The sequence below is a fragment of the Dermacentor silvarum genome, chromosome 5 (genome assembly GCF_013339745.2).
Source record: "Dermacentor silvarum isolate Dsil-2018 chromosome 5, BIME_Dsil_1.4, whole genome shotgun sequence".
NCBI lineage: Eukaryota > Metazoa > Arthropoda > Arachnida > Ixodida > Ixodidae > Dermacentor > Dermacentor silvarum.
In genome coordinates, this window is record NC_051158.1 from 49,179,435 (window position 1) to 49,251,523 (window position 72,089).

Below are 72,089 nucleotides of genomic sequence, written 5' to 3' on the forward strand. Positions count from 1 at the left end.
CTCGCTGTCAAAACATTGGCGTGAGGAAGCGCGGCGACAGCAGCGAGCGAAGCGACCTTCGTGCTGTTTATCGCTTCAACGCAAACTGAGTGACGAAAACACCGCACGCACCAAGGGGCATGGGGCGCCTGGAGACAGCTTTCAAGATAAGGCGCGTGCGACCGCGCAAAGTACGCAGTTGATGCCGCAGTAGAACGCCGCCACGCGCTGCCTCCCTCCCTGCGCGCCCGAGATTGAGCCGCGTTCGTCGGTCCCCCATAAGCGCGGTCGTGAAATGTGCAGTTGCTGTCGAAGAACAATGCCGCCTTCCTCCCTCCTTTGCTCCCTCCCGATCCCCCCACGGCCTTTGGCATTACAGAAGACGGCGCGTTTTCTCAGCGCTTGTCTCTCTTGCATTCCCCAGATAGAACCGCGATCGTCAGCTTTCCCTCGCACATGCAGCATACGGTGCGTGGCGACGGTGTTATCATGCTTGTACTTTACACGGAACACCGCAGCGACGGCGACGACGACGGCAGAAATGCGGTGAGAGTGTCGATATAATTGCTATCGCAATAAATTAGATATATGTACTATGCTGGAAGCGCTTGAATCAATAAGAAAAGCCAGGTGCAGGCCCCTTCTAAACATGAGAACGCTAGGTCGATCCTCGCCACAAGAAGCCGAAGGCTGCCGGCGCTCTGTACTGTGCACATGCAAGCAAAAAAAAAAAAAAAAAAAAAACATTGTGATCAGAAAAAATAATCAGCATTTCACTGACAAAGCGACTTCGTTTGTTTGCTATCTTGGACAATTTTTGTGCAGCGCTTTTGATAATGTCGTGCAGGTGGTCCTTTTATAATGAGGCTGAGCGTTTTCTTTCCTAGGACTTGCCTCATTATATGCTGTTTCTATAATGCAATTTATATCGCGGAACACCCAATTAGGCCCATGTGCTTTATCCGAACGCATCTGTGTCATGACTCGTTTTCAAAGTTTAACGGCATGTCGAAATGCACTACAGAGGAACTACCGCATATACTGTAGAAACTTCCAATTGATACCTTATTTGGAGCTCGGTAATTGGGACTAATAAAAATTAGTTATACGGCATACAAAATACAATTATAATGGCAGTAACTTCGATCAGCTTCTGACGTATATTTCGAAAAACCCAATGAATAAAATTGGCTTTCTTCCAAGCGCGCAGTATCTCCTCGTGCGTTACGTTTCGCTACATGAAAAATTACAGATGGGCAGTTTTGATTGGGCTGAAAGAAATTGCAGTTTTGTTCGTGTTGCTAAGCACTCACTCGGCAGCTGGCACAGCATTGTGCGGAGTAAGTCATGGACTGTTTCTTACAGATTTGTAAAAGTAAATATCCTCAGATGAGCACCGAAGATCTCCTTTCGAGAAAATGACGAAAGCGTTACCGACCCCTTTAGTCCAAGGCATCTTTACATGTGGAGTTGGTACTGCCCAGTGAGAAGGGATACGCAAAAATGCACCTTTCTCATTTCACCCACTTCCTAATTATGCCTTTCGCTGGTTACTTTTGGTTTCGTAGATTTTCGCGGACCTCAGTGATGAATAACGACGAAGTTGCGAAACGTTGTATTTGTCAATGATAATGAGTCAGCCAATCCCACAAGTTTCCAGCGCAGCTGCGATCTCAGTGCGCAGTATTTAGTGTGTAATGTTTTCTATATATTTAAATGTGAAACTGTGTTTCCTAGTCAAAGCCAAGATATAAGCTAGGTCAAGCTCAAGAAGGCGACAGTTTTTGGTTCCTGAAAGAATGACGGCAGATCCGGTGTCACAATGGCTGTTGACGGTGATATAATTAGCATTCAAACAACGTACTGACATGCCGTTTGCTGTATTCTCGTTTATTTAAAATCTGTCCTGTTCATCGAAACACTTCTGTTACTTGTGCTATATGCGACATATAATGTCTCCGGCGCACTGCTCAGCCTACCTTCATATGTCAGTCGCTTGCCAAGGAGCAAGGTTGCCTGTGAGCTTGACGACATGACGATGGCTTTGTGACAAGTACCGAGTGACGACGTCGAAATGGCGACCAAGCAATGACGTTGATGAAACGACAAAGGCGTTGCGACGACGGTGGTATGTCGGCATTCAGATTACGATGGTAGAATGTCAACAGCGTGACAACGATGGTATGAGAACAATGAGATGATACGAGTGTATGAAGACTACGGCGTGCCGATGACATTACGAACTCAACTGGATGACGAAGCTGGAGTCACGATGATCAGCGTGACGACAACGGCATGAGAAGAAATGCATGATGGTGACTCCCTGACAACGAAGCAATGGACACGATGCCATGATAATGACGGCATAAACATGATTGAATGACCAAAGTATGATAACGATCGAAAGGGATGACTTTGATGGAGCGACAGAGGTGTTATGAAGGCAACGGAATCACGATGGGATGACGTTTCTGAAGTGATGACGAGGGTAAAATGACAGCGTCACGATGATGTCATGAGGACAATGGTATGACCACGACTGTATGGTGACGAAAACATCACAACGATGGGTTGACGAAGTCAGACTAACGACAACGAATGCATGACGACCAGTGGATGATGACGACTGTACACCGACGACGGAATGACTGCAATGGCGAGATAACACTATGAGTCTAATGGGGATGATCGGGAGTTTAGGACGACTACGCTACTAAAGTCTGTATGATAGCAATGGCGTGACGGTGACGGCATGGCGACAGTCAGATAACGAAGCTATAGAGCGATGACAATCGAAGGAACATGACGGCATCATAGCGACGGTACGACAAGTGCATGACGACTGTATAACTACGATTGGCTTGACGACGACGCCTCGACAAATGTCTGACGAAAAAGAGCTGGAACGATGACGATGAAATGACCAAGACAGCATCAGGACCTCGAGCACATACTTCGTAGCCGAAGCTGTTAGATAACTGCGTCATTAGGTTGAAAGAGAAGGCGTAACGACGACATCATGACGAGAGTTAGATGAAATAGCTGGAACGAGGACGATCGAATGACCACGACGACATCACGACCACAAGCACTAGGGGCGTAACTGGTAGGCAAGTTTCATTTCATTTCATTTAACTTATTTACCCTCAGGGACGTTCGGCGTTATAGAGAGGAGTGGGTATTAGACAAGAATACAAGTGTAGTAGGCAGATTATTGAAGATGATCATATACAGCAGACTTGATGGTTTCGGGTAATGCGATGGACGCGACAGAGGCGGGAAGGTGGGTCCAGTCCGCGCAAGTCTTCGGAACAAACGAATAAAAATAAAGATCAGTCCTGCAGCTTGCCTAGCCATCATTGAAACGCTTGTTCATGCGGATGAAAAGTAAGTGGGAGTAATAAAAAAAATTACACCATCTTCCCGTAGGGGAACCCTGAGTAGTATGCGAAGCAGCCATGGGGTCGACACAAGTTCCCATTAGTTTTCAGTTCGTTGTTTCCGTTAGGTTGAGGTTTGATTTCGGCTTCGCGAGCCCCCAGTTCGGGATTGGCCTTTCACCGCTGCCGTTTCGTGGCAGCGGCTCGAGCCCTCTTCTCCGCGGCGCTGTCCACGGCGCTGACACTGGCGTTGACGCTGGCGCTGTCTGTGGCACTCATCGCGGCGTGGCGGGAGGAAATGAGAGGAGCGGAGCGCACGCGCGCGTCATTATACCGTCAGCTACAGTGGCGCCCCCCAGCGGAGTATGCAGCGCCCACCGTCGCGCCTCTAACCTAAGCGGCTTCGCATTATCGCGCGCGGAGCCGCAGGTGTTGCCATTCGTAGCGCAATCCGGAGAGGAGAGGACCGTAGGAGAGGAGAGGAGGAATACCGAGAGGAGAGGAGATGAGACAAGGAGAGGAGGGGGAGGAGGATGCGCAGTGCGGGTGTGGACGCCGCACGGCGGATGGATGGAGGGGGGGAGGGAGAGAGTGACATAGCCCCGACCATAAGCTGTTTCGCATGTAAAAATCACCGACCCTTCCACTCCGGAAAGATAGTGGAACAGCGACGCTTTGTTACTTACACCAAGTGTTACAAGTGTTACATGCGCATGTGTTGCACATGATGCAATTGCGTAAACATAAGAAAAAACAGATCTACAACAGCAAGTTATATTGAAACGTTGCGAGGCGAGGAGAGCAGCGACTTCTGACGCTACTCGACGAGTGTCCAGTTGTCTGATCGAAACCTGCCGAGCCGCCTTCAGAGGCATCGGCTGCAGTGAACGGACACCACGCGCGTTCGGCGCGAGCGCGGGGAAACGCGGACGGCGTCCGCAGCAGCTATACGCGTTGCATTTATACGAAAGGGCGCGCCGCACAGAAACGCTTTCTCTTATCGCCTCTCCTCTTTGCGGCCCGCAGGGGCGTCTGCGTCAGCAGGCGTTTGGTGTGTTGCGACACCACGGACCCGAGCACACGAGGGTTGGCCCCTCCCGCGTCTAACCGTGCGCGGCTTAGCCGTGTCCGGAGAAAAGGGGATCCTGGGGGTTGAGCCAATTCCGGGTGTTTGGACCTTTACGGCCCCCCGGCGGAGCAACACACCCCTTTGGCCTCGGCTTCACGTAGACGGCACCCCCGGACTGGCCCACCCGGAGGAAATCGGTAGTTGCCTTTTCCTATCCTTCTCTTCAATCTTCGTCTTTCTCTCTCACTTTCAATCTTTCCTGTCTTCTCCTCTCTTCTATTTACTTCCGACTTTCCAGGCAGCGAGGGTTAACCTTGTGTGGTGCAACCAACCTTGGCTGTACATATTTGGTTATAGTAGTGGCGTACAGCTGGCTGTTTTGCAGGACCTGTCTTTTCCAGGTCCTGCAGCGTCCCCTCGTTGGGCTCCATGGTGGGTGGCTGGCGTCGCTGCCGAAAAATTCTATACCTATGGCTGAACAATTCCCGCCACTCCCTGATCGCCGTCTGAAAAGAGGGCGCACCGAAGATGTGTTCCAGTTTTTTGGACGCCAAACACAGAATTTCCCCCGATTTCATGTAATTCACTCTGAAAAGTCAGACACATCAGTACGTACAATTTCACCTTTCCTTGTCTCAAAGTCTTTGACTGATATTTTTGGAACAGGCTACAAAGCATCCAGGATGGCAAGCGGGGATCTCCTCTTGGAACTCCGTGATCTCAAACAATACGAGAAACTGCCCAATCTAGTGTCATTTGGAGATGCCCAATTAACAGTAACCCCACACCGCACTATGAATACCACCCGTGGCGTTGTCTCAGATGATGACCTGTTGCAGCTGAGTGAGGCTGAACTCCTTGAGGGTTTCAGTGATCAGAATGTCATCAATGTTAAACGGATTAAAATGAGGCGAGATGGCATAGAACTCCTGACCAAACACCTAATACTTACTTTCAACACAAGTGTCCTGCCCGAGTCCATCGAGGCCGGGTACATCAAGCTTCGTGTTAGGCCATACGTGCCAAATCCCCTTCGATGTTTCAAATGCCAGCGGTTCGGCCATAGTTCGCAGAACTGCCGAGGCCGCCAAACCTGTGCGAAATGCAGTGCTCACGAACACTCCTCCGAGTCTTGTGAAGGTTCTCTACATTGTGTTAACTGTGATGGGGAGCACGCCGCATACTCGCGGTCGTGCCCATCTTGGAAAAGAGAAAAGGAAATAGTGACAATTAAGGTAAAAGAAAACATAACTTTCAAAGAGGCACGAAGGCGGGTTACCTACCTGTCTAAAACCAGCTTTGCCGATGTGACGCGTCAGGGGGCAGCGTCGCAGCGGCTTCCGGCTGCTGTCCGGCCCATGCGTAGTGAGCCGGCGGTGAAGCCATCTGCCCCCTCGGCGACTGCAGCTAGCGCTGCTCCGCCACCCCAGCAGAAGGGGCCATCCACCTCTGGGCTGGTGGCCTCCAAGGTCTTGTCTCTCGAGACGAGGCCTTCACTGCGAACAAACCGCTCTCAAGAGCGGGTGTCCAGCGCTCCGCAAGAGCCGATGGACACATCTTCCAGCCAGACGGCGCAGCCAGCGCCAAAGGAGCGGCGAGAATCTCTCGACCGCTCCAAAAAAGAAAAAGCCCGCATCACAGGGCCCGACAAGGGCTCTGTAAGTTAAGTTAGTGTTTTTACACGAGACACACAGCACAAACATCGTTTGCAACATGGCCACACAGATACTACAGTGGAACGTCAGAGGACTACTTCGTAACCTCGACGACATCACAGAACTCATACATAAATTTAATCCGAAGGTGCTGTGTGTCCAAGAAACACACTTAAAACCTACACAGTCCAACTTTCTCAAGCAATATGCCATTTTCCGTAAAGATCGTGACAACGCTTCTGCCTTGTCCGGAGGTGTAGCCATAGTTGTAAATAAGTCTGTTGCTTGCCAACAGTTTGCCCTGCACACGCCTCTCGAGGCTGTATCTGTGCGAGCAATTTTATTCAACAAGCTTATAACGATCTGCTCCATTTACATACCACCCAACCATCACCTCATTAAAACGGAATTTTACAGCCTCATCGACCAGCTCCCAGAACCATACATTATCACTGGTGATTTTAATGCTCATCATACCCTTTGGGGAGATTCGCGATGCGACGCGAGAGGTCGACTCATTGAAAACTTCCTTGTTAACTCCGGTGCGTGCCTCTTCAATAAGAAGGAACCAACATATTACAATATCCATCATAGTTCATATTCACCAATAGACCTGTCAATTGGCTCTGCCTCACTTTTCCCTGACTTAGAATGGCATGTAATTAAAAACCCATTTGGAAGTGATCATTTCCCAGTAACCCTAAACTTAGTAACCGAACATGACTCTCCTCCCCATGTCCCTCGCTGGAAACTGGCCTCAGCTGACTGGGAATGCTTTAGGGAATCCACGTACTTATCACGAGATTTTATAAATAATTTTACTATAGATCATGCCGTATCATATTTTACTGCTTTTATCATTGACGCCGCTGAGAAGTTCATCCCTCAAACATGTGGCACTTCATTTAAAATACGGGTCCCCTGGTGGAATAACGATTGTAAACAGGCACGAAGGAGACAAAATAAAACTTGCGGCAAACTACGTGAATGTCCTACAGCTGAAAACCTCATAGAATTTAAACATGTTAAATCCCAGGGAAGAAGGACGCGAAGACAGGCTAAGAGGGCAAGTTGGGAAAGGTTTCTCTCAGGTATCAACTCGTATACTCAAGAGGCAAAAGTATGGGACAGGCTAATGAGGCTAAAGGGAAAAGAAATCCATCCGTTGCCGCTAGTTAACGACGAAGCGAACAGCTTGGAAGACCAAGCTGACGCTCTTGGCGAACACTTCGAGCGCGTGTCTAGTTCAAATAATTATTCCGAGGCATTCCTTAAGCACAAACAAATCGCAGAACGCAAGGCTATTGACCGCAAATGCAGACAGAACGAACCCTATAACATGCCTTTTAACATCGCCGAATTGAGAGCCTCCTTGGCTGCATGTCGGAGCTCTGCACCTGGACCCGACAGGATCATGTACGACATGATCAAACACATTCACAGTGATACCGTAATAACGCTACTCGCACTTTTCAATGCTATATGGGCTGCCGGGTACCTACTGCATGGAAAGAATCCGTTGTCGTTCCGATTCTGAAACAAGGTAAAGACCCCAAATTAGTAACAAGTTACCGCCCAATAGCCCTCACAAGTTGTATCTGCAAACTCTTTGAAAAAATGATCAATCGTCGCCTTTTACACTTCCTTGAGTCAAAAAAAATCCTTGATCCATATCAGTGCGGCTTCAGAGAAGGACGGTCTACAACGGACCATCTCGTGCGCATCGAAGCAAACATTCGTGATGCCTTCATACATAAACAATACTTCCTATCCGTGTTTGTCGATATGGAAAAGGCGTACGATACGACCTGGCGCTACGGAATCCTACGCGATCTGTCGGCAATCGGCATCCGCGGTAATATGTTAATTATTATTGAAAGCTACCTACACAACCGCACATTCCGGGTTAAAATAGGTAATGCACTGTCGCGTCCATTTATACAGGAAACTGGTGTACCCCAAGGAGGTGTGCTCAGCTGCACACTGTTTATCGTGAAGATGAACACGCTTCGTGCCTCACTACCGCCAGCTATTTTTTATTCTGTCTACGTAGACGACATACAAATAGGTTTCAAATCCTGCAACCTCACAGTCTGTGAGAGACAAGTACAACAGGGCTTGAACAAAGTGTCCAAGTGGGCAGACGAAAACGGATTCAAGGTGAACCCCCACAAAAGCTCTTGTGTTCTTTTCACCAGGAAGAAAGGGCTTGTTGCAGATCCCACTATCGAAATGTATGGACAACGAATACCTGTCAACAAGAGCACAAGTTCCTAGGCATCATACTTGATTCTAAACTTACTTTCATTCCACATATAAAATATCTCAAGGTGAAATGTCTAAAAACAATGAACTTACTAAAAATTTTATCTCACACATCCTGGGGTAGTGACAGGAAGTGTTTAATGAATCTTTACAAGAGTCTCATTTCATCACGACTGGACTACGGTAGCGCGGTATATCACTCTTGCCGCCCCTAGTGCGCTGAAGATGCTGGATCCCGTCCACCATCAAGGTATCCGCCTGGCCACTGGCGCTTTCAGAACAAGTCCCATTGAAAATTTATACGTCGAATCAAATGAGTGGTCACTCCATCTGCAGAAAACATACACCAGCCTCACATATTTCCCTAAAGTCCGCTCTAATCATCAGAATCCATGTTTTAATACCGTTAACGATATGACGTGTGCTACACTTTTTGGTAATCGTCCCTCTATAAGACAGCCTTTCTCACTGCGTGTCAGAGAGCTTAGCGAAGAAATGGATATCCCACTCCACGAACATCGCTTAATGCCTTCAGCCAAGCTGTTACCACCTTGGGAGTGGCAGGTGGTAGCATGTGATATGTCCTTTGTAGAGGTTACAAAGCACGCTTCAGAGGTTGAAATCCGAATGCATTTCCTAGAATTACAGTCCAAGTACCCGTGCACAGAATTTTACACAGACGCTTCTAAATCACATGCCGGAGTATCCTATGCAGCCGTCGGCCCGTCCTTCTCGGAATCCGGCGTGCTTCACCAAGAAACAAGTATCTTTACGGCTGAGGCCTACGCAATATTGTCAGCTGTAAAGCATATAAAGAAATCAAAACTTCAAAAAACTATTATATTTACAGACTCTCAAAGCGTCGTAAAAGCCTTGAAGTCACCCTGTAAACAGAAAAACCCTATTCTCATTGAGCTCTATTCTGTTCTTTGTAGAGCATACGCAACTAACCAACATGTCATTATATGCTGGGTGCCTGGGCATCGAGGCATCGTGGGCAATGTTCTTGCCGACCAAATGGCCACATCAGTCACAACACCCGCTATTAACCCTACAGCTGCTGTTCCTGCAAAAGATTTGAAACCTTTCTTGCGAAAGAAACTCGAAGCCACTGGCAACGCTTGTGGGACGCAGAAACAAGTAATAAGCTTCATCTGATTAAGCCACAGTTAGGTTACTGGCCCTCCGTAACAAAAACACGACGAACTGATGTCTTATTCTGTCGTCTCAGAATAGGACACACCTACGGCACCCACAATTTTCTATTGAATGGTCATGATCCTCCAACCTGTGGTAGATGTGGCGACAGGCTCACCGTCCTCCACGTCCTCCTGGAGTGTCGGGAAGCCGAAAGAGAAAGAAAGAAACACTTTCCTCTAGCATATCGCTCTTGTGTTCCTCTGCATCCCGCCATGTTTCTTGGTAAAGAACCGCTCTTTAACACCAAAGCAGTCCTCGCATACTTGAAAGATGTTGTGCTACATGTTATTAGCCCAGTAAGTTCGTAGCGCATCCTCTCTCAAGAGGATGTTGCTTTGATAGTGTTTTTATAGCACATGCCTACAAGCTCTTGTGTCTCAAGGGCTCTGTTTAGGCACTTGTGCTTCTGGCCAATTCCTGCATCTGTAATATTTCTGTAAGTCATATCATTCTTTTGCAATGTACATTCATGTCTATAGTACACATCATTAGTCATTGCCATAATCTTATTACGTATAGATTTTACGCTCTTTACAGCGACTGTTTTTAGGCCCCTTTACAGCCATGCCACATCGCATGTTCATGTAATTGACTATTCATATACCAGAAACAAGTCATCACCATTGTCTTGGAGCTCTTTGGCCACATCTGGCCCTTTCGCCAATAAACCACAATAATCATCATCATCTCCTCCTTGCGCCCAGCGCGGCGTCACATTGGTCGCCTCCTCCCCCAGCGCTCACCTCTCCTCCTGTGCAGGTCACGTGACCTGCCCTCCCCGGCACGGATCTCATCGTCTCCTGGTCAGGTGAACTGTGTGATGCCGGATATAGATGGGCAAAACGGCTCACTTCAGTGAGGGGCTCGGAACGGCTCAGCTCACTGAAATGGACTGGTTCACTTGAACGGCTCACCGGTTCACTTAAATCTGTAACCTATGTTATGCATATTCTATAGTTATTTGGCTTTGAAAAAAATGATATATGCATAATTGAATAAACTTGTTATTGGTATTTTCACTATGTTTGGAGAATATTTTTACGTATTTTAAAAGTTTGAATTTTTAGTTGTAATGAAACTTTCTTTTCTCATATTGGGGATGAAATGTTGTGATACTGGAACAGGCAGAATGCGACGTACTTTTTTCAGAAGAGAAAATATATAACTTCATCGTCATTGCAGGAGATTTTGTTTTTGTGGTACTGTAAAATTTGGCCAAACTTTGGACAAAATAAGAACAAAAATTATTGTAAATTATCTTGCAAATTTATTCATTCATTCACTTATGCACGCTCACTATATATAATATGAGTGAGCTGTAACAGCATACAAAATGAATGTCGAAATCATTTTTTGAATTACAATGCAAAAATCACACGAAAGATCCACAGAACTACCACACGTACGTTTCGTTTTTTTTCCGTTTTTTTTTTTCTCTTCAGCGAACGTTATATTGGCGCAAGTTCTATTACAACACAACAGATAATTTGCCTCGGTTTTTTGACGTGCTAATGATACACGTTCAGAAAGTGCACAGAAGTGGATGCCATGGGCGACATTTTCATGACTACATTAAAAATCAAAGACCAAGACGTAAACTGTACGTTCGCCTGCTGTATTTAAAGAAACGGAGGACCGTCTTCGAGGTGTTTTGCAGCAGCGCACGATGCGCGATTGGTGAGATTCGTGACACATCGTTCGAACAGCAGCAGGCAACGAACCGCGCCATCCTTTGCCAATCAAGGCTTCTCTAATGCTCCCTTCAGTGGCATCGGGTGCCACACCATAGGACGCACAAAAAACCAAAGGGACTGCCGCGCACGTCACACACAGCGAGCGAGTACGAGTAGCGCGAGTGTGCCCACGCCGTCCACCACTCGTCGGTCAGAAAACGAAGCCTCGAAACCCAGCAGAATACCCGGCTATGACGGAACGGTTCGGCATGGCTCACTGAACGAGAGAGAACCGGCTCCCTTTCTCCGAAAGAACCGCCGCTCACTTTTACTGAACCACGGCTCCCTCGCTCTTCAAAAAGAGCGGCTCACAAGATCCGGCTCGCTCCTGAGCGACCAATCTCTACATTCTAACGTAATCATGCTGACGTCATTCAATCGTAAATATGCCGATGTTGTCATGCCGTCGTCGTCATTGCGTCGTCGTCGCGCAATGTTCATGAATTTGTTGTACTACTGTGGTCGTTCTATCGTCTTAATTCCAGCTTCTTCACCAGGATGTCGTCACGTCAAGGCATTGTCGTTATGCAGTCTTTGTGATAGACTCGTCATCATCCCATTGTCATTATGCCGTTGTCGCCACGCTGTCGTCATTACACCAGCGTCATTAATCTAGAATCGTCATCTGATTGTCGTCATGCCATCGTCGTCATATTGCTTTTGTCGTTCCATCAAAGTCATCGCTTCTTCGTCATTACATTATCCTCACTGCGTTTTCGGCAAGCAGCCGTCTTTATGCCGACATGCTCACAGCTGACCTTGGCAAGCTTGTGCCAGAAAAATGGGCCGATACCGGAGACAGTGTTTGTCGGATATAGCCGAAGCAATGGAAATCACGGAATGACCACTAGAGATGTGATGTAAAATGAAAAAAAAAAAACTCACAGCATATCCACGAAGTGAATGATGATGAGTGGGCGAAGCACCGGGGGATCATTCGGGTAAACCACAGCTACGGACGAGAGATAAAGAGAACGCGCGTCGGGAACGAGAGAGAAAATCCCACCATCTCCCCGTAGGGGAACCCTGAGTAGTATGCGAAGCAGCCATGGGGTCGACTCAAGGTAGTTTTATCAGCTGTATAAACTTGGACATGCAGCAGCACCAGCAACGCGCAGAACTGTTGTCGACGCCGTCGGCGTTTTGCCCGCGTTCGGTGCGAACGCGCGCAAAGTGGAACCGGAACCGGAAGTTGAAGCGGAACGCCATCTAGTGAACACTTCATAAAACTACAGGTAGCTACATACTACTACTACTACTTCTACTACTACTACTACTACTACTACTACTACTACTACTACTACTACTACTAGTACTACTACTACTAATACTACTACAGAGGAGGGAACGACCCAGACCCTAAGGAGCTTCGCCCCTAAAAAAAAGCGAAAAGAGAAGACATGGAGAAGACAACATCACAAGCGCTTACTTACAACAGACCCCTCTCAGGAAAACATTCTGCGAATAATGTAGATCCAATCCGTCCGAAATTATGCGCTTGGGTAGTTCATATACTGCGCTAATGCAGCTCCTCTAACGTGAAACCTGGGAAAATGCGAAGAATTGATGCGCCGGTGTTTGCCTTATGTTAACTCACCGTTGTTTTGAACTACACAAGCGTAGGATTTGAGCAGAATTGGAGCTACACTAAGCGCTGAAATCAAATTATGCGCTTGTGCAGTTCAAATCCAGCGCTAATGCAGCTCCACTAACGTGGAGCCTGGGGAAGTGCGAAGCAGTGATGCGCCGGTGTTTCCCTTATGTTATTCTTGTGCTATTCTTGCACAAGTGAGGAGGAATTGAGTGGAGGTGGTGGCGTCCCTCTCTTGCGCAGCGCTGGTACCAGACTGGCGTTTCTGAAGCAATTTTCACGAGTTTCTGCTAATTCCCTCCCGCATATATCCCTGCTTCATACCTGCATACCCAATGTGGGTATGCGCCACACGTGATTTTATTATCGTTAATCGTGACGTAACTGACGAGCATGTGATGTTATTGATGTCATGGCCTATCATTCATGTTAGGAATACATTATTACCATTTCATTCCAATTTTGGCATATACCAAGGGACCGAGACGCGAGTTTTCGGCAGATATTGTTTTTGCGCTTCACCACGACGACATACATCACATTAGACGCCGACAGCCCGGGCTCCTAAAGTGCTTCGCACTTAGAAGGAGATATGTAGAAATGACAATTGATAGTCTGCACATACGCGACAATAAGGTCATGCTGACAACAAAATGCTGACAACAAAATAAAAAATAAAAATACCACCTTTAAGTTACAACCTCGCTTTTCCCTTAGAAAGGTTTACAGATGAATCATCAAGGCAATAACCACCTCTATGCATGATAAAGAAAACCTGCAAGAGCTCACGTGCCACATTGCCTCTTTATCTCGCCAAACAATGGCACTGCGATTGCTGCTTTTGCAGTGCGCGGGCAGACGAACATTTGATTGGTTATTTAGCAATGCGGCATGCTCTTGCACCCGGTCGTTCATGCAACTACTGGTCTGCCCCACACCACACATCCCACATGACAGGGGCCAACGCGAAATAGCTCTTTGCGATAATCGGCATATGTCACGGCTGTCACCCGTTCGCCGTCGGCGCGTAATCGATTGACGGGGTATACAAGCCGGTTGACCGTTACGTACTCAAGCGAACACAGTGAAAGAGTCACGCATAAGACAGAGTCAGAGTCGGGAGTAAACACCAAAACAAGATATTTAGAGACTGACAATGATACACAAATTAATAAAATAAAATAATAAAGAATGACACAACTTAATATAGCTCAATGATGACGACAAAGAAATACTGACGAGCAATTAACAGTGGACACAAAAATCAAACAAGGCGCGGATCAAATATACAAGAATACACTTAACAGTAGCTCACTAAAACAAATTTCAACCGAAAACGAAGTTCAAGAGAAACAAACGATGTCATACGCATGGCCGGGCAGCAGCAGCAAGTCCATAAACTGGGAAGTCGGCGCGCGGAGCTTTCTCGGAAAATGCCGGCAAGCCGATCTTGTTGAGGTGGATGCGATTGCAGGGCTGGGTGTCCCGGGAGTCTAGATCTGACGACTTCACTCAAGCAGGTTGAGCTAACTTGAGGCGAACTATACCGTGAGCTTCGTTGCAGACGTTGGTTTGTCGCCTCGTACGTCAACTAGTTCCGCGGAGTGCGACGTGGCTAGGCGGCCCAGGCGATACTGGACGGCATTAGCCCCCCGACTGCTTCTCAGCAGATTACGGGTTCAGCTTCTAGACTGATTAGCAGGGCCTAAAACCTGCACTTAAAGAGCCTCTCCTTTACCTAGTTCCCTATGTCGGGGAACTATAGGTATGCAGAGTTCATCTAATTATTTCATGACTCCTTCCAGAAGTCGTGGCCGCGCCCCTTTTATTCAGGGACGAGGGAACGGTTGGGGGCGCCACGGTAGTTCCGCGGTATGAAAATGACGGAGCGCGCGCGCCTCATTCTCTCTCCTGTGCAGCGCCGCGATGAGCGCTCGGGCCACTGCCGCGAAACCATCTCCCGCTCAAGCTAACCATCTCCCCGCTGCTTCGCATCCACACATGGTTCCCTTTATCTGGAGATGGAGTAATTTTTTAACACGAAAGTGTTTTATGCCGGGGTCCACCAAGACTTCACTGACGTATTTCCGTCACGGAAATACGTCATAGAACATAATACAAAGAAAGAAACCAGAAGAAAAAGTTCCACAAACATGCAAAATTTGGAAATCGAACCCACGACCTCTCGGTCCGCGACGATAGATCGCCGAGCGTTTAACCCATTGCGCCACAAACGCATTTGCAGAGAGCTACACAGACGCGCCTTATATATCTAAAGCCCAAACCACACGTACGCTTGCAAACGCGCGCAAGCTCGCGTCCGCACGCCCACGCATGCGCAGACGGTGCGTCACGGCTCGTACGCGTCGAAACGCGGCGCGATCTCGGTGATCAGCTCCTCTCAGTTATCGCGCGCCTGGGCTGCCTCGCTGCCTCGCGTCGGCGCGCCTGGCTACGCAGCGACGGCGCGGTACATTCAACTCTCAGTTAAGCAGAATTATATCATGCAAGAAAGTGCTTCTTCTTCACTTTTCGTGCTGATCTAACAGCTCCAAAAAGATAACAATTACGTTTATAGATATCGAAGCATTTTGAAGCACTTTGAAGCATTTTGAAGCATTTTGATACGAAGTGGCGTCTGCCAAGGTGTAAACAAGTGAAGCCAGTGGCGCGCGCTGTCGCGCGTATTTGTGGATGCAAACCGCCATTCGTCGCTAGGCGCGGCAACCGCAAGGCGCGTAGACGCGAGCTTACGCGCGTCCGCAAGCGTACGTGTGGTCTGGGCTGAACACTCCTCCGTGTACCCGCGCTCTTGCTCGGGGCGGTGCCGCCGCCTACGAGCAGAAAAGAGAAGTACTGCATTATGACACTAACGCGCACCGACAGTGAACGCTTCGGTGGTCTCAGCACTTCGACGCCTCGATGCCAGCATTCGAAGGGACGCTGGCATCAAGAAGCACTACCAACGCCACCTAGGTGGCGTTCACCGTACTCAGCACAGCGGAGCGTGGCCTCCGCAATTAGCTCTGAAAATGTTTCTGAAGTTGATCGCGGAGGCTGCAATTACGACGCGCTGTACGCGCTGATTTGACTCGGTGACGATTCAGTTACGTGCTTTGTCTTGCGCGTTGTATTAGTGTGTCAGTTACGTGCTTCGTCTTTCGCGTTTGTGCTAGCGTGTGCAGCGTAGTGCAGCTTCCATATGCACGACGGTTGCTCATGGTCATCGACGTTGGTAGTCGTGATGGAGGAGACGTGCCACCAGGCGTCAGCGTGGGTGCATCAACGCCTAAGGGCGCTTTAGCCACAAAACACCAATAGACATTATATATCAATGTGCAATAAACATTACACTACTTCTGTGAAGACACGTTTCACTTTCGTGTTCTATACCGATTCCTATATAAGAGGGATCAACCACATTTTTTTTTCCAAACCATCGCTCCGAAACTAGTTTTATCATGAGTTGAAAAAACTGCTGACGGTTGGGCACCAGAATATACCTTTGTGGCCGTAGTCGACGCGCTTTTTGAGAAATTGAAATGAAGAAAGCATGGCAAAGGATAGCACCAACAAGAGCGCAGGAACAAACCTGAAGTGGTAGGTTATATACAAAAGGTGTCTATAATGTACCACTTCAGTTCTGATTACCCCATTTCACCTTTGCCTGAGAGGTGCCCGTCGTTAGTGAGCGCTTTTGTCGTTCAGCTTCCTATCCGTGTCTTTCGTGTGCTTTTTCATATGATTTGATACCACGAACAAAATGGCCGAGCAATATGTCGAGTCAACCACATCACATTTTACATGAACTTATTTTCATAAATACTGCGTTTCGCTACATTGCCTTAATGCTAATCTCGTTAACGTATAAAGTCATAGTGATATGGGCTCTGCCAGAATCTTTTTTTTTTTTTTTGCTGCTCGGCCGAGAAAGGTGGTTGAAGCAGGCTGTTAACTACTTTTGAACTTTCTGGCGCAACTAGAAAATGTTATAGCATGAAAGCGCAACTAATTTCGCGGAAATATTTTAGTTGTGCCCGTTATGTTTGCCGATTGACATGAATGACAGGATGCCGGAAAGGTATATATAGTAACAACATTCCAACAATGTTTTAAGAATATCTTTTATTACTTTTGAAAAATTGCAGATACATTACAGATCCACATGATGAAAATTGTTACCATAATTTTATTGGCAAGACTCACCTGGTGCTCCGAAATTCAAGGTAATTTTTGGCTCCAGCACATTTTTAGCTATTTGCACCAGTTTATCTTCCACGCAGAAAAAATTCTATGCAATGCAATAAATTTTTACAGCGAAGCTGTCTATCGCTAGGGTTCTATGCAGTTTTCTTGTCCGTCAACAGATCGGCGTGTGCAAAACCTCAGCTCCCGAATTTGATGGAAAATCGCTTCATTCTATACAAAAGCTTATACGTCTGATCACTTGGATATGTATTTTCAGTAGATGAGTTGTCAGTAAGCATAATCTTCCAAATCAGTAGACTCTCAGATAAATAATAAGGGTTTCTCAAAGATTTGCCGCTGTATGACCTGCGTCGATCATGAGTACGCTCACACCGCCCTCTTTTTTATGGTTCCAAGCGCTTGCGTGCCTAGTTTCCTTCCGCTCTCCTGGCCTGGCGTGTTTAGTTTCCTCCTGCTCCCCAAGGTGGTGGTTAATTGTCTTCCACGCGAATGTATGCCGCCGATCACAACTGCCGATCAAATTAAAAGTGCGTATGCGTGTGTCCTTCTTCGGGATGACCAGCGTCGCCGCTCAAGAGAAAGAAATTCCCTCATACCTTTGATATAAATTTTGTGTCACCTCTATGTCGTGGGCTAAACTGCTTCGCTGGTAATCCACTTTGCCAGCAGTGTAATGGCGTGTAATGATTCGTAAAAAGAAAAACACATAGATCAAATAGATTTTCGACTGGTCTCGTTTTTAGTAACTGGTAGTATAACACCAATCGCTCAATTTATTGTCATGAAGCCAACACAAGTAATGAGAAATAAGTACCAGCACGCAATACGTTAACGTGTGTTACCTTTTCATGCCGTTGTAACCATTACACGAAAGCTTTAGATTGGTGTTAGTTTCCGCGCAAAAAAGTCAGTGCTGCATGTGCAAGCGGCTTTGCACATTTAAGGCGTTCGAAGGTCCGGAAGTTTCCTGTGGCTCTAATGCATCCTTCGTGTGCTTTTGGGGTACGTAAGCCAGTTCTTCTTTCTTTATTTTTCGCACAGTCTCAGTTTCACGTCGCCTCATCATTTGGTGACAAACCGAACCGAAGCCAAGTCATGGGCTGTCAAGTAAGGTAAAAGTAGCGAGAATGTGTTAGCCATCTATAACTTGATAAATGAAAGTAATAGAGTGATCCCGGCTGAACAGCTCACAAAGACGATGAGAAAAATGAGGCGAATAGCATCATCATCATCATCAGCCTATGTTTATGTCCACTGCAGGACGATGGCCTCTCTCTGTGATCCCTGTCTTGCGCTATCTGATTCCAATTTCCAGCTGCAAATTTCCTAATTTCATCGCCCAACATAGTTTTCTGCCATCCTCGACTGCGATGACTTTCTCTTGACACACATTCTGTAACTCTAACGGTCCACCGGTTATCTACCCTACGGCATTGCATGGCCTTACATTACATTACATTGCATTACATGCGAATATAGAAAGTCGTAAAGGCTAACTCATAGAAATAAAGAAGAAATTTTTATGTTGTGTGTTGGATGATTAAAACGAATAGATTTCGTTGCCTCTTCTGCCAGTTTTCCTGGTTGCTGGTCCAACATTTACCGCTGATAAAAAGGAGCCTATGCAAAGGCTCCGATGCAATGGTCACGTGTTCTAATGACCAAACTACAATTATAGCTCTTAAGGACTCGTGGTCTCAACGGAGGACTTTGCGGCATGTTGTTCTGGGGAGCTCAGAAAGGACACCCCTCATTTTCTCGCGCGCCCCTCTCCCCATGTGGCGGCCTTGGGAGAGGGTTGAGGGAGCAGAGGACGACAGTCGCGTCCCAGGCTGGTGCTCGCGCCGCTGAGAACACACATCATAAATCAGCTTACATGTGCACGCAAATATATTACGTCTGCAGATGTACTTTAACGGATCTGGTAGTTACCAGATTACGCACCTATACAACATACGGAACCTAATAATAGTCACTGTAGGAAATATACGCTTGCAAGCTTATCATTTCATTAATGAAGTGCATTGGTGTTTAGAAGAATTGGGCTAATCACTTACGTTGGCAATAGTCATGGATGATTTCTGCGGAATCTATTATTTGTTCAAATCAAAGCTGTGTGCTCAAATGAACCCGAAAGTTTCAATACACAGCAAAAAGGAGTGCGTACTCATTCCAACACGATCATTGTTAGTACAGATTTTGCGGTACCAAGCACAAGCGTCAGCAAACAAACCTATGTTAGTGCGACAATCTACAGTGATTACAATGTCATTTATTTACTTAAACAACATTACGGGATTCATGACGCTTACCTGAGGTACCCTAGATCTTACTACACAGACAGCACGAGCGTTGCCCACCTGTTTCCATAAACTCTTTTCGGTTTGTTAATTATGCAGCTGTCCAGGATACTAATGCTTCTGACAAGCCGAAACTTCTGAGTTACTATAATAGGAGGTGGCGAGGTACAATGTCGAATGCTTTGCTAAAATCTTGGTCATTGTTGTCAAGGGATAATGTGAGAGCGTGGACTGCGGCGATTAAATGAGTAACCTTTGAATGGCCTTTTCCGCACCCATGCTGGAAACTTGTGAGGGAGGAATGCTCGTATATGAATTCAAATAATCTTGTTTGACACTATATGCTGCAAAAGGTGAAACCGTGACGAGAATAAGAAAATTGGACAGTGATTTACTCAGATTCAGCTGGTAGCCTTTTACAAGCGAAGTTTGTATATGTCTAGCCTGAACGTCTGTGTCTGTTCCCAGAAACTATCATCATCAGCAATGGCTCGAGTGTCGTCTACTTCTTCCAAAGCTGGCACGTTGGGGCCCCTCTGTGAAAGCCGCGCGAACGCGCTCGTACCATCGCTCTCGCGTTCGTCGTCGTCGTCTTCTTCTTCCACAGCTGGCTCCGTTGCGCTCATCAATCCAGCGAAGAATTTCACTTCTCTTCTGTCGTCATAATGGGGAAGCCGCGTTTACGGGGGCAGGAGCCATTGATTAAGGGAGTATGAGCCTTTCAGTGTCTTACGTGACGGACAGATTTAATTTTGAAGCAATTTCATTTTGAAGAATCGCAAGCGGCAATGGCGGGCGGATGCTGCTAACTACGTCGCCGAGCAAACTCGAGACATCAAACGCAAGCACCTGTGGTTCGACAACAACTGGTCCCTCGTCAGTGTGATCCGCTCCGACGAACAGCGACATAATCCCTTCGAAGTGTTGAATGAACATTACGCGGCTAGTGGATAAGACCTTGGTGAATTGGGAGTTTGTGGTACGTGTAAGGAATCTTTATTCAAGGAAAAACTGCCTGCGTTCAGCACTGTGAAGGGATACGTATATCCTCCATTTGTTGTGGTGATAACCTTCGCTCATCATCCATCTTCACGAAGTGGAAGGGCCAATTTTTTTTTTAAACGGGAACTACTCGGGCGGCACTTCCCGAGCTAAAGCTGCATCTTAACGTTTCCTCATTAGTCGACGCTCGTCGGCCTGCAGAACATGATGACGATGACATTGTTCAAGAGACGATCAATATTTCATGATGAATAGCATGTGGCAATTGTGTTAGAAAAGCTTTCTTAATATAGTCTCAGATGATATGTTTAAAAATTATTGTTCTTGAATTGATCTGCCATGAAATTTTAAAGAAACAAAATTATATGTTTTTATCAATCGCAAGCGGGACCTCCATATTCTACATTTAAAAAAATATGTTGGGTCATTGATCCCGAAATTCAAACGTCCACGACTTGCGCGCTTTGCTTACACTTTGCCAACATGGAACACATGCTCTGGCGATGCCCCGCGTTACCGGGTGCCGAAGACGTTATGTGGTCCAAGTGGGAGGCTGCCCTACGCAGTCCCGATTTTGAAGCACACCTATGGGCAGTCGAACAGGCCCTCGACGTGGCGGAGAGGCTTGACCTTTCTGTCCCGACGTGGGCGCGGCCCGCTACGTGCTAGTGCACGTTCCGAAGGACCCGACCCAATAAAGTTTTTTTTTTCATTTTATTCCATTCCATCTTGAGTAATAATTTCAAAATTTTCTCTTCCTGGTGCAATAATTAATTACAAATAATTTCTTGATAAAATTATTGTTAACCTAAATAATAATTTTTTTTTAGTACGCTCGCGGCTTTACCTTATCAAGGAATGAATCTGCATATTTTGTGCGCTGTTGTGCAACCCAACGAATTGCCGCACTCTTTATGCCGACAAAGATAAAACTACTTATTGTTTAGAATAAACCAGGTGCTCGCATCTATATTGCGGAGGGATTGATCACCGACGCTCTCTTATGTGTTCTTGTACCGTAAGCCGACTGTTGCGTCATAGCTGGCTGGCACTGACTGTTGCAGTAGGCACCAAACTAGCGTAGGGTGATAAATATTTTATTTTCATAGCATTATACGAGAGTCACTGGCAAGAATACTGCAGTAGATATTTCTACTCTAAAATTTTCCTGCACAAGATTGTGTACTTCAATGCTGAATTGAGCTTCCCATTTTGCGATTTATTTCGAAATTTGAAGACTATTTCAAAATTTTTAAACTGGTTTTTATATTTTTCTTCAGGGTCATACGACCGGGGCCAAATTAACACTGAGAAGATCAACCATGTGACAAAGGTGAGTAAGCTAATATCTGTAAAAACGGAGTTTTGTATTTAGAGGTAAAATATCTATCTACACTAATTTATATTCGCAGGAAAATGCTGAGAAATGAACGCCAGTGCATATGCACCTGTAATGCACAGGGCAGATAACCGGTGGTACATAAAAATTACAGATACGGTGCCTGAAGAAGGGAAGCGTATTTGGGTTATCAAAAACGCAAATACACCGAAAGACGGAAAGACAAACAAATGAAGTGCTTCCACTGTGTCTGTCTTTCGTTTTTTCGACTTGTTCTAGCTTCGTCTTGGAGCGAGATTTACTGTCATTGTATAAATGTTGGTTTTAGGAACTATATTTTTTCCATGTCTCGAGAATGGTTACGTGCCCTTGAGTTTTAAATTGACTGTACTCTACATAAAATACAGTATTTATATATTAGAGTGTGTGTGTTTCTGTGCCATAGAAAAACGCTTATATTTAAAAGAAGTCAGGAATAGAGTCACTGATAGCGTGGCTACAACAATACATAAATAGGCCAAGAGGAACATTTCAATAAATAGTTGGACAGTAACTGTTCCTGTTAAACAACTTATCCTCCAACGCAGGACCTCAGCGCGAAAAATGCGACCGCAATACCAATTTGAAGCCGAAAACTATTGAATAGCGATTGTTGAATGCATAAAAGGTATTGCTAAAATTGGATACCGCATGTCCCCGAGAGTGAGCAAACATAGATGTAGGTAGCCATTCAACTCGACGTATAACAATGAGCAGTTGTCTGTCAGGGGTCTCTCAAGGATTTCTTTTCGCCGAATGGTGTTGCCGTAAGCATTTGTTGCCCGACTTGAGTCAACTTGAGGGCAATATGTAGGCTACAACTAATGTGAAAGTGAGCTTGCCTTTCTTCACTATAAGACGCACGTACTATTAGGTGGGCCCCCTGACCCTAGTGGGTGGCCGCTGGATATGTACCACAGCGCATGTACCTCTCTTTAATAACAAAAACAGAGTTCGTTAAAAGTTTCTCGTGTGGTGGGCGGAATCGAATCAACGTCTTACATAACCAGACAACCTTGTCTGCATATATATTCAGACACGTGCCAACCGCGGATTTCACAGAGGCACCGCTAGAGGGCGCAACATTTCCAGCGCTATGCTTGAGCGAAACGTCCGGGTGCCGTACGTGCCTCGTTCATGATACCTTTCAGGGGTGGCAATACGGTTTGCCGCAACGTAACTTCAATGTTAATGGCATTACTACGGACAATCATCCTGAGATGCTTTGTGCCGGAATTTTTTAAAATTAGCTTCCTCCTAAGTTTATCGTCAAACATATCCATATGCAAACACAAGTTTTGGGGAATTTAAAGAAGGCGGTGGGATATGGACAGAATAGGGTAAATGCAAAGAACAGTTTGTTTCTGTTAACTTCGTAGCTTTGACATATCTGCTGTCTTAGCTGAAGTTAGCGTGCATTCGCTACTGAATGTTTTGGCGTGGGTGGGCCAGCTATTTTTGGCTCGATGTAATGAACATATTTATCGGGGTGGAGGAAGGAGTGTGCGGTGGGTCAAACATGGAGGGAGAAAAAAATTAACAGAGTGCAGGAAACTAGGTGGACGGGGCAATATAGACGGAATGACGATTATACGATATAGCCCTCTTTGATCCCGTCCCGTGTTATATTTCATTGCAGAGGATCATTTCTCAGCTACCGAAAGCATTTATAGTTACGTTCTCCGCGGGATGAAGAATGCCGGCTATGACATCAGGCACAAAATTATTGTCAGGGAAGTTTATAGTCTGTTTAAATGACACACATAGGTAAAGAATGGAAGCAGTATCACCATTAAGGGGGGTGAACAATATACACTTTGTAAATAGATGTTTTAATACGACTGAAAGGGAAAAAAATTACATGTACCCGAATTTAGCACGTACATACAAAGGAAACCCACACGGTTTTCTCAGAAAGAAAGCTCGGCAGTTGAGGAAAAATTCATCCTGGAGCGGGATTCGAACCGGCACCAACGCCTCTCCAGTCAGGCTGCTCTACCATGCGAGCTAACTAGGAGGCTAGCAGACCGCAGCGCGAGGGTGAATGAATCACTAACTCGAAGCACAGGGACATAGAATATGGCAAATTTTTATTACGATAGCGATTATATTGACACAGCAGGCGCATTTCTGCCGTCAGCGTCGCCGTGAGGTTCTGTATAAAGTCCACGGGCGATAAAATCCTCTCCGCACGCCGTGTGCAAGTGAAAGCGTGGGGGTGAGATATCGATCGCGGCAGAATCTTGTGCACGCAAGGGCGGGCAGCGGGAAGGATGCGCGCCGCCTCGCAGTCGCGCGCAACGCTTCCGAGGGAGAGTAGGGAAGGGGGATGGGGCGAAGGACATTTTACTACGCTCCGCCCGAGCAACTGCGCGCGCTCTCCGAGTCGTAAGGTAACGGGTGGGAGGGGGACGCCGTGTTCTGTGCTGTGCGCGCCCACTCGAGCGGCTGTATGTTGAAAGCACGGTGTAAGAATAAGGAGAGGTGCTGACACTCTCCCCCCAACGCGCGCGAAAGCGCCGCTCGCTCGCGTCTAGATTATGTTCGGCTTGGTTGCAGCTGGTTCGGCGCCGTCGTAGAGGGCGCTGCGGTATGCGGTCCCAGCCTCGGCGGCAAGGCGCGTGCTGCCGCTGCTTCGTCTTCCTGCTTGCATGTGCGGTTGCGCTGTTTTGAAGGCACGATTTTTGTTCGCGTTTGTTTCATGAGCTTGTGCTTGGGTATTGTTGCCACGGGCCCTCGACAAAGGTGGCAGCGGCCTTCTGAGGGGCGTTTGAAATGGCTAGAAAGTGCTTCGTTCTGAACTGCAATTCTGGATACCTGACTTGTGCGGAGCGTGTGCCTTTATTCAAAGCGCCGTCTGACAGCGGTCGTCTAGAGCAGTGACGCCGTGCAAATCTGAGGGCAGACCGAACTCTAACGCCTACCGACCATGTCTGCACCAGCCATTTTTCAGAAGATACGATATCGATGGCATATTGTCACGACGTCGAAAGATCGATCGAGGGACAAACGAAACGCACTTGTCGGCAGAGGCAGTAACAAGAACGGACGGTTTTAAAATAGCGCGCTAGTCACTGCTTCTTCTTCTTCTTGCTATGTTTTTCATAAGTGCCGATGTGTCTTATGCCATCGCCATCGCCGCGCTAGACACGTGGCAATATTACGCGGAGCGCTCGATAAAAGGATTCCCACCTTATTTCCAAACTGTCCAAAGAACCTCACACGGTCAAATAAACCTCGAAAGCCGCTGCGGAAGAGAGAACCTCCTGTGTGCCGCAGTAGTTCGTGCAAATTTTGCTTCATGTAAAAGATATATACTGGGTGGTTTACTATCATGCACCAAGATTGGAAAATATGTAAATGTCACATAGCTGGACAGAACCAAGGTAATGTTGTCTGCCGGCACTTGGAGATACTCAGATTATTTTTTTATTCCGCTTAATTACATAATTATTTTCATAATTGATTAATCAACTCTTTTATTGCTATAATTGGATAAAAAGTATGAACAACAGAATTGTACAGCAGCGTGTAAAACTCCCAATATAACTTTCTGTTGCTCAATACGTGATACATAAAAGTGTTTTCCGAGAGTGAACGAAACCCGCGAATACAGCAATATTGCCGCGCGACTGGCCGCTCGAGGCACTTTGCGTGTATTCGTGAGCTTCTTTCATGCTCAGAAAAACACTTCTACGTAGCGCGTATTGAGCAATACAAAGCTGTATCGGGAGTCTTTGATGTTGCTCTACAATTTTCTCATTGACACTTTTAATCTAATTATAATAATTGAGAAGTTGATCAATAAATACGACTAATTATCTAATTAGGCGGAATGTAAAAAATAACCGAGTATCTCCAAGGGACGGCAACAACATTACTATGGTTCTGTCCAGCTACGTGACATTTGCATATTTTGAAATATTTGTGCACCCTGTAAAATAATGCTGTTTTCTGTGCAGATGTGTGCCTGATTTTCAAATTTGTTCCATCCTGGCTACTGAATTTTTTTTTACAATGCGCGTGCGGTGTATATTACACGCTTGCATGTTTTTATACATTTTTCCATTGTGGGAGTGTATGAGACCGCAAGCTTCTGGGATCGTTATCACCTATTAAAATTATCGAGCTGCTTCACGCACAAGTTTTTTTCGTATTGTGCCTTTGCAAAAGATAAATAAAGGGTCTATGGGATTATTGTGTGGTGGGTGTAAGTGTACTTGTGGGCAGGCTGTAGCATGCATTGTCAAACACGCTTACATTGGCACATTCTCATATGCAATTTAAGAAAAAAGAAAGTCACCTCTTTTTTTAGATCTTGCAAGAGTCACTCAGTCCTCAATGGACGAAAGCCCAATGAATAATATACACGGTCTATGTTAAGTGGAATTGGAATAAAAAAGGCATTTGCTCAGGTTTTCATCAGTAAAGTGTGCTAGTGATGCTCTAATTCAAGATAGACGCCTGCCTTCGTCCCGCCTAATAAATTCCCATTTGAAAGAGTTTTTACATAGCTGATGTGCATTCTCATCTTAAGTTCTAGCCATGAACAGCCACTTTGCTCTAGTGCATTGCATATCGGAAGCTTGCACCGTTTCATTTCTTAATTTATATCGCGGCCACATTGAATTCGCGCAACGATGATTGAACGGTTTTCTGAGTGTGAATGGAAGCAGCGATAAGCATGAAATACATTTTCTGGTGAGGTCACTATTTTCTTCTGATCGAGGGGTAGCACGTGGGCTAACACTTTCATTTTTTATGCTTGGATGAACGGCTAGACCGGACGAAACAAATTGCGCGCGCGAGGGTAACTTCAGTGGGCTTTGAGTGCTGCCCTATTGATCCGTGTTCACGTCATCCACGCCCTGCACAAGGAACCTTCATGTTAGCGAAGCCTGGTACACTTATCACTTTCATGTGATATCATTTTAATGTGAAATAACGAATTTCCTTCGCGCTTTGAGTTTTACTGGCGCCACTATGAACGAAAATTTAGCGGAGGCAGAGGAATGCCAAGCCGCCGGCGCCACTAAGCTGGGACCGCTGGCCGCGGCGCCCTCTATCTGCTCGCAGCAGAGCTACTCGGCGCGCCCGCGCGCGGCCGAACATAATCTGGACGCTCGCTCGCGCGCAGTGTCAACACCTAAATATTCTTCCACCGTGGTTGAAAGCCGTCTGTGGCGGGGGCACAGTCCTCCCTGCGCTGTGTTTTCGCGGCTTAGTTCGCGTTGATGCGAGTGACGGGACGAAGGTCAATTGGCTCGCTGCTGCTGCCACGCTTACTCACTATAGCGTTTTAACGCGACAGCGTTACGGGCGCCTTGTCGCAGAAAATCTGGCGGCGACGTTGGTCTCGGCGCCGGCGTCCGCGGCCAAGAAAATCATCCCCAACCACCCCGACCACTCAGGCCCTCCGCATGGGGCAGAGGCGCTGGTGAACTAATTGAATTTCTGAAAGTAAAGGTGCGTCAGAAAAATCGTTAGGCGCTACTTAACCAAAACCTTCATGTATGATAGTGTCGGACTGTGATTTGAATATACGCGAAAACATAATTATGTTACGCGGAAACTCAAAGACAAACTGCCTTTTCCAGCATTTCTGCTATTCATACGGCGGCGCACCCCAGTCAGTGTTCCTTGCAAAAACAACATCCAGATCGCGCTCGCCTCCTCGGCAGCGGCGCCGAGGCAAAGGTGCATAAAAAAACAAAGCTGCAGTTGCCGGGAAGCCTGACAAACAGTCAGGCTTCCCTGCAACTCTTCCACTCTTAAAGGCGGAGCAAGCGTCCTCCAAATTTTTGACGGCGTGCTTTCGCGGTCATCGAGTGAGATGCGTTCATGTTTGCTTATGCGCGCATGACACCATGCTCGTTCATTGAGTTAGTATGCCTATGTTTACAAGTTTATACGGCCGATAAAACTACTATCATTACTTCGTGTAGCTGTTCCCTAGTTGACTATTGCAATCGATTCTTTGCCTTTCGGGCGAAACTGTGCCCTTTTTAATACGTCTGTAAGACGTGTGTACGAGGCATTTTAACGTAACCGTACCGATGTATTTCTTCCCCACCATGTGCTTATTTCTTTTTGTTAAGATGATTCAATCAGAGATACCGGTTGTGCTACTGTGGGCCGGAAATACGCCGCAAAATTTTCAGCAACACAAGTGTCTCAAGGTGGCATACCTGTCATATGGCCCTTCTGCTTCATATAACTGTAAAGTTTCAAGTGGATGGATTGGACACGTGAGTACGGAGTTTTGTCACGCAATATATGCTATCCAGGCTATTACTTAAAGCGTGCACTACAAGTAGAGCCCCGTAAATACCGGGATTACATCGGATGGTCAGGTTTACCAACAAGCAGTATACAACAATACTGAATATCTCGAGGATTTATTAGTATCATTTAACAAAGCAATCAGGCGTGTAGACGTTGTCATATTGATTGTATACACGACACTGGAATATTCTTGGTTTTACCCGCAGTTGAAAGTTAAATTTCCGCTGAATGGACAGTGCAACCAAAATCAATTACTAATAGAGCTTAGATCGGACTTCCTTGGAGGTACTTGTCCAGGCCGCATACATTCCGGACTTTCGCACTGCAGTCTGAAATGCAAAAGTCCGACTTTCAAAATGAATGGAAAACTTAATAATGCTTTCATCTCACAACCTGCAGACAAATTTGTGTGAAACTCTTTTCATTGCAGAGAAAGGTGAATTATAGCAACTACAGGAAGCAGAATTCTGCTTTAGTACTTCAATTTACCATAATTGCGAAGAATAATAAGCTTAACACGATTGAAGCGCATAAATACGTGGCTCTGCACCCAAAAACACACATCGCTATTTTATATATTGCATTTGGTAGAGCTACTGATGCTGACCATATCGTATATGAGTTTACAGTTACGATAAAGTGTTAATTTACTTACGTGGGTGTCACAGACCCCGCAAACGAGGTGGCAACGCCGGACCAAATTTCAAAGCCGACTAATCACCTTTAGAAAAGAATCCCACGGTAGTAAGGACAATTAAGAATGGGCCCTCTGGTGCGCGAGCGAACGCCGGTTGCTGTCCAAAGACCGAGTCAGAGCGTAGAGTTGTCAAAACACGACAAAATATATTCTTCACACAAGGCAGTTACACACACACACGTGCACATTTAGGCTAGACACATCACAATACAATTCAGATGGGCATTGATACATCTTTTGACATCAAGGACGACGACGAAGTGTCTTCTTGATAGAACACTTGTCTCTGTGCTCTCTGAATGTTTGGTCAAATCTTCGCCTTTCGAGGTGCCTCGCCTCCCCGTCTTGCGGCCATGGACGCGGAGCATTCCAGAGGCCCGCCTGGCCAGCAGTCATCACGGCCGTCAACCGCAAGGAAGCGAGTTAGCTCCCCCAGCGACACCGAAGACACCGAGCTGTACTCTATGTCGGAAGACGACTCATCCGACGACAGCTTCATACCCGTCCGGAGCAAGAGGGCGAAGAGAAAGACCGTCAACACATCGCCGTCAACTCCTGCGAGTACAATGAGTATGAAGTCAAGGCCTGCGCGCTGGCTGCACGTCATCATTTTTATGCCGGAAGAACCCTCAAGCAACCTACGACTGCTGAACAGGCAAGCCCTATCCATTTTGCTGGAATGTGCGGTGCCAGATCAAATTAGGGACATCAGAATAAAACCGCGGAAGAATATACTCGCCATAGACGTGTACAACATGAGTGCGCTTGGAAAACTTCAAGCAATCACGGAGCTGTAATTTATGACATCGACATTGCCATTCCGAATGATGACTTACCTAGCCTCATCAAGCCGGCAAACGAGGGACCTATCATTACGCAAGTGCGCCGCCTTGGGAATACGCGCTGCGTAAAAGTAACTTTCAAGGGGGATTGTACAGCATCCCACGTTAAAGTCGGACATTTCCGACATCCGGGTTCGACCATTCATCCAAAAGCCGCTTCAATGCCATCAGTGTCTCAGGCTAGGACACGTCAAGGGCGTGTGTCCCAACTCGCTACTGTGTCCCCGTTGCGCTGAACCTCATGCAGAATAGACCTGCGGTGCCACGGTTCTGAAGTGCGCCAACTGTAAAGGCCCTCACGCTGCCTCGTCGAAAGACTGTCCCCGCATCAAGAAGGAGCATGCAGTTCTCAAGCAAATGTCCAGAGACAATTCGACCCACAGGGAGGCAGCCGAAGTAATCCGGCGTCGACGTCGGCACCATCGTACGTCTTCAAACAAGGCGCATGCTCGAAGTGATAGTGCCCATTCCACTGCGGCACCACTTAGCAGCGCCGCGAAAGGGCCCACCACTTCCACGAAGGAAGCGGATAAGACTCTTTCTTTAGAGGAATGGCCTACGCTACCGAGCCGTTCCCTTGCCAAGGAACCTCAGAAGGTCGTCGTCCCACCGGAGCCTTCTCCAGCCATGGATGATGCACCTAAAACAGATCGTCAGGTGATTTCGGTTCTGCGTTCCCTCATGGAAGCCATCCGAGCGCTTTTGGTGGACATGGGGACATCTTCTCGAAGCGCACTTAAAGTGCTGGACGCCTTAAGCCCAGTGCTTGAATCCCTCAACTAGAAAGATGGCTACCCATACCCCATCCTTCCGAAAAGAAGTCAAGGCAGCGTCCGTCATCCAGTGAAACGCCAGAGGGCTAAAATCACGCCTTTCAGATTTTCGTTAGTTTGTGTACACCAATGTGTTTCCAGTGATCGTCATTTGTGAGCCCAACTTGTCGAAACCAATCAGACTATCAGGGACGAAGTTATCATGTCTTCAACAAATGGTGCATACAGCAAAACCATCGTTTTTGTTCGCCGTGAACCTACCTACGTTTTGCAACCAATTGCACCCCACGACGACAATCAGTATATATGCATCACAGTTAAAAAGAACAAAGTCTTGTTCACTCTTATAGGCGTGTATATATGGCCTTCAAGCAATTTTGATACGAAAAGATTAGCGGATATCTTGAGTGTGTGTCCTGCCCCATGGGTTATCATAGGAGATTTCAATGCACGCCATCCGGCATGGGGAAGTGAAAGAACAAATGCAAAAGGACGAAGATTAGCAAGCATCGCCTACAACTATGACCTTACTCTCCTGAACGATGGTAGCCCCACCTTTCTTCGAGGCGTGACATATGGCAGCTGCCGTCGACCTTGCTTTCGTCTCCAAATCTCTCGCCAGATGTGTGAAGTGGTTTCCGGATATTGAGACGCATGGGAGTGATCACATTCCCACTTATCTTAACATCAAAGGCTTGTCGTCTAGATCTGGTCCACGGAAGATCATTCGGATGATTCAATGGGCCACCTTCAAATCTTATATGGAAGATGCTTGCCGCGAGGGCCTACCATCTGGGTTAGAGCAAACAATGAAAAGTACGATGCAAAACGCCATCCGCATGATGACGATATCTTCCACGCGAAACGACTTCGACATAGAATTAGAGCGACAACGAGCACTTCGTCGCCGGGCGGAACGTCGATATCGGTGTACGAAATCAATTGCAACACTACCTTCAGACAGGCGCCAAGCATCGTTCTCTAAAACTATCATCAAGTACAACGACAAACTTCCCTCGGGCTTCACCGCTGCATCTAAACCATCGATGCCCCCTTGGTGTCTTATTTGCCCCACAGTACATCTCAGTGTACCATAAACCAAGAAAAAATCTGAGCTATCGTCACCTGTGCTGAAACAACTGTCTCTGATTCTTCTACACGAGAGGTATGCGGACAGTGTACATATTTATACTGATGGTTCCACAAACCTCCAATGTTCGTCCGGTGCTGTGGTTGTCCCAGCAAGAGCTACTACCATCAGCTTCAGGACTGACCACCCAACGACATCGACATCTGCGGAACTAGCTCCTCTTCCCGCTGCACTTTGTTTCGTCAATCGGGAACCACCTCGACAATGGTCAATATTCACTGACTCGAAGGCAGACCTACAATCTGTGCTATCAGCTCTGCGTCGCGGGCCATACGAACAGCTCGTATTCGATATTAGGCACCTACGCCATACATCACATGCGAAAGGACACCACGTGACATTTCATTGGCTTCCAAGTCACTGCGGTGTCATAGGGAACGAAGACGCCGATAATGCCGCTCGGGCAGCTCCTGATGACACACAGGAAGAGGCCATACCACTCTCACGGTCCGACGCAGCCAGCAGACTTCGAGTGCTTGCACATGAGATCACGCTCTCTCTATGGTGCACACGCAGCGGCCAGACCAACCGGAGCAATCGTCACTACCACCTGCCCTCTTTGATGCCATCTGCATCTCTGTATGCCATCTGGCCTCCGCCGAAGAGAGGCCACTATGCTTTATCGCTTATGGCTAGGGGTGACATTCACTACATCATATTTATTTCTGATTGGAATGGCCGACAACGCTCTTTGCAATGCTGTCTTTGCGAGGAGACGCTGGAATACATTCTATTTGACTGTCCTGAATATAATATTCAGAGACAGTCCCTGGCGTCCGTTCTAGCGCACCTTGACAACAGACCAATGTCAGTTGAAGTGATTTTCAGATGCCGTCGACAGAATACATCGTAGCTGAAGGCGACGAAGGGACTACTTCGGTTTTTAAAAGAAACGGGCTTGGACAAGCGGCTGTGACAGTGGTGTCAGGTACCACGCAAGAGTGACGGACTGCGACTAACGGTGTGTGTGCTGTGCCGTGTGCTCTCTCTCTCTCTCCTCCCCATCTTTCATTCCCCCTCATCCCGCTCCCATGTGTAGGGTAGCAAACCGGTTGTGCTGAACTGGTTAACCTCCCTGCCTTTCCTTCTCCACTCTTTCTTATATATATATATTTCAGATGGGCATTCACAAAACACAGGAAAATAATTAACGACAAGCATTAAGAGTCCAACACGTAAACTACAATATGACTAGGAACACTAAGTGTCCAATCGTATTCACCCGTGCTGGTCTTGAGCCGGACGATCTCGGCGTAGCTCGAGGCAAATCTCGAAGAAGGAACTTTTTCCGGAAAGGCAGACGCTCAATGAACTCGTCGACTAGCTTGCCGGGGAATCCCTTTCTTCCGGAGACGGCACGTTACACGTTACATCTCTTCACCGGTGCGGTCTGAACCACTTATGATTCCCGCACGGTGTTTTTATAGCTTTCACGGCCGCTCTCGAACCTTCCTATCGGAGTCATGATCCCCTAGCATGGCCAAAGCCTGGTAATCTTCTAGTCAATTCTCGCATCTTCGACCGCCGCCGTCGGAGCGTCGTCGAGGGGGGGGGGGGGTTGACTTACCCTCTGATGGCGCACGCTCACGCTATAGATTATTCTTACATCGTGCGCTCTAGTAATCTTTCTCTCGACTCGCCGGGTGAGAAGGTGTCGCGGCGCGCGCGCTCTCTCGTCATGTTCGCGTAACTGGTAGATGCTTCTAGACTCCATTGGGCGCGTGGGCTGGTTGAGGGGTGCGCTCTCCCCCTCTGTTAAAGCTGCCGCGGGGCCGGCGTGCTTCTTTCGCTTGCTTGCGTGACACGCGGTGGGCGCTTTGATTTCGCGCACTTTTGTGACTGGGCGGTTTAGCAAAAGTCCTACTAACAATTTAGTGGTATATTGGGAATCGTGCATGAAACATCAGTTTCGGTCCACTTTAGATGTCTAATTAGAGGATGTTATTGTTATTTGAATATTATTATTTATTAGGAGTTACAGCGTTGAAAGGTTGGAATTTGTTTCGTTGGTTCAATTTTTAAATTGTGTACATTTTTTTCTAAAAACCAATGACGGCGTAAAGAAAAATCTACCTTTCACAGTAACTATATTACCGTCTTTGTTTTACACACAACAAACCTAATCTAAGTTGGCGCAGCTAATGCCAAGAAAACTGATTTCTCCATTCCGATCTATTTAGAAAGAAGCAGCTGAGGTAAGCCTTTCTTTGGCGCTATTATTTGTGACGAGCGAGCGAAACAACTTTGACTGAAAACGGCAAGTGTCAGAGGAGTGTATCTCCCTCCCTTAGATGGCGGTCAGGCGCCCCTGCGTCCTAGCGGCATCTTCGGCTTGCCTGATGACTTGTAGTAGGTCCTCGCTGTCTGAAGTGAGAAGCGCGGTCTCCCATTGCTTCGCGTTTGTATGTGTGTTGTTTGGCCCCTCCACTGGAAAGTCCAAATATAAAATTTTAACAGTAAGCCAAATATTACGGTTGAACTCATCTCACGATGACTGTCGATAGTTATGTGATATACACCGTTTTTTTGTCATGGTTATTTCACCTCCGTAGTTGTCATTGTGAGACTTCCATTGCTTGGGCTATATTTAACAGAATTCGGTATCATCCCGTGCTACCATGGCACTCGCGTGGCGAGGTGGCCTATGACCATGGCGGCATGACGAACACTGTGTGACGTCAACGGCCTAACAACTACGTAACGACGAAGATGGAATGACGTCGATGGAACGACAAAGGCGGTATGACGACACTTTCATGACGACAATGAGATGATCACTTTTAAACGATGACTCTTGTATAAAGTCGACAGCTGGATGACGGCGACACGAGGACAACTGGATGATGACGATGCGGCGTCGCGCCGACTATATGTCAAGAGTTCGAGGTCTATGCTAGAATGACGAAGCTGGAGCGACCAGGACGCCATCACGACGTTGGCATAACAACGAATTACTGACGACTGGATCATGATGACGGCATTGACGACGATGGCATGAAAGAGGGATCAGGGCGATTGGACGACGACGTGTATACAACAGCAATCGCGTGACGACTACATCTTGGTGACTGTGTGACAAAATGACATGACGACCACAGCATCACGAAAGTCGAATGATGAAACTGGAGCCAATGTGATTGCACGACCATGACGGAATGATGACAACGCTATTCCAACATATCCATGATGGCGACTTTCTGACGATGAGGCAATAATTACAATGCGTAACCACGGCAGTGTAATCACCATTGAATGACGAAGAATTGACGTCGATGTAACGATGAAAGCAGCGTAAGGACGACGGCATGTCGACAGTGCTATGATGATGACTGTATGACGACGACCGCGTGACGACGGTATGCCGAGAGTTGGAAGACGAAGTTACAGGGGCGAGGATTGAATGACAACTACGGCATCATAACCGTGGTATGACAACGTATGCATGACGACGACTGCCTGAAGACGATGGTACGACAACGATATTACCACAAGAGGATGACGACGAGCGTATTAGAAAAATGACGTAACGAAGAATGTATCACGAAGCCTGTATGACGACGATAGCCTGACGACAATAGCCTTATGACGACCGCTTGAAGAGAGGTGATTGACGAAGCTGGAACGCAGACTATGCAACGACCATGATAGCATCACCACCACGAGCATATTATCTAGTGGTCCAAGCTTCTACACAATTTGGCCCACTGGGTCGGCGTTAAAGCCGCGACGATGATGGCATGACTAGACTCAGATAATAAAGCTGGAACGACGGCCATGGAACGACCACGAGTACCTACCTAGCGGCCCAGGCTTGTAGACAACTTGGAATACTGGGTTTGCTTAAGAAGCTAGGTAGATAGATATATAGATACATAGATAGCATCAATACACTTGAAATATAGGCAAAGAATGCTAACTGCAAGTAATGCAAATTTCTTAAGCTATAAGTTGGAATCATTAAAAATCCGTGAGAGAGAGAATTTATTTGAAAGGCAGAGAGGTCGGCCTGAGCGAGCATGCTTGACAGCGAGTGTCCGCTGTCATCGAGCAATAAAACTAATTATCCTTCCTTCGTATGGCTGTCTAATAGTTTGCTATCGTAATGGGTGTTTCGATTCTCTGGCGAAACTGCGATATTTTTTAGACTCCAACCGCCCAGAAATTTCTACTCACTTAAGCTACGTACACAGGCATGAATTATGATGATTGCGCAAGCAATGTTGAAGATGAGCGACTGGATTTTTCTGCGATTGTGAATCGACAAAGAGGATAGCGTGACTACCTAACAGTATCAGGTCTTGACTGGTGTTTAGTTTTTCAGAAATTGTTGCAAAAAAAAAAAAAACAGCACTCACGGAAAAAATCATGAAGCAATTCTTAACTTACGACATGAATTAGCATTTTTTTTTGCGCACACGTTATATAACTTGATTTTTCTTTCAGACTTCCGAGAATGGTGGAAAGATGGAGGAACAGTATGTATTGTTTCACAATTGTGCGTTGCATACAAAAACGCATCTGTACACTCGGCCTGTACATTTAAGAAACCACGGTATAAGGTTAAATTGTAAATATATTATAACACAGTTCTGCAAAATTTAATTTGGTGACTCGATAATAATAGAACACATTTCACTATTCGAATACGCAGCAGTGGGCTCTACCATTTTATTACCGTCTCTATGCGTACACTGCGCACCAGAATTTTCGAACTTGTATAGTCTTCCTACTTTTGCACGTAACTTAAAAAAGAAATCAGTTTATCACTGCAACCTAATGTTTGCTAATGATTGTGTTTTGGTTGCGAGTAAGGACGTGAGTGTTGTGTTTATTCAGGGCACCGTCTTCTCAAAAATAAAAATGCCGGCTTGAGTCGCCGGTAGCAGACAAGTCTTTTTAGCACAAGGAGTGCCTTTTGACACCGGAGAAAACATACTTCTCTTCCTTCTTTGTTGCATGGCCCACTTCTGTCAACAGTTTTTCCCCTCCCGTGTTCAGTTATTTCCCGAAGTCTCGTGCCCTAATGGACAATGTTGCTAGAATTTCATGTGACGCGTTCGCGCCTTTGCCACGACGTTGTGACGGTGCGGGAAGCAGGGGTCACTCGAAAACATGGGCACGCGGCTGCCGTTTGACCTTTCAGGAATCTTCACGGCATATATACCCTTGCAGGCATTGGTGTCAAAACTTTATCTGTGACCAAGCCCGGTGAAGGGCCCTTTTGAGGGGACTCTCACCGGACCTCATTGGATACTGAGGTGTTACGCTACACTCTGCCCCAAGAATATTTACAGACACTTGAGCAGTATCCCAGACAGATGCAAAGAAATGACGTGCTATAAAGCAGTAGTGTGATGAGGCCAGATACCATAGCTTCGAGGGTGCTCTCTGAAGTTGCCTCGATCACTTCCGGTAAGCGACATTCCTCTCCTACTTTTGGCCTTACAGGAGCCGAGTGTCCCAATTATCGCTTGCCATGATTTGACTCCCGCCTTCTTTTTCTTGCCATTCCTGTTTGCTGCGTGGTGCCATTACTGAGGTGGATCTGTGCACTCCACATTTCACAGGAATCCTACAGTTTCTTCCGCAGCTGTTGGGGGGCAATGCACTCCAGGCGGAATGCGTGTGACGTAATATTGCTTGCGGCCTTAGAAGGTACTTTAAGGAAAAGAGCACATGAGCTTTTGTCTAAATTTTCAGCTGCTTGCGCGCTGTATATAGGTGCCATATTTCGTTGACACTATCCTCACTGCATGATCGACGCGCCTCAATTTTCTGCATGCAATGTGCAAACTGGTTAGGTCCGCTCATGTGTTAAGAAATTGCAAACAATTAAGTTCATAGAAGCCACCTTTGCAGACCATACGACAATATTTTGAGAACGTGCACACGCTGATAAAGTTATAGACAGTATATTTAAGAAAATGATGCAATAAAATGAGTATTCAAGCGCAGCTAGAGGCCTTTGCATTGTACGTCTTTTGTTGTTAATTTCATTAATCATCTCTCAAACAAAATATTTATCATTTTCTTCTGAGGAAGTGTTTAAGAAAAAAAAAACATACCTCACGAAACACGTAGTCGTTGCTTTTACAGGTATGCTGATGTCTCCATTACGTTTACGCAAGCAGGAGTCAGCGCCCTTTTAATAGTTGAATATGTGGGTGAGTGCAAGTATTCCCAGTGATCTTGGAATTTGCCACCGGTTCACATTGACGAACACTATGTGAAAACCACTTATGCACGGGATGGCGCTTCCGCATATCTATGCATCGCGCCCGAACTTACCTATCCAAATAAAGCTCAGAACCCAGTTTTTGTATTCCATACCATGGAGAGGACGTTTCAACACGCTGTTATTCAGAAACCTAAATGAGCCACAGGTGCCCTAAGAAAGTGTCGCGCCCAATGACTTATCATTATTTGCAAAGGCTTATTATCTCTCTCTCTACATTGAAATAACTCTATAACACCGAATAAAACACGAAATCATGTATGAGCAGGCGGAAAATTGAGGCACAAAATTCATTATTGGTAGTATACAGTAATACTACACACACGCGAATAAATTGATGAGTTGGCAGTGGGCGGGCCTAACCTATCAGCAAGTCCCTCGCCAAATAAACACTATCTTGAAATGCTTGCAATGTGGATAGTTTTATTGGGGGGCTATTTATAACGCGTTTTACAGCGTAAGCTGTTATGGGCTCATTCCAATAGCCGTTTCGAGTCGCGATGATGCCGCCGCCGGCAGCATCCGCCGCGTAACCGCTATCGCCGGAAACGCGAAAAAAGTACCCGATTCCCGCTGGGATCAAACGCGCGCCCGCTGCGTGGGAGCCGGATACTCTACCACTGAGCCACGCAAACGCTTGCTATCGGGCCGCGGAAAATACGCTATTAAGGCTAACGCAGGGGGAGACGTCTAGAGGCTCCGCCAGTATGGTGGCGCCATCTAGTTGAGATGCCTGCAAACGCAGCGTCCGCAGGCGCAGACGACGATATGCGATTCAGATGAGGCGCGCCATTAACGCGCTCCCGAGCTGCCGAGCCTCCACCAGTATCGTGGAGCCATCTAGTTAAGGTGCCTGCAAACTCGGCGGCCCGACATGTAAGTTGCAGTTGTAAGGCTTGATCGGGATGAGAAAGGCCACGTCTGGTGGCATAGCCGAATTTCAGGGGCGCTTTATTCGCCAAAGCATCATAATTTACAGTTCTTTAGCCCGTCCGTGCTGCCGCATGACAGATTGGAGCGTCAGGTTGTTGATGGCTGACCTCTTCTCCGGCCAGCCTGTTCCCGTTTTATTCCGACAGCAATTATATGGACACTCTAAGCGAATTTCAGCCGCCGTCGTCGTCGTCGCCGTGAGGTTCCGTATAAAGCCAGCGGGTGGTAAAATCGTCGCCGCGCGCCGTGCGCTGTATGTGCGAGTGAAAGAATTCAACTGGTCAGCCAGCAGTCGCGGCTCGCGCACACAGGGGCGGGAAGCGCGAAGGAAGCGCGATTTCTTCCTGTCATACACAACGCTCCGGAGGGAGAGTAGGGAGGTGGAGGGGCCACGCTTTACTACGGCCACGCGGTCCCGCCGGTATGGAAGGCTCCGGGATAGGGTGGGGGGTGGGGCGCTTTGTGCGCCGCGAGCAGCCGCCCGCGCGGCTGTATCTTGAAAGCCATCTACGGCTGGGGCACAGACCGCCCTCTCTGTGTTTTCGCGGCTAAGATCACGTTGATGCGAGCGCCGCCACGATGCTCCATTTGCTCGCTGCTGCAGCTGCGATAACTCACTGCAGCGGCGTTTTGACACCGATTTTCGGCGGTATTCGAGTGAGATGCGTTCATGTTTGCTTGTGCACGCGTGACATCAGTGTGCCTATGTTAACAAGTTTGAACGGCCGATAAAATTACTATCCTTACATTGTATAGATGTGAAAACTAATTTGCTATCGCAATCGATGCATGACCTTTGGGGTGAAACTGCGACTTTTTTGTTTTCTTTATTGCCTTGTTTGAATGTTGTCCCATTATCAATGCACAAGTTCAAAGAAGAAGCACGTCAAAAGACGTAAGTGACGTACACCAGCTAACGAGATTGTAAGCACAAGTAAATTTTCTTAGTTTTTCCCTTTTGGCGGTAGGCGGCAAAGTAGAATAGCAGTTCGCTTCCAAGCCAGCACTCGCGCTGCGGTAGATAGAGCACATATATGTGAATCGGCTTATATTTGTAGCCACCTATGGTACGGCCCCAAGTGTGGTAGTTAACGACTGTGATCTCTATGGAAACACGAAGTAGAACAAGAAACGCTATCTACATATCCGCACGAACACAAATATACGCTTTCAAGCGCATTCCTTTCATAAAGCGGAAAGCTTTCTATAAGAATTTGCCAATTCAGTACGCCGTTTAATATTCAATTATTTCTACAGCTTTACCGGCATAATATTCGTGTGCATTTGATTTTATTGAAAGCGAAAATGCCAGTGCCAAATTAATACATGTCTTAGTTCAAGATCCCATGCATATATACAGCTGGCATTTTTTCGGGGGCGCTAAGAGTAATATTAGTGCCAGCCAGCGTGTAAATTCCCACTGGGTTTTCAGCGATGCATGGTGCCTTGTGACAAAATGAAAAGGCAGGAAATGTGAATGCTAAGGATACACTCTCGCAGTGAACATATACGGCGAACACTTCCTGTTTAATCCAGAACCAGCGCATCGACGCCACACCGGCGTGACGCCGCTGCCGCGGACCCAAACATTGGTTATGCAGCTTTTATTCCAGGCAAAATGATGTCACCTAGAGTAAAGTGACACGTATATGTTGTTATTTTTATTAAAAAAATGTCCATGATCAAACGTTTAAACGAGAGTTTCGATACAAGTCAGGTTAAGCTGCACTCCATGGCTATACCGACGGTGCACTGCGAACCAGCTCGACCATGCAAATGCTCGCATTGCATATATCAGCATCTTTTCTTTGTGTGAAATTATTGCGAATAGAGGGTAAAGCGGAAACAACTGTAACAAAACAATGCTGCTTGGGAGCATCGGTGGTTAGTTCTGAAGCACCGTCAGATACAGATTCGAAGTGAACAGTAAAAAGCCTAAGGACAATATCGGTGGCGAGCGATCAGCGGCGGTGAGGCTGCCGGCGACGCCAGAGCGTAGCCGCGACCACTCCTCTGTCGCTGAATGACCACGCCGCTGCGCCGCAGGGAGATGTAGCAAAGAGATCCCATGCGTGACAGGGAGATCTCACTGTCACCGTCGGCCAGTGGTACGGGAACTGCTAACGACGTGCGGCGAGTTGCCGTGTCGCTAACGTGGACGCGCCTTCAATTCCGGCGCTTTGGACACCATCATTGGCACCAAGAAAATCAACGTCACTCTGCTTACGAAGGAACTGCCCCTATTTGCGATGGAATGTGAAGAAATTGAACATGAGGATCGCTTACTTGAATTCCGACTGCGTTTATAGCTTCTTCACTCGATCATAAATTGTATTTCGCTGAAACTGAACCGTCGTTGTCAGGTATTGTTTGCTCAACCTAGAAAACCATTTATACTTCTATTCAATCATCGCCCTCTTTGAGGTATTTTGCATCAAAAGCTCTTACAGTGAGCCGACACTCTCGAAACCATACCGCAACACGATTGCAGGTGCTGGTGAATGCCTGACTCTCATGCAGTTTTCTGCACAAGACACTTCTAGGGCGTTTTTCACAAGGAAGTTCGTCGACGATGATCGGAGCATCTTCACTGTTTTCAATATTCACGCTGAGAGAAACGACAAAGAAAAAGAGGCCAAACTCGCTAAGGTTACAGTTTCGTGAAACGTAAAAAGAACGTGTTCCCTGCGGCCCCGCGCTCGTTTGGCAGAGTGAAAGTTGTGGCGTTTTCTCACTTGCGACGCTGAGGGTCGTTTTTCACCAGCGCCCCCTGGGCAGCGCTGGTCTCCCATGGCGAAATCGTGAGAAAGATAGCGTAGTGTGGTGATGTGGCTACGAGATGGCGCGAGAGTAGTGCGCGTCGTCCACAAGCATGCTCGGCGAAAATGCACAGCACGGTTCGTCTAGGAGGTCTGTCGGCGCCGGCGGCTGTGAATCGCGCCCGCGCGTCACCCACGCACTTACCCCACGTACTGCCTCTCGCAATCTGCCGATTAGCGAGGCAGTCGCGCCACATTTCACTCCGTTTGCAAGGTGCTGCACGGGACCGAATAACCGCGCCAGCCAATATATATCGCGAAATGAAAACACGTGTAGTGCTGAGCTCAAATTTCGCATTCTGGAGTATCGTAATCGTCGGTGAATGCCCTTTTTTGTTGTTTTATTTTTGTTTTTTTGACGCCTTGTGTTACTGGCTCCATATCGGAGGCCAGGTATGAGTTTTTACTGCTGCAGTGGTAAAGGGTAGCCAGCAACGTAGTTTCTGAGAGCCCCGATGCGGCTGTCTTACCACGGCGTCGGACAGAGACTGATGAAGCATCACTAAAACTTCTAGTACTTCCGAAACACTGCCAACACCTCTAGACCTCTTGTACTTCCGACGATGTGTTTGAAACTCCTTTATACAGCCCCGCAGTCTTTGCTGTATCAGTTGCTCAAATTGTCACACATCTGCGAAAGATTTTTTAACGAGCGTGTCATAACTTAAGTTCGAAAGAGCAGATGAAGAGCAGAACTTAAAGTGCCGAGTGGAATAGCTCCCAGTTAAAAATACTCCGTGGAATCATTATTAGCGCCATCCGCGTCCCCGTTTCTGGTATTGCATTGAAAGAAAAGAACACCAGCTTTTTTCTCGTGTATTGAGGGCTTAGGGCCTTGCAGCCATAATAATTTGAGACACGATGCCACTGAAACAGAAATGAGCGATGTCTCAAATATGATGTGGCTCGTCAGCTTTTCTATTAGCACGCGGGCCACATGGTACCTACTTTCTGTTGCTTTACTGTGTCAATCTGCTGAAACTGCGTTCACGCGCATCTGATGAAAATTTCTGTACGGATTGATCATTTTCGCCCACCCCATTGGTGTAACAATCACGAAGCATTATTAAACACAAAGCGCTTGTACTTACGCAGAATATCCTTGTTGTTTGACGAATAAATTAAAGCAAGTCGTTATAAAGCCTGTCATACCACCTGACCCACACTGACACCTAATTAAAATCGTGCAGTTGTCGCACCTTTGGGGTTTTTTGTCATTCCTCCCTTGTCTACATTGGTTGCACTATTTGTGCTGTGAAAACGGATAACGGTTTCCTCGCTCCTTAAGTAAATGCTACTTACAAGGGAATATGGTTGTGATGCTTCCAAATATTGATAGTAAACGTCGTATGAATTCAAGGACTCCCGGTTGGTAGTTTGGCTCTTTTGATCTAATGCTTGTGACATTACTTTACGCTTCAACATTATTCTTATTTATTTTGATAATGGTATTCTTATCAGGTTTATATCTTATAATATTGACACTCTTTAGGCATTTCAGAAAACACTACGGCATGACGTTACAATGCCGTTTTTTAGCATTGAGAAAAAATAGCTTATCAAGGCTAATTACAATCGCGATCTAAGGCGTGCACTCTCTACTTCTAGGCAAAACTCCTCTCGGTGAACTCCTAGAGGGGGAGCACGCCATTCTGTATGCAGAAGAAAACTGCTTTATTTTGAGTTTACGAAGAAGTGATGAAGGTGAGTTTGATATCTCGGAACTGAATCAACTAAGATAACTCAATTTTTTTTCATCGTTGGCTTAGTCTGTGTTCAACATGACGAATCTGTCATATAAGAACTTTTTACTGGTACAGAAAATTTACTTGAATCTAAATGTGTATCGCTGTACTTAAGGTACAGAGGCATGCCTACTCTGGCAAATACCAGTGGGACATTTAAATTTCCATGGCTGAAATTTATTGGCTGAAATTATTGCCATGGCTGAAATCTGACCACAATTGCCAATAGATGTTGAGCCGGCAAACTGTCATCACATGAGTTTGCACATGTGTGATTTTTCGTGTATACAGCCTTTCCATGGCCTGCTGGAATGTCGTAAATCATGAATGCTGTTCGGCCGACTTCTTTACTGTGCTATAGTATGCGCGTGCGTTTCTAATGCCTCCACTATGTTCGGATGGACATCGGACGATCATGGTCCTCGGGATTTTGTTCCTTTGTATCACCGAACTTGCTTTTAAAACTCTCAATTTTGGTTTCGGTGAAGCCATCACTCACCAGCCAGCGCCCACTAGTAAGAGTGTGTGCCCTGCACATTTGTGTGTTCTTGTGTCACGACTTTTGAAAGGTGCGTCTACCATGGAGGAACATTAAGGACTTTATGCTTTAACATTTTTCTGTTTTACAGCGACTAATTGTGGAACAGCGCTCATATATTCGAGACCGCACTTCGTGGATACGAGACAACGACGACAGCGACAAGAGGACAATCAGACAACGACGGCGGTTTAACGACAACCGGATGAAGAATTGTGAATGGCGACGATGGCTCGACCAAGGCAGCATGACAACAAGGGTATGACAACGGCTGCATGATAGTGTCGGTGGGACGACAACCCAATGACGGCGATGGCATGGAAACGGTGGCGTAATCAAGATAGAGTGACGACATCATAATTACTGCAGAATGATAAACAAGGGATGATACCAATGGATCCACGAATGTGGTATGATGATGACGGCACGTCAACAAAGGAAGGACGATATTGAATAAATGACGACGGTGAAACGACCACGTGACGACGACGGCTTGACGCCAACAATATGACGAGAACGGCATGAGGAGAGTCGGATGACTAAGTTCGAAAGCTGCCGATTGAACTACCGCGATGACATCCCGATGATGGTATAACAACGAATGAAGAACGGCGACTGTATGACGAAGATGCAGTGAAGATGACGGCATGACACTGGCATGAGGTCGAAGGGATTACGAGGAGTGTACGGTGACAATGGCGTGACGGCGGCTGTATCTCAAAACCTGTATGAGGAGGATGACAGCATGAGAGCCAGATGGCGAAATTTGATTGAGGATTATGGCACAACTATGACGGCATTACGACGATGATCTGACAATAGATACCTGATAGCGGCTACCTGACGACGTTGGCCTGACAAGGGTGGCATGATCACAATTGAAGGACCACAGTGCCACCACAGTAAAATGACGAAGAAAGATTGACGTCGATGGAACGATGACGTGTAAGTATAACGACGGCGGCATAAAGACAACGGGATGAGTTTACTGAAGTGATGGCAATGACAAAATGACAACGTGATGACGACTGCATGACGAAGGTTGTGTGACGAGGATGGCGTGATGACGATGACATGACGAGAGTCTGATGACAAAGCTGGAATGATGACGTTACAACGCCACGGACGACAACACGACCTCGAACACTAGTGGCGCAAGCTATTAGACACTGGATGTGGGCAACTGGGTCGCATTAGAACGCGCGACGACGACAGAATGGCGAGAGTCAGATCACGAAGGTCGAATGTGATTAAACGGCCACGACGCCATCGCCATGGTGGTGTGACAACGGATGCATGAGAAGTGTACGACGACCATATAGTGACGATGACGTAAGGACGACTGTCAGATGACGAAGCTGGAATGACGGCGATTCAATGACTACGACGGCACCAAGACCACGAGGCCACACCTGGTGTCCAAAACTACCTTAGACAACTTAGGTAGCTGGGTAGGGTCAGAAGGCGTGACGACAACTTCATGATGAAAGTAAGATATCCCGAAGCTGGACTGACGACAATGGACTAACCCCTATTAATCACGACCAGGAGCACTTACCTAATGGCCCAAGCAGGTACACAACTTGGGGCACTGGGACAGCTTAAGCTGCTAGATACATGGATAGATATATAGATAGACAGATAGATAGATAGATAGATAGATAGATAGATAGATAGGCTTTAAACGGCTGAAGTAGCCAAAGAATGCTATCAGCAATAAAAAATCAAAGCCCCTTTCCTAAAGATAGACGGTTGAACGCGAAACTTTCTCACTTTCTCCCATGCATACTGACTCAAAGTCAAAGTCCAAAGCCAACGGCCACGCAGCGAACCCAAGAAATGCTGAGCGACCCAATGCGATGCATATGCGATTTCATGGGTTGTTTAGGATTGTATTTTTTAATGTTTAGGTTGGATGAAGACACATTTCGTTAAGTTGCATAGCCTTTATTTTAGATCATGTAGCCGTTGATTACACGCACACACTCGCACTTTCACGGACGACTCTACACTTGCACAGTATTGCCTTGTGATTCGCTGTGATAGAAGGTCAGAGGCTATGCCGCTGTCGATACACGGGATCGGCCTTACCAGCACGATCGCGCTCGCGCTTACGTTCGCGTACGAAAGCCTCTACTCCCGTGAGCGGCACCCGCGGCCTACCCATGGTGACTGCCGGGAATACGTTGCGTGACGCGTCTGGATAGCGTGGCGTTGCAGTTTCCATTGTTCTTATCGGTCCAACTGCGAATGTAAACTGTACTGTTCTACGATACGTATGTCGTGCGCCGTTGTTCTATTGTGTGCGCAGATGCACAGATAGTTCCAGTGTGTATGTTGGCTTTCCTGCAGTGCGATTTCGGCGCTCACGGACGAATCAGTGAGACATAGAAAGCTTGGCTTTATAAGTGGAATGCTTACAAATTTGTAACGCTGCACGAAAAAAAAAAAACGTATCGCAGTTCTGTAAACTGCATCTGCTTGAACGTCTACAGTGAACAAATACAATGTCTGAATTTCTAGCTTATACATAAAGGTCTTACAATACTTATGAGGGTTTGTAAGTCACACCAACAGATTAGCGGCGTATTTCATATGGTATATGTAAAAACAATGTTGCCAACATTTGATACACTCAAATGTCAATACACTTGACAACACTTTCTTCTAGTTGCTGTAAAAGGGAGCAAACAATGTTGCCCCCAATCCTCATTTTGCGGTTATACTGAGGGAAAAGGTTACGGCCTTCAGATTTACGCAGCCCATATCCGGTGCTTGTGCATTTCCTAGCACGTCTTCAGTCAGGCTTGTTTTTTGCTGAATTTGCGAATACGCTATTTCAATTCTACTTTTGTATAGAATGGTTCTCAGGAAGCGTAAAGTGGAGTTGTATTAAACGTTAGAATTGTCCAGGGTTGTCATCAGTCAGAAGATATAGATGAAAAGCAAAGATCAAGATAGTCAGCCGTATAGCACTAGGCGTAAAACCAGATGTGTTAGGGCTGCCACCTCAAACTAAGATACAGCTATAGAACAAGATGACGTGGGTTGCGTAGAGGCAATCAGTGCGTCCGTCCCTACTCCAAAATGTGTTTTATATAACCTATGAAGGCTCCTAAAGAAAACGAAAATGTGTGAATTATCTGCCTATCTTTGTGGATTTAACAGACTGGAACAGTTTTCCTCATATTTTCGTCGCCATCACCTGACAATATTTTTTTTCTACCAATGTGACTGAGTACCTGTTAAGGCAATCTTGAGTGTTTAAATGTTTCTTTCTAGAAGTACACCGTGCCATTATGTAACACCCTTTGGTGGAGTCCTAAAGGACCCCTCCCGATGTCTGGACACATTTAGCTGACAAGCGCAGGGCATACAATGCGCGCTAACGATCGTGTCTGCAAAGTGTTACACCGCTACACGTAGCGAGAAGAGCTGACATTTAGAAAAAAAAAAAAGAAAACGCCGTGCGCCCTTCGCCTCGTGGGCGCCGCACTCCCAGCCGGAGGGTCGACGTCAATCGCACAAGTTCGCCTACGTAAATTGCAGTGCTTTGACGTCAATAACAGTGACACCTGACTTCGGGAATTTTTCAAGGCAACATCAGTTATTTATTTGATGTGTTGCTTCAATAGAAGATTTAGAGTTTAGATAAATAATACAGCCTTCAAACCAAATGACTGCGAGTCTTCGTTTTACTCCGTGCGGTAGCAAGAGGGACGTACGTCCGTTTCGTCAGCATGTTACCACGTCGTGCAGTCGCGCGCGCCGGATCGACACTATCTGTTGTTTTCTACCGGGTTCGAGCGCACGATTGCGCTCTTTGATCCGCTTGCTTATGACTCGATGCTCGTGACTTTGGCACTGACCTGTACCGATAACCAGGTGTTCTCGTGCACAGCGCGCGAAATCGAGCGCTGCCCGAAACGACACAATCGCAACAGCTCGCCGGTAAGACCGTCACCTGAAGTGCGCCACCAAGCAAAAACGCGAGAGAGAAAACGCGAGAGAGGGGTCCGTGACGTACCCGTCACGCGGTCCTTCGGCTCAGGTAATGGTAAACGCAGGGAAGGAATTTCGATTCTGAAGGGAGGACGGGGCCAAGTGGAGCGAGTGTCTATCTAGGCGGTGACGCTCGCCTCCAGAAATCATGGGTTCCCGGCATTTCAAATATTTCTATCTCTGCTATTAATGAAACTATTTGAAAAAAACTTTGTGGTAGAACACAAACTTAGAGGCCACGTAACACATTCCGGCGTATAACCAAAATTTCCTATGTAGCCGGGTGAGGGGCACTTTAAGGTTACTAAATGAAATGAAATGAACTGAAATGAAAAGTTCCTGTAGTTGTACTCGTCAGTCTTATCTCGCACCAAATCACATCGCACAAAGCAACCTTTCTTGGACAGACAAAGGGCATAAAATATGCGCATACTCAATCAACGTAATAAACATTTTCGTGCCAGGAATTTTATGTAATTTTTTTGTCTTTGTTGCAGGTGACCCCGTATGTACGGCGTGGGTTCCAGCAAGCAATGTTGCACTACCACTTCCTACATGCATGCACGCATTTGTTTCCTTATGCAAAACCTGTAAAGCTTCACAACAAGGTGCCCAGCCAATATTAAAGAGCTAAAAAAATTTCGTTTTGCCATAACGCTTAGCAGTTACGTGGTAGCGGGTGTGATAATATACATAATAAACTCTTGCATTAGGTCGACCGGTATTGGTTGTAATAAAGATTTGCAAATGCGCACGACCAGTCACTTTTTTGGAGAAGAAAGTTTTGCTAAATATTGCTTGTATACTCCGCTTCATAAATTCTGTACGACGCTGTTGGTGCTAGTGATACTTTTCGCAGTGGCCGCGTTCGCACAAAAATTACTTTTGTGTTTCTTGTGAGCCATTACTCGTAAAAATGTTTTTCATGTATTGTAGGCGCAGTTATAAAATTAAAAATGTAAAAAAATTGTATCTGTTAAAAATGAAGGAACTGTATTAAGGCTTCTCATAAGTTTCCTCAGATCAGTTCCCATTTTTCTGTTTGTCTGCCTTTTATGGTGTTTTGTGAGCCACGTATGCTCGCGCTATCATAAGCTGTTGGCACGCAGCGAACCATACAATGGCTGATAGCTGTGCCTGTTTTGCGGTGTCGCATGTAATCTCACAATTCTGGTGACGCCGCGCAAAGTTCACGTGAGAAAAGTTATGTATTGGCTGTCAAAAAATAAAAGAAACCTAAAGCTAACGTGTTGGAAAGAAAGCCCTTTTGATTCAAAGCTGGATACGTAAATTAGTTGACCGCGGACCACTGGGAGCAATGCTCTTTGATGGCCGAACTCCTTGCGTAACTTGCACGGTGTTTCAGGCTGAATATGCAAATAAGTATAGTCCATGTCGTCTTCCTTCACAGAGGTGGGGCTCTTTGGCAGTAAAGTTGGTTGGTTGGTCCTAGGTGATATGGCTCAACCCACATAGAAAAGAAAACGAACGATGTCTGGTTCGTGGACGATGTCTCGTTCGTGGACGCCGCTGCCTATCGCAACAACCGAGCCTTCGCCGTGGTCTCGGTCTCATCCTCGCAGCGGATCCTCAACTCCGCCACGATCCTCACGCGAGAGCCCGAAGTAGCGGATCGAGCAGTCCCAGCCCTATCTGTGCTCGACAGCTAACGGCCAGTCATCTACAGCAACTCCAGACCGCCCATCAAAGGCTTCGAACGCTTCATCGTCTAGGACCAGGCGTTACGCATCCCCTGCAGCGCGGATCAGAGTACCCTCAAGCACCACACCGTCATCGGGTTCCCCTCCCATCTCGGCCGGGTGCCGGGTGCCCCGCGAAACCTCAACGAGATCGCCCACGCCGTCCCAGGGCAACCCCACCTCGCCGAGATAGAGACCAACAGGGATGCACCCATTACGTACAATGAAATCACAAAACACTTCTACCTTGGACGCCGCATTTTTCCGCCCCCATGCACACCCCAAACTTAACAGACCGCAGGCGCTAACCTTACGCTTCTTACAAACAGACACGCACCCGAACCCCACCAAACTCCACGTTCTCTATCTTGACGCGTACCGCAGCGACATGTGCCCCTCGTGCGGATACACGGTGACACTCGCATGCATGCTCTGGGAGTGTAGAAACGCTCATTCTGACTCTATCTCGGACAAGTGGGAGGAGTCCCTCAGGAGCTCGCTTCTCGCCGATCAGCAATGGGCCGTCCAGCAGGCCCACGAAGCGGCTGCCAGGTATTCCCTGTCGGTCCCTACGAGGGAGACGCCCGCTACACCCTAAGTGCGTCCTGCAGGACCCAAATAAAGTTTGTCCAGTCCTGTCCATTCAGCAAGTTGTTGGATGAAAATATAAAGAACGTTTTTGTAAATATACAAACAATTTAAAAGAATATTATTCGCATCCAATAATGAATAATCGTAGTAAAGGGCCTGACGTTTCAGGATTCTGTTATTCATTTTAAGGTTATATTCAAAAAAGAATGATTTCAATATTGATAATCGTTTATGCGAAACAAGAGAAAAAGGTTTCAAAGTTTTGGACGGCAGTCTCTTCTTCTCGCTTATAAAATTAAATATGGCATCACACACATTTCTTTTACATCAACCCGGAGACGACGCCCCCAGGAAGAGTACCAAGGGGAAGCGTAAGGCCAGGCTGTAACTGCACGACGACATAACAAAACACCCTAATTCACCACAAACAACTAAACAATATTCTGGCTGGTTTTCTTAAAATAGCATTCGACTACATGTATCATGATGTCATGCTGGAACAAACATCGAACACCAGTGCTGGAAACACAATCCACCGCTATGTGCACGACTTCAGGGACGTGCTATGGATCAAAAAAATTTACGGACCAAGGGATCTGACAAAAAGCTGAATATCTTTGCAACCTCAAAACGCAGCCTGGTATTCCTATTTCCAGCCTCTACTGGTATATGCGAACAACATTGTGATGTACAGTTTTACTGGCTACGTTTAAAGGCTGTTCGGATATTTAGCGTTTTCTGAGGTGCCGTGGCCCGTAAAATTTTTTGCTCGATAGTATGTTCACATTCACAGTTGGAAATAAACGCTCCAAGACCTATCATATAGGCCCCTAAAGGACATACCACAAGGCTCTGTTACCTCTCCGGCATTGTTAAATGCATAAATGTTCCGCATGCACAGAGCCTTGCAGCCAATCACTGATCACAAGCGTACCATATATATATATATATATATATATATATATATATATATATATATATATATACGTGCATGACGTACTGGCTTGTGTCAACGTCTGTGACTATTAGTGCACTAACACACGCGTCAGCGAACTAACCGCTCATTTCCCGTCTTTCCTTCCCTCCTATCTCTCCCTGTCATCTTTCTGTTCCCTTTTCCCATTCCCCCGGTGTAGGGTAGCCAACCGGACGTTATCCTGGTTAACCTCCCTACCTTCTTCTTTTCTCTTGCTTCCTCCTCCCTCCTCCCACACGCTTCACATTTTGTCACATTTGCAATAGTTATCATTAGAAATCTTGACAAAGGCCGGCGTTAAAATCAGTTGAACGCAGCTGAAAGCAACGCTGTTGCTTCTAAAACACACAGACCTGACATGTTCAAGGGCACAGAGAGTCGGAACAGCACCACGTGCCACTCGCTTACGTAGGTAAAGTAAGTATGTAAACTTGGAAATTCTGAACGAATGGAAAAGGGAAGACGAAGAAGGCCACACTGGGGTCCTTACAATGGGATTTCCAAGTTTAGAAAATGTTATTATGGCAATGATGCCCAGCGAATCTCCTGCGCGCGCTATAATAGGCAGAGAAAAGGGCGATGAGGAAACCGTATTCAGAGACAAGCGCGACCAATGGCTGTAAAAACCCAAAGTGCATTACACGTGTTGCACACATCCGCGTCGGCAACAGACGCTAGCCAAAGCGTTTCAGCGTTCTGAAAAAGTCTCTGAGAGTCGCGTAAAAGTGACGCATGATTTCACGAGAGATTTGAGCAAGCTCAAGCTTTAGTAAGTAAGAACGAGACATATTGATTGTATTTTGAGGCTTTCTCAATTTCATTCAGTTTAGCTTCAAATTTTTATTTCGCAAGAGAGTTGCCTGAATTGAACAAATATATACTTTTCGAGAAAACTACACTGTTCTCTGGCACAAAAACCTTGTTGTATTTGTCGCTTGAGTATTGAAGAAGAAGTCCGCAGTTTAAAAGCAAAAAGGGGGATTGAAGGAACCGAATCTTCTTTTATGTGGATGCTTGTGTTAATGCTAAAGGGGATTATATGACATTATGTTTTGTTACGATAAGTGTATATACTATCTAACGTTATGTAGATGCTTGTTGACGCCATGCATGTCATGACATTGCTTGTTTTCGACAAGTACTTCATACAGAATTCAGTTAACTTGTTGATTCCTGGAACAAACTTAATGATTCTCATTGTCCTACATTCGATGATCAGATGTAACTTTGTATTGATAACTTTCTTTAGTAACTTTCTAAGGCTTATATTGTGCTACACGAACGTCATCTGGAACGTACGTGTAAACCAGTGAAACAATGCATTTAGCTTCCTGTAGTGAATCCACCAAGTTAAAGTTTTTTTTTAAAATAAAGTTCCGTTACTTTCTGGCTTTTTGTTGTGGTTTGCCTATCCTTGGCTCACCTCAGTGAGAGACAGCCCGCTCTGTCCACTCAGTGAGATATCACTGCTGAATTCGTTTAGAAACATGTACACACTTCAGAAAATCGCACCTTCAAGGGTGGACGGACACCGCATCATCCTTTTATACCCTTACTGTCCTTGCAAATCTTTAAAGTTTGTACATCTGTCAGCAGTGCACTCATAGTGCAGTCTTTCATCAACGTCAGGGTTCGAAAAGGTTGTTTTGTGCAAAACATACACCCAACAAAATTTAACGGCTCTCGGGCACTTTAACAATTAAAGCAAGTAAAAGTGATAGTTGTCTATTTTCTAGCGGTTTGCACGAAGTCATTCTTCGAGCAGGCCATTTAGTCGCATTATGCTATGGATGTCAAACTGCTACACGTACTTGGCTTTCCCGGTGTTGAGGTGCAAAGACAGCATATTTCTTTTATTTTATAGCTAGCCGCTATACTGGTGGACGTCATCCTCTGACGTCTCTCCAGCTCCGAGGTGAAAATCCGTAATGAAGCCTGCGGTAAAATGTCATCAGCAGCATACAAAAGACAATGAAGGATCTGCACCCATGAACGAAGTTTACTTTTTGACAGAAGATTGCTCTGCGTACATTTGCGAATACGTACTGTAAGCGATATATTAGGAAACTACAAGACTAACTGTGCTTATCATTGTTCCACTGCCGATGCTACAAGCGAAAAGAAAATTCCATTTGATGAAGAAAAACTGGTAGACAACCCCGCTGCACCTGATGTATCAACTAGCATCGACTCAAGGAACATAAACGCATGCAACCCTAAGAAGCGAAAGACATGATAGGAAGGAGAGGGAAGAAGCCCCGTATCTCCACTTGTTTTAGACCTGGAAGCTCAGCCCTCGACATATAATGACGGCGTCGTCCAGAGTGCCCCTTTCACGTCTCTCCAGTACCGAGGTGAAAAGCCTTAATGAAGCTTGCGGTAAAATGTCATGAGCAGCATAGAAAAGACAATCAATGAAGTATCTGTGCCTTGGTTTCCAAGCAGCATAATGACCGAACGACTGGAGGACCCTTTCATGCACATATGCTAGAATGAATTAAATAATCTATTTTGTCGGCATTTCAGAATGTTCTTCTCTAAAGGAGATTGCTTACGCACGTCTTTGAATGTTTACTCTAAACGATACAACAAAAAATAGTGCTAGACAAACTGCTTATAGTATTCCTTGAAATACCGCATCACTGCTTCACATTAGGCCGAAACTTCAAATTTTTGGCAAGCCGAAAAAATTTGCGTGTTGCCCGGAAGTGCAGGAGGCGGGTGCCATTGGTTACGTACTGCGTAAATACAAGGTATTATAATTGCACGTCTCTCCAGTACCGAGGTGAAAAGCCTTAATGAAGCTTGCGGTAAAATGTCATGAGCAGCATAGAAAAGACAATCAATGAAGTATCTGTGCCTTGGTTTCCAAGCAACATAATGTCCGAACGACTGGAGGACCCTTTCATGCACATATGCTAGAACGAATTAAATAATCTATTTCGTCGGCATTTCAGAATGTTCTTCTCTAAAGGAGATTGCTTACGCACGTCTTTGAATGTTTACTTTAAACGATACAACAAAAAATAGTGCTAGACAAATGGCTTATAGTATTCCTTGAAATACCGCGTCACTGCTTCACATTAGGCCGAAACTGCAAATTTTTGGCAAGCCGAAAAATGTGTGTTGCCCGGAAGTGCAGGAGGCGGGTGCCATTGGTTAACCGTACTGCGTAAATACAAGGCAGCAACCACGTCGCCCACTTCAATGATAATTCGATCTTGTTACAGGCTCTACCTTCTGCCAACAAAATATAAATAGACTGTCAATGTTCGCATACTTTCCCACTCTGAGGACAATGCATTGGCGAAGGTTTATCGTTATTATTGATATCAGCTCGTTGTTTTCACGCCGTTAGGTCACAGACCTCACCGAAAAGCGTTAACGGGTTTTTATTTCTACCTACCAGGTGGTGCCGCAGCAATTAACGCTGGTGACGTGAAACGCATTTTAACTGGCGATGACAGCTTGTTAAAGCGAGTATTTCAATTCTCTCGCACGTACGTAAGCCTTGCGGCACGTTCACAGTTTTATTTTACTGGCGCACGATTATACTTAGTCAGGAAAACATGAAACTTTGTCGCGGCTTTTTTTTTTACCAATTGTATCTCATTGTTTTTCCCGCCCACCATGACGCGACAGTGGGACAGGATCCGTGCGCCACGTCAGTGGTCGCCTGAATATAGCGTTTATGCGGTTGCCATCATTACCACCCTAACGAACCTGTCGTTGTACTAGCTGGAATGCGGGGGCTGCAACATAGATTGAAATGATGAATAATGTGCAACATTGATAAAGTGATAGTTGCAGTTTTCAAATATTCACTGAAACACATATTCATAATATTCATAACACACATACGCTACAAGGTGGCTTAACTAATAAGCATCGTAGGAACGTTTGGCACTTTGTGCATAGGTTCGGCACTTCATCGAATCAGAAGACATATGTGAGCTACGACGTACTCGCATGTGAGCTGCATCATACGCTGAGGCGCGGTGTTTATGAATCGAAAGGGCTTGCTTGAGGTGCAGCTTTCCAAGTACTTATTACTCTCAAGATAATGTTGGCCGACATGAGGGTCCGCTTCTGGTCACGAAGCAAACCTGCGAAAGTAGCAAGTACAGGCGCATGCATGCGGAATTTCCTACTGTTCGAATGTTGTTGTCTAGGCTATTGCATTTAGCCCAACGTAGCTGCTGCTTATCAGCTCATCTATCTCTTGGAATCGCTTATCCTAACCAATGAGCGCGTAAAAAAAGCCGTAGGAGATGACGGCGGCCGAAGCGAGATATGTCGGCTTGCTCAAAAGCATTGTTGTGCACTTGTGCTTGCGTCAGAAGTGGATAAGTAGCAGTGGATAGATTGAGTTGCATGCGTGGAATAGCCCAGAGCAAATTATACTCGGCAAGAGGATATGCACTCCATGACACGGACTAACCGTCCTGTCGGATCAGGATCCCCCAAATTTAATAAAATGAACTTGAAGGGCTGTCCATTAAGGCCAATGGAAGAGAAGCGCAGTCGAGGCCGACAGAAAATCAGGTGGGGTGATGAGATTAGGACATTAGCAGGTGAAAATGGGAATCAGCTATTGCAAGAAAGGGACAATTGGAGATCGCTGAGAGAGTGGAAGGTGCCACGTGTGTTGCACTTGTAATAGACGAGCACCAAAGCTGTAGTTAGACATGCCTAGATAATGTGCGGTGCTCCCTGAACAAATTCGTGTAGGAGCGTTTCTTTAGGATTCTTTTTATCTCCAGACAATCTGCTGTCGGCGATGTACAAATTCTTATAATATACGTAGTTCGATGTGAGTTTTAAGTTGCTCACTTTATTTCGCCCCAGAATTATTCGACACGATACTTGGATTAAAAAATATCAAACGTAACGTTAATGTAGAGACACGTTCCAATGTTCAAAGTGTAACTGGAACGCGTTCCTTTCGCATTAAGGGAACTTGTAACGGGAACTCGTTTGAATATTAGGAAGGAACGAGCTTTCGTTCCTGTTTTTGAGGAACGTGTACAACACTGATTTTCACCACCTGGGTATATTTTACGCGCACCCAATGCACGGCACTAGGGTGTTTCGGATTTTGCCGCTTTCAAAATGAGCCCGCCGCACTCTTATAAGAAATACTGTTATCATATTTCGTTATGAAAATACTTTAGTTGTCCAAATATTTTTGCATTTTTTAATTTTTGCTGTCTATGTATCGGGTCATTTGCAGCTGTTCAAAAGACAAACACCGATCCGCAAAATTGGCACGGAATGCAGGACTTTTACTGCAATAAAATTATTCTCTGAAACAAAACTAATAAATTCATCAACACACATGTTGATTGATTTATTGGCACAGAATGCAGGACTTTTACTGCAATAAAATTAATGTCTGAAACAAAACTAATAAATAAGACGTGCCTTCAGGTGGACATGAGAGCACAGTGAGGTTTTCAAGCTCTTTACTCGTTTATTCATATAATGAATTGTTAAACCTTATTATTTCGGAAAGATTGCCCTCCATAAGTGCGACCTTCGAAGCCGAGAGCTACGTCACTGCCCTGTCACTTCGTCAGCGGGAGCGCATTATAGCTAATGTGCGCCCTTGCTTAATATGAAACAAAATAGAGAGCACTGTGATTCTGACGCTCCAGCGGGTTGTTATTCGGCTTCTTATCATATTTCTCGGATGTCTTTACGACGCAGAAAAAAAAAATGTTGCATAACAAGAGCTTAAAGAGGCACTGCTGAATCGGATGTTTCTGAGAACCCTCTACATGTTCCTGATTCACAAATTTTTCTCTGAATTCAACACTTGCCGAGTGATTTCATTCATTTTGCCAAATTATGCAACTTAGATCTAGCAAAACATGTTATTTGTTCCATAGTGTGGCCAACAACACGCATTTAGTCGCATCCTCCTAGAGCTTATGCAAGTACCTTTAAACGTTGGTGGAAATAGGCTTGCAAACAATGTATACTAAGTGTCTTTTTGAAACACGATCAGCCGTAGTTTGACTGTAGGGATTATTTGCTCCAGCATCAAATTTGTGCCGCCTACTGCCATGTAATCGTACCAATCAGACTCATCACATTACTTTTCGTGTTTGTAAGCTCTGTCAGTGAAAAGGAGAACGGCCGTAAGCGAACGCAGGCGAGCTTCTCAAACAAAAATCGATGCCCGAACTGTGCATCATTCGCAGGCTTGACGGAAACACGCACTCGACTCTGCTCACAATCCTGAATCCAGGACGAAAACATCTTCGGCTGTCGCTTCGAGTCTTCAAACACGTGCACGCAAATCTCGCGTCCATGTACAGTCGGGTCCCCTATTGTGTTTGACAGCCTGTTTTTTGGCGGTCCCGTTGCGCGTTGCAAAACAAGTTTACCGAAGCTGAGCTCTCAACTACAAGAACCGCGCAACACGCGTGCATGTAAGGTTTTATAGCGCGAGAAGTGTGGCGCGCGTGGCTCACCTGTGGGTTTGACATATCGCCGGTTATGACTGTGCTGGAATACTTGTTTCGTTTTCTTTTTAACACTCAAGTGTGCGCCAAAAGACTCGTCTAGCAGTCATTCAGGACGTGTTGTAGCAACCTGTTTCCCTGCCGAAGTAATCGCTGCACAAAGGCGGCCATTCTTCTTTTCTGATTGTGTATACTTTTGGCGTCCATCTATCCTGACTTGTTTTTTTTTCCTCTCCGGACTAGCTGGCTGCAACGCGTTGACGTCGAAGGCGGTGCACGGGGTGCGTTTTGTAATGCGGGCTGTTGCGGTCAGTTCTTTCCAGCTCCTGGGTATACGTTTTGTCATTTTACTCCGACCGCAGCCCCAAGCACTAAACTTTACTCGCTGTGGGCGTGTCTTGGTTGCACGGTCGTTATTGTGAGGAAGCCTACCATGCTTTACAAAAAAAATTCCAAAGTTATCGCCGCCCCCACTGGTTATCAAACACCTTCCACTGTGGCAACGTGCACTTGAGAGCCAAATGCGTTAGCCAGATGTGTTAGCCAATGTGGTAACTGCGTCGCCGTGCCATTGTGCCGGTTGCCAATTTTGCGCTGGCTTTTGTCCCAGGCAAGGACTACAATAATTGTGGTGCATCTGGACGTATTTCAAAAGGTGCCCTATAGCAGAGCTGCAGCCGACGGGACAGACACTTCATGCATCGTTTCTATTTGCGATACAGTGGCTACATCAAGTGTTAACCAACTAGCCCGGGAGCAAGTTGTCCTAAAACGAAACACTTGTTCTTTTGAAGATTTGAAATCCTTATTGAGACAAGCGAGAGATTAATCCTCAAATTTATAATTCTCATATTCCCTCGTAGTAAATATTCTTGTCGTTTTATTCCCAAAATTTGGAGCTACGAAATCTGACATTCGTTTTATCTGGTTGTTGGGGTTGTCGCGGGTTGATATTTCTATATACCTAAATTATGCCACAATGTCAAATGCATCATCCTTTCAGCTCTAAGTGGCCCAGAGGGCTATCAATCCTCTTTGATCATCCTGTGTCACACCGCCGTCGTTATGCCATCGTAGTCATTACATAGTCTTCACACCAGCTTCGGGGTCCGACTTTTGTCAAGCCGCCGTCGCCATGCCATCGTGTCATACAGGTTTTGTATACAGTCATAGTCACGACATTGTCATCATACACTCGTCATCATTCCAATATCCGCAAGCCATTGCCACGTCATCGTCGTCACTGTATAGTTGTCATACAGACGTCGTCACATATTCGTGGTCACACCGTCGCCTTGATGCCGTGACGGTCGCTCCTTCGTCATTATTCTAACTCCTTCATCCACTTCTCGCCATGTTGTAGTAGTGGTGCCGTCAGCGTCCCTCCTGCTTTGTCACTTGACATTAGCCACGCCATCATCTTCACAACAATGTCGTCATTCAGGCTGCGTGATACAGTCGCCGTCAAGCCATGGTCGTCATGCAGTCGTCGTCATCCAATTGTCATCATACCATCGTTATGCCATCGTCGCCGTAAGTGGTCGTCTTACAGCGGTCGTGATGCATGCGTTGTGCTACAATCGTCGGGATGCTGTCGTGGTTCTTTCCTTTGTCATCACTTCGACCGACTATCGTCGAGCCATCGTCGTCCCGCCATTATCGCCACAGAGACATCACCGTACCACTGTCATCATACCGTCGTCATCCTGCAGTAGTTTTACCACCGCCATCACTTCAGTAACGCCATCTCATCGACGTCATTCTATCGTCGACCATGGGTGACCGTGGTAAGTGAATGCCACAGAAAAAGGTGCACGATACCACTGGATGTCACAGATAGCCGACGCCAGGCTGCTAAGCACGAGGTTGCGGGATCGAATCTCGGCCATGGCGACCACATTTCAATGGGGGCGATATGCAGAAAACACCGTTGTACTTGGATTTAGGTACACGTAAAAAACCAAGTTGGCCCAAATCAATCCCGAGTCTCCCACCACGGCGTGCATTACAATCATATAGTGGTTTTTGCAGGGAAAACCTCGTAATTTAATCTAACTTTAATAGCAGACGCAAATGAAATCTGATTACCTTTGACAGACATCGTGAGATTAATTCTGCCGTCATTTCATCCGTGTAATTTTTTTATCTCTTACATCGATTTTGTTGACGTTTTCTCATATTATTGAAATAGCACTCTTTCAAACTTGCACCGAACATTTAAAATGTTATGTCGTGAGCAAACCGGTCTCACCTACTATCTTGCTTAAGTACCTAGTACTTCTGCTGGATGCCATAGAAACAACCACGCATTCGCCTTTGAAGAGTTCTGCCCGCACCAATTTCGACATCGAACTCGAGAAACTTCGAGCAATTCGCCGTCGTGCGGAACGAAGATATAGGCGCACGAAGTCCATTCATGACTTGAGATTGGCTAGACGAACACAAAAGAAAATAGAGCGTCACATGAACAAGCTGGTTACCCGACAATGGGTATCCTTTTGCGAGTCCCTGGATCCGCGAAAACCTTTATCGCTTATATGGAGGACTGTTCGTGGCCTTCGCACAACCTTTGGTCAGCGCCACCCGTTTAAATCATCATCTCCCTACAATGTAGGGAGATTGATGTCGCTGAATCTTTCTGCAGAAAGATTGCTGGCGAGGCAAATTCCGATGGAACGGGAACGGGGACGGCTCGACCACCCACTGTTCTCACGCGATCCCCGCATGGAGTGCCCGTTTTCTATGCAAGAACTAGAAGCTGCGCTGGCTTTGTGCAGGCGTTCTTCAGCGCCAGGACCTGACGGCATTACGTACCGTGCCCTGTGTAACCTAGGAGACCAAGCTCGGAAAGCACTCTTGCTCCTATACAACGACTCCTGGCAGACGGGTACGGTTCCGCAGGAATGGAAGTCAAGTCGCGTCATTCCACTTCTCAAAGCTGGCAAGTCGCCTTTGGACATTTCCTCATACCGTCCTATCGCACTTGCAAGTTGCGTTGGAAAAACAATGGAAAGAATGATTTTAACACGTCTGGAATGGTACTTAGAGTAGTATGAAATCTACCCAGACGCTATGACCGGATTCAGGCGTGGCCGTTCGTCTACAGACAACGTTGTTGACTTGGTAACATTTGCGCAACACCAGAAGGCCTGTAAACGACTATCTGCTGCTCTGTTTCTAGACGTTAAAGGGGCTTACGATAATGTCACCCATGAAGCCATCCTCGGCGCGTTAGAAGCAGTAGGACTTGGTGGTAAGATATATATGTGGGTGCGCAGCTACTTACAGAGAAGATCATTCTACGTGCACACTGAAAATGACCCGACATCCGAGCATTACGGTAGCCGAGGAGTGACTCAAGGCGGAGTGCTTAGCCCGACGCTTTTTAATCTAACCCTTATTGGATTAGTTGACAACCTGCCAAGCACCGTACAACTTTCCATCTATGCGGACGACATCTGCATTTAGGCATCAGGTGTGACACGACTTCAGCTTCGCGCTCGGCTTCAGAAGGCAGCCACAATGACATCTTGCTACCTTCGTCAACAAGGACTTGAAATTTCATGTGGAAAGTGCGCAATGGTGGCATTCACCAGGAAGCCAATGTCTGCTTACGGAATATCAATTAACAGACAACTTATACCATACAGCAGAAGTCACAGGTTCCTGGGAGTCGTAATTGACAGAGACCTGTCTTGGACTCCGCACGTGAATTACGTGAAAAAGCGGCTGTCTGCTATCTGTCACCTGTTCAGGTTCCTTGCAGGAAAAAGTTGGGGAGTATCCATACACGGTATGTTACAGCTGTACATGGTGCTGTTCGTTGGATTCCTTCGGTACAGCCTGCCTGCAATATCCAACACCTGCAAGACTAACCTCCGCATGATTCAAAGCATTCAAGCCCAAGCCCTTAAGATATGTCTTGGCCTACCACGCAGTGCGTCAACGTCTGAAACCATTGCCATTGCCCAGGATTACCCAATCACGACGCACATTGCCGTTGAGACAATGCGTACGCATCTCAGACACTATGCTAGGACCCCTTCCCACCACCTGGCGAGCCTCACTGCTGAAAGGACCTGCTCGACATTTAGCGCTACTGTCAGTGCACATCGTGCATCGTTTACTTCAGGGTACGCACCTGCGGCCAAGCCAGTGCTTCCTCCGTGGTGTTTGAGCCGTCCACAAGTACATATAACGATTCCAGGACTACAGAAGAAATCAGATGTACCGGCCCCTGCTCTAAAACAACTGAGCTTACTCCTCTTGCATGAAAAGTACAGCAACCTCGTGCACATCTATACCGATGGATCGACTACGTCGTCCAGTTCTGGTGGTGCGGTGGTTATACCAACGCGAGGAATAACACTGCGGTTCAAGACATCGCATGTCACGACCTCAACGGCAGCAGAACTAACGGCTCTGCGTCGTGCACTAGAATTCATTGACTCTGAAATACCTACAAAATGGGCTGTGTTTTCAGACTCAAAACCGGCATTACAGTGCGTGCAGTCAGTTCTCCGACGCGGCTGTCATGAACAGTTGACATACGAAACAGTGAAACTTCACCATCACGTCCAACAAAAAGGCCACGAGGTTGTATTTCAATGGGTACCTGGTCATTGTGGAATCAGTGGCAATGATTCCGCAAACAACGCTGCACCAAGAAGAGCTCCGCGTTCCAATTCCACTTTCGAGGACAGACGCCGCAAGGCAGCTTCGACACCTGGCACGCAGTCTCTCACTGACCGAGTGGAACTCGCCAAACTTACGATTAACACGACTGCATCAATTAAACCCGTCACTGCAACTCCGACCTCCATTCGGACTTCCTCGACGTGAAGCTTCGCTTCTCTGTCGCCTTTGGTTAGGAGTTGCCTTCACAAAGGCATACTCTACATTAATTGGAGTGACCGACAGTGCAGCATGCGAGGTCTGCGGCACCGACGAAACTATTGACCACCTGCTGTGCCACTGTCCACGATATGCTCAAGAAAGACAAGATCTTGCTAACGCGCTAAAAAAACTGGACGATCGGACGCTTTCCGTGCAGGTGCTGCTGGAACACCGCCCCCATCGCTCGTCGGCCCATAAAGCGGTGAAGGCACTTTTGTGCTTCTTGAGGACGACGGGCTTGTGTCAACGTCTGTGACTATTAGTGCACTAACACACGCGTCAGCGAACTAACCGCTCATTTCTCTTCTTTCCTTCCCTCCTCTCTCTCCCTGTCATCTTTGTGTTCCCTCTTCCCATTCCCCCGGTGTAGGGTAGCCAACCGGACGTTATCCTGGTTAACCTCCCTGCCTTCTGCCTTTCTCTTATTTCCTCCTAGAACTTCTGCTAAATCACTACACTTCAACATTTCACTAAACTTGTTGCCTTAGAGTTTCGAACTTGTGAAAAATTTGAAACCTACAGCTCGGCTATTGTGGCACATACATATATTGGCTGTAAGAAAGATAAACACTTCGTAGTGCCTTCATCCGACTAGCATCATGGGTTTTAAATGTGGCATTTAAAGATGACTGATTTCTACGTCATTCGAAACTAAACAAACATCACAGTTGAACGGTTTTATTTTTATTAAGATATTTCGTTCAAAGTGGTTGCTCGAAGCATAGCAAGAATGTCAAGAGGCCTAAACAACTTTCATTCAGAACTTCAATTTGTACATATGATGCGAAAATATGTGCCCGTATACCCTAAAGAAGATAATTTATTAGGTCTATATAAGCTGGTTGCAAAGCCAATTGTATTTCGTGTTAAGTGTTAAGTGTGTTGAAAGCATGCCGATTGAGCTAGTACGTTTTGACAATATTTATGCCCAATTTCTATAGCACCTCACTGCGTACGTATACAAACTGCTCGTTGTCATGACGAAACCATATTTTTATATACCCGCCACAATCATATATGCATAAAAAGCGTGCGGAGAAACATAACGCTATTTGCACGCAGTATTAACGCAGGCCGCCAACTCCTAATAAGAAGCTTTAATGGCACTCGAACAAGGCACTGAAAATTGGAAGTGTAACCACAATTTGATGTTTTATTTGCACTAAATACGCCTATTTGTGTTATCAATGTTTCAAGATAGCCTGTTCTCGTGAAACAAATGACATTTGGCAGCTTATCTGTTAAAACTCCTCTAAAGCTGGAGCAGACCGATGCAAAGACGAAAGCAAGCGCCTGGGAATGATACAAGTAAGCACCAGTAGTTCATTACAACATAAAAACACACTATAAGGAGTGACCACATTCTCCGGTCCCAATCTTGAATGTATAGCGTTGAAAGCGGGCCATAATGGTCACCGTCTGTGAGGTGGTTGTAGCAGATATTGTAGCTTTGGCGCAGACGTTCCACCGGCAGTTCCGTAAGTCCGTCCGTTTTTTTGTAGTGAAGTCGAAATACCTGTACGTGGAAAAATCATAAATATTGGAGCTGGGGCGTCGAGGACTGGTGGCTTTTCTCTGCTCCGCTCGCGCCAGACGAAGCACGTAACTGACACACTAATACAACGCGCAAGACAAAGCACGTAACTGAATCGTCACCGAGTCAAATCAGCGCGTACAGCGCGTCGTAATTGCAGCATCCGCGATCAACTTCAGAAACATTTTCAGAGCTAATTGCGGAGGCCACGCTCCGCTGTGCTGAGTACGGTGAACGCCACTACCAACGCCACCTAGGTGGCGTTGGTAGTGCTTCTTGATGCCAGCGTCCCTTCGAATGCTGGCATCGAGGCGTCGTAGTGCTGAGACCACCGAAGCGTTTACTGTCGGTGCGCGTTAGTGTCATAATGCAGTACTTCTCTTTTCTGCTCGTAGGCGGCGGCACCGCCCCGAGCAAGAGCGCGGGTACACGGAGGAGTGTTAGATATATAAGGCGCGTCTGTGTAGCTCTCTGCAAATGCGTTTGTGGCGCAATGGGTTAAACGCTCGGCGATGTATCGTCGCGGACCGAGAGGTCGTGGGTTCGATTTCGAGATTTTGCATGTTTGTGGAACTTTTTCTTCTGGTTTCTTTCTTTGTATTATGTTCTATGACGTATTTCCGTGACGGAAATACGTCAGTGAAGTCTTGGTGGACCCCGGCATAAAACACTTTCGTGTTAAGACAGCGCGGCTGATCTTTGGGATAAAACGATATGTTTATTCAAAGTGAAAGCAAGGCAACTTGCAGCTATTTCTCTGAGGCGAACATTAGTAACAATGCAAAGAACAGTGCCCCTCTCCTATAGTGTTCAAAGGGGCTACTGCTTTTTATTCACAGATAGTGGTACCTAATTCTCTGCAGCCTCCCACCCCCCTCGAAAATGCAGTGATTTGAACGTTGTTCCTTTTAGCTCATAGTGAGTGTAGCTCTCTTGTTTGCACAGGTCTGCTAGACTGACCCAAAACACAAAGTAGGGCAACTACATGTGCTCACAAAAACGCGTGCCCTGGTGGGCGCAGGGTAACGACGTAGTATCACCGCACGCTGTCATTCTGATTCACATAACCAGTGATAAGGGCCCAACAGACAACACTACTGATACGTTACTGGACAGAATATCTGTTTCTCACTTACAGCGTACCGTTCGTCATAAAGAAACAACTGGCATAAGCACTGTTAGGCTGCGTTTACTGGAGGGACCTATGCAACTTTTTCGAGCTGCTGCGCTTGTAGTACCTTGTAGGTAGCTATTTGCAACCATTTATTGACATATTACTTGGAGCTTACCTGCTGGTGGCCTTGGTGCCTTACCTCCCACTTGAGTGCTTTCCTGATTTTATGAATGAATTCAGAAGAGGCTGTTCTTCGATCGACGGTGTTATCTTCGTCTCCACTGTTGAACAGGAAAGAAGTCGCCGCTGGTTAGTTGGAGCTGTTTTCCTGGATATTAAGGGTGCATGCGACAATGTGCTCCATTATGAAATCCTTAATGCGCTGGAAGATTTAGACGTCGGTGGCGGCTATATGCATGGATAGTTAGCTATCTCAGTGGCCGCACCGTGTATATATCGACAAGCGATGGCGACACCGGCCAGTTCAATGTCCGCCTAGGTGTTCCACAAGGGGGAGTTCTCAGTCCAACTCTCTTCAATGATACATTGATTGGTCTTGCATCTGAACTTCCTAACACGGTAAAGTTTAGCGCATATGGGCATCTGGAGCCACCCATACCCAAATGCGTGCTACACTTGTACGTGCAGTGACAATCACAGCTAAATATTTGCGGCGTCAAGGCCTTAAACTCTCAACAGCAAAAATGTTCCATGATTGCATTTACGTGGAAACGAATCACCAGGTATCCCCTAATTGTTAATGAAACAACGATACCTGCAGTAACACACCATAGATTCCGTGGCGTAATCATAGACCGGGGACTATCTTAGCCAAGACACGTCGCTGCAATGAAGTCAAAGCTGACGAGTTTCGTTCACGTCCTTCGCCTCGTTGCAGGAGCAAGATAGGGCCCTTCGGAGTCATCATTACTCCAACTGTACCAAGCGCTATTCATAGGGTATATACGATACAGCATACCGGCGCTCTCAAGCATGGGACTTGTGTGCGCACGCTGGAGAGCATTCAAGCTCAAGCATTACAGACATGTTAGGCCTCCCACGATGCACGTCAACCAATGGAACTATAGCGGAAGCTCGTGCTTGTCCAATTGCTGTATACTTGCTCGGCGAGCCTATTTGACTGTACCTCAGCGTGTTGACCCGATACAAACACCATTCTATGTCATCGCTCCTTGCCACACAGCCAGGTTGCAGCTTTTCAAGGACTCTATTGCGTCATCTAGAATATTCTACCGTCAAGATTTTCTCCCGACTGTATTCCGATAATACCTTCGTGGGTTTTGCCTAAACCGTTTGTTGCTCTGCAGATTCACGGAATTACAAAAAAAGTCATCCATTGCATCCATTTTCGTCAAGCAGCTGACTCTGTGTCACATTTATTCAAAGTACGGAGATACTGTACATGTGCATACCGATGGCTCTGTCACACCATATGCCTCCACTGTAGCCAGTGAATCGCAGATATTCTGCGATTCCAAGCTACTTCTTCAAACCATTGACTGTGTCTTCAGGCGGGGCCCGTATTATTCAATGGCTATGGAAATCGCAGAGCTTCTCGACTATGCAAATAGAAATGGCCACATTATCACCTTTCAATGAATACTTCACACTGTGGCGTGATAGGGAAACGAACAGGCAGACGCTGAAGCGAAAGCTGCTTTAAATAATGCAGCTTAAGTACGCATTCCATTCTCACGAACAGACACAAACGCCCTACTTTGTTGCGTAATACGCAATTATACGTTGGAGCACTGGACCCAACCAGATCGTCAACACAAGCGAGTGCATAAATAGGGCCCAAAATGAAATTCCGCATGCCTCACAAGCTCAAAAGAAGCCAAACAAGCCTGGTGCACCGGATTCACCTTGGTGTCGCATTCACGAAGCGTTCATATGATTGGTTGCAGTGACACTAACCACAATTGTGAATACTGCCAGGTACCAGAAACACTTGATCATATACTTTGCGTTTGTCCCGCGTACGCGCAAGAACGACAGAAACTGGTCTCTTCCATTGTAAAAGTCGATAAGAAGCCGCTATCAGATGAGTTTCTTTTAAGTCCTTGGCCCAATGCAAACAGCGCAGCCCTGATAACCAGTGTCGCTTTAGTCTTTCTACATGCCACTGGGCTGGACGCACGGCTTTAGAGAGGCCACGACGTTATAAACTTGTATATACACGCCTCCTCCTCATATCATTATCATCATCATTCATTAACCCTTTTCCTCCCCGACCCTTTCCCCAGTGGAGAGTAGCAGGCCAGAGCAAGTTACAGCTCAGGCCGACCTCTCTGCCTTTCTGTAAATAAATGTTTCTCTCTCTTCAGTTGCTGCTTCTGAGATCAGCCTAGTTACGGTTTCATTCATTAAGGTTTCATCATTCAGTGAAACTGATGTGAAACAGTATTAACGCTTTCACGTCACTGACGCACTGGTATGTTTGTGCGTTTCGGTCCTGGGCCATATTCCTTCTGTCATGTAGGAATGTGAGGACAAAGCCAGATAGCAGTTGCCATTATCTGGGTTATTTTCTGTTTCATTTCTACACAAGCGAAAATAAACCGTTGTGTTCATTCCATAATAGCGAAGGAAAGGTACCCCGCGCTGGGAGTGCGTCACGTGCGCAAAAACCCGACAATGAAACGCTTAAGGCCGATTTACCGTAACAGTGGCAAGAACGTAAACATAAAGAGAGAAGAGAGAAAAAAACTTTATTTTGTTGGGGCACGGAGAGGGGTGGATCCCCGTGGTGGGTGGAGCCTTCAGTCCCGGGCCCCAGTGGCGGTGTCAGCACTTTGGGCTCTGGCGATCAGCTTTCGCTGATCCTCCAGGGCCGAGCTGGTCAGCACCATCTCCCACTGCTCGTGCATTGCGTTTCGGTTGGGGGAATTATAGGGGATTTTTCGGCATGCCCATGTGGTATGGTAGAGGGTAGGTCGCTCTGTACAGATAGGACAAAGGGGCTGATAAAGGGCGGGGTACATCGCGTGGAGGAGCGTGAGGTGAGGATTAGCTGTTGGTCTAGAGTTGTCTCCCGGCCGTGGCTTCAGTTCTGGTCAGTGATGGGTGTGGTATAAAATATTCACCAAGATAATTTCCAATAGAATCAGGGCAACACTTGACTTCAGTCAACCAAGAGAACAGGCTGGCTTCAGGAAGGGATATTCTACGATGGACCATATCCATGCCATCAATCAGGTAATCGAGAAATCTGCGGAGTACAATCAACCTCTCTATATGGCTTTCATAGATTATGAAAAGGCATTCGATTCAGTAGAGATACCAGCAGTCATAGAGGCATTGCGTAATCAAGGAGTAGAGGAGGCATACGTGAATATCTTAGCAAATATCTACAAGGATTCCACAGCTACCTTGGTTCTCCACAAGAAAAGTAGAAAGATACCTATCAAGAAAGGGGTCAGGAAAGGAGACACAATCTCTCCAATGCTATTCACTGCATGCTTAGAAGAAGTATTCAAGCTCTCAGACTGGGAAGGATTAGGAGTGAGGATCAACGGCGAATATCTCAGCAACCTTCGGTTTGCAGATGACATTGTCCTATTGAGCAACAATGGAGACGACTTACAACAAATGATTGAGGACCTTCAACGAGAAAGTGCAAGAATTGGGTTGAAGATGAATATGCAGAAGACAAAGATAATGTCCAATAGCCTGGCAAGGGAACAAGAATTCAGGATCGCCAGTCAGCCTCTAGAGTCTGTAAAGGAATATGTTTATCTAGGTCAATTACTCACAGGGGACCCTGATCATGAGAAAGAAATTTACAGAAGAATAAAATTGGGTTGGAGTGCATACGGCAGGCATTGCCAAATCCTGACTGGGAGCTTACCACTGTCGTTGAAAAGAAAAGTGTACAATCATTGCATTCTACCGGTGCTAACATATGGGGCAGAAACTTGGAGGTTAACAAAGAAGCTCGAGAACAAGTTAAGGACCGCACAAAGTGGTCTAGAGTTGTCTCCCGGCCGTGGCTTCAGTTCTGGTCAGGGATGGTGTGGTGGGGGCATCGTTCTTCTCGAAAGGTGGTAGTGCTGAAGCATCTCATATTAAGTGTGTAGTAAGTGTGGACTGCGGTCTTCTGGTGTCTCTTGCAGCGCCCCGTTGGAGTGACCTCGGGCTATCATGTGTGCACGATGGTTTCCGCTGACGGCTTCGTGTCCTGGGGTCCAGATTATTGTGGTGCGGAATATTTCGTTGAGGCAGTTGAGAATATTGCATGCTACTTTTGTAGATGGCCGTTCGCGTAGGCACGACATGCTGACTGACAATCTGTTAGAATATATATTTCATCATCCTGTCTCGATGCCGAGATGGCGAGGGTGATGGCGGCCTCTTCTGCTGCGGCGACGTTCTGCGTATGAACGGAGGCGGATTCCAGTTCCTGCTGTCTGTGTCCTGCCACGCTGATTACCATGCCCTCTCCATTCGGGTACATGGCCGCATCTGTCTTGCGAGCAGTGGAGAGTGTGCCGTAACTTCTTTCTATTGTTTTATCTCGTCCTTTTATCCGGCATAAATGATATTCCGGTGGCATGTTATGCGGAATAGGGGCCACCATTATTTGGTCATTTAGGGATTTGAGGAGTACTTGTTGATTGTTGGTGGCCGCCACAGGGTATTTAAACCTTCGAAGTGTTGCTCTGCCTGTTCTAATTAGGTTGAGGCGTGTGATTTGCGCATGTCGGTGTGCTTCAATTAGTTCTTCTAAGGTGTTGTGGATGCTCAGGGATAGAATTTTCGTTGTTCCGGTAACACGTTTGGCGTTGTCTGTTGATGTTAGGTTGAGATAAGGTGTCGCGTACGTGACTCTACTGATGATAAGAGCGTGAGTCAAGCGTCGTGGGTCTTCTTGCTTCATGCCATATCTACGACTGGCGGATCTATTGATCATGCGAGCTATGTTGTAGGTAATTTGTCCTAGTGCGTTTATAGTGCCGTTATTGCTACCAATATCTTGCATGCAAACACCTAATATGAGAAGTGTTTGGACTCTGGGTATAGCTTTTTGGTTTAAATCTACTTCAATGGCCTGTCTACCTGTGCTTTTCCTTCTGGATTTATTTTTTGAGGACGACGAGCTCGGATTTTTCTGGGGAGCATTCCAGGCTGCGCTCTGTGGCGTATTCGGTGAAAGCGTCTGCCACCGCTTGTGGAGCGTCCTGCTGTTCTCCATCCGAGCCTCGAGTTCTCCAAATAGTAATGTCGTCCGCATATATTGCGTGACGAAGGTGCGGAATCTTCTCCAGATGCTCGGGGAGCTTTTTCATGACTGCGTTGAAGAGAAAAGGGAGATAAAACTGATCCCTGAGGAGTGCCTCTATTTGGAACTTCTTTTCTCTTTTGTTCTCATGGTGTCCACGCCTACCGTTGCCGTGCGGTCCGTTAAGAATGCTCGAATGAAGTTGTAGATTCGTTCGCCGAAATTTTTGTGGATAAGTTTTTTAGGAGGGCCTCATGAGCTACGTTGTCAAATGCTCTTTTAAGTTCCAGTGCGAGTATGCATTTTGCATGTGTGGTGACATGGTGCAGTACGTCTTCCTTTAATTGGAGTAGTACGTCTTCAGTCGAAAAATGGGGCCTGAAGCCGTACATCGTGTCATAAAAGAAACCCGTGTCATCTACGTTAGGATTCAGGCGATTAAGCCATTTGTTTTTGAAAAGTTTCCAGAGGCACGACGTCAGGGATATGGGTCGCATGTTGGTGGGGCCTGGAGGCGTGCCCGGATTTGGTATAAGTAATAAGTGCGCATGCTTCCATTCCTTTGTTAGTGTTCCCGCGTCCCAATGGGTATTAAAAAAAGTCGTTAGAGCTTCTGTAGAGCAAAAAGAGCCGACGCTCACGGACGTTTGTTTCAAATAGGTGCAACTTAGTAAGTCGGAGGTTTGTGGGAATATGTCTCACTTAGCGGAATCTATGTGCAACAATGTTGTGAGTGTAGTAAACACAAAACATTTGAAACATACTGGTACTTCAGAAGAAGGAGAACAGGATATTGCATCACAAGCTGTATATGGTAGTGCGAAACGAAAAACCGTTCATCCTATGTTTCGCTAAACGTCTCCATTGACTGCGCCGTCAGTTACGCCGTTCTCTACGTCGCACCCAAGTGCGCGTGCGATTGGCAGCGCTGTTAGTGACGTCGTTAGCGAACGCGTTCCCGCCATTGCCACGTTGACGCTGCTCTGCCCGCAACGCCGTATCCTCGGCTCGTCGTTGTCGCATGCGTTAGATATCTCGAGTTAGCTCGGCGTCGTGGTTAGCAGCATCCGCCCGCCATTGGCACTTGTGTTCCACTAGAAACTCAAACATGTAACCAATAATTGAGAAACGCTTCAATACAGGGTCGGGATTAATCTATTACTTAACACCGGGGCCGCACGTTTCAGCTTCGCTGGTTAACCATCTGTACGGATTGCTTGGGCAGTGTTTTTTTAGGAGCGAAGCTCCTTATAGCGGCACCCCTTCCGTCCCCGTCGTCGTAGTAGTAGTGTGTAACCAGTCTGAGAAAAATGAGAAAAAAAATTCCGAAGTTGTGTCCGTAGCGTGGAATCGAACCAGGGACCCCTCGCTTCCGAGCGCGCGGCGTTAGCCCACTACGCCACGAAGCGCACATAGACACACGCACCACGATGGCAATAAATACCCAACATTAACGAAAGGCCGCGTTTCTAGCGCGTTTCTAACGCGTTTGTGCTAGAGCGTTACGGCCCGTGTAAGAAGCTGGTGTAAGACGCTGTGGCCTCTCCGCCTTACCTTCAACGCGTTTCGAACGCGCTGCCCAAGGCGGTGGCAAGTCAAGTTCAAGTCGTGGAGCGTTTATGAATACGGGGGGTATACTCTCTCAGCAGTCATGTGATGGCGTCGGCAAACGCGGTGCACGTTCCGGCATGTGTAAATGGCTGCGTAAGACGCTGTGGCCGCTCCCCCTTACTAGAGAGAACTGCACGTTTCTAACGCGTTTGTGCTAGCGTCCCCTTAAGCGGGA